Genomic DNA, 72,089 nt, shown 5'->3' with positions numbered 1-72,089 from the left:
TTTGTAAGTTATGACAGGACTTGGTGACATGTTGACTGTGGATGCCTAGGATCAAAGTGGGTTTGAAGACAACAGCTTTGTCATAGAAACTGGGACCCCAATAGTGTTTTTGTTTCAAAAGGATCTGAGATCATTGCATGGTCTTATTTTTAAAATCAGAAAAAGGAATAGTCTTCAGGATAAGTGGTATATTCATAGTATTTTCATTCTTATGCCTATTTATTCAAACTATAAAAATAAAAATACATTATATTTTATACAATTTATTTTCAGATATAATTGATGTGATATTTGAGAGTATTTCCTTTCATGCTCTTTTTCTGAGAATATGGGGAGGAGCAGTGAGTGAATGTGTATGTCTATGGCTGTATGGTGAAGACCCAACTTTCATACCATGCTGCAGCCTGAGTTTCCATTTAATATTATATCATGAACATTTTCCCATCTGTTTTCATCTGTTTGAGCTGCTATAACAAAAATGTCATAGACTGGGTAGCTTAAACAACAAACATTTATTTTTTACAGTTCGGCAGGCTGGAAAGTCCAAAGTCAGCAGATTTAGCATTTGGTGAAAGCTTGCTTCCTGGTTCATAGATAGCCATCTTCTCTTTCTGTCTGATACAGCGAGGGAACTCTCTAGAGTCTCCCAGAGAATTAAAAGGGCACTAATCCCATTTCTGAGGGCTCTACCTTCATAACCTAATTACTTCCTAAAGTGCCTACTTCCTAACACCATCATATGCTGGGGATTAGGATTTCAACATATGAATTTGGGGGGATATGGCATTCAGTCCATAACACCATCATTAGAAATTGTTCCTCAGAGTCATTGAAGTTCATTTTTAATGGCTATATTAGATTCTATTTCCTAACTGTCTGACTTAATTTAACTTTTTCCCTCTCTTTTAATATTTAAGTTCTTTCCTTTTTCTTTCTTTTTCTTTCCTTTTTCTCTTTCTTTTTTTTTTTCTATATAGAAGTCAGTGCCTTGGTAAATACCATTTCACCTAAGTTTTTTTCAGATTTTTCTGATAATTTATTTGTCATAGATTCCTAGAAATGGAATTACTCTATCAGAGGCGATAAACGTTCCTGATATTGTATGAGTATTGAATTTTTTTTTCAGAAAGCTTAAAACATCTTGTTACTTATTAATTGACCATTAATTATTTGACCTTCATTTAATATATTTAACCTATCTTTAAATTCTGTTTGTTAGATATTGTACAATTATTTTAATTCCGCTGGTTTAAAAATTAGCTAGAGATTGGGTTATTGCTAATTATAATTCCTTGGAAAATGTGTTTTCTTTTTTCTAAAATAAATCACATAATTTCTTTGCAAATTTAAGTTTTTCTAAATTTAATAAAAGTGGAAAAATCCATCAAGCATAGAAATTGTTTACTTCTGTGTTTAACATATGTTTCTAGTTTTTGCTAAAATTAATATGTTCATGATAGAAAATTTGGAAAAATATGATAACATCTACAGGAAGAAATTACTTACAACCCTACCATCCAAAGAGAACCATCTCTAATGTGTATTCCACAATGGCATTTTGGGGTTTTTTTGTTTGTTTTTTCACCAATCTGACCCAAGTGCCTAGAACACTGCAGGGTATATGGTTGGTGTTTAGCAAACATTTGTTAAATAAATAAATATTTTAACTTGATTTTCAGTATTCTACATAGTTATTTTTAATAGCTAACATGTATTGATCAATATGCCAAGCTTCATGCTAAATGTTCCATACAACATCTCATTTAATACAACAACTGTGTTTGGAGGAACCACCATAGTGTTCAGTTGGCAAATCTGGAGTCTGAACTTGAAACAGACGATGTGGCCTGTAAAATTTCACATAATAGCCAACAGTTTAAGCTGTGGCAGGCTCCCAGGCACGTTGCCAATAGCGGGCATACTTCTAACCACCACACAATTCTGCCCCCTAAAAGGCAGATAGACCATCATTTTATTAGAATTTATTGTTTTAAAACCACTGTTGTTTGTAATCCATTTCTTAAATCTCTAAGTGTTTGATTTCCTGGATTTAGTAGCACTTACTAAAACATTTCCATTTTTTTGGGTGATTCTAATATGTTGTTAAATTAATTTGATTTTATCATTAGAAACAATATGTGGTCTGCATTCTGATGATTACTTGAGATTTGATTGCTATCAGTTGAAGTACTAGATCAAAGAAATTATTATTTATAAGGTTCCTGATTCAAACTAAGTAGTTTCTACCCTCTGAAAGATTGCTGATGGGCTCATTACAACTGCATAAGCAGCCCTCGATCTTTTTGGTCTTAGGACTCCTTTAATTTTTTTTAATGTTTATTTATATTTGAGAGAGAGAAGAAAGATATGAAGACAGAATTTGAAGCAGACTCCAGGCTCTGAGCTGTCAGCATAGAGCCCGATGCAGGCCTTGAACTCACGAGCCATGAGATCATGACCTGAGCTGAAGTCAGATGCTTAACCAGCTGAGTCACCCAGACGCCCCTCTTGGGGCCCCTTTAGATTCTGAAAACTTATTGAAGATCCCAAAGAGCTTTTGTTTATGTGATTCCGTGCTATCTGTACTTACCATATTGGACATCAAAATTAGAAAAAAATTGTAAACACATAAACATTTCATTAGCTATCAGAGTGATGACTCATCACACATTAAATAAGCTCTAGAAAACTCTACAGTACTCCTGTGAGGGACTGAGAGTGAAAAAGACAAATGATGTTATGGTGTTATGAAAATACTTTTGAGAATGTTGTTTCTGTGAAGAGTCCATGCTGATTCCCGGGGTGCCTAGATAATAACTCTTTGAGAACCACTGTACTATGCCATGCTTAGTATTTTAATTTATCATTTAAAAATCCTTTCATGTTGATGGACAAACAATAATACATCATTCTTGTTTTAATTCGCATCCATTTGGGGGAACCTGAGTGTCTCATTAAGTGTCTGACTTTTGATTTCAGCTCAGATCATGATCTCACAGTTCGTGAGATCAAGCCCCACATTGGGCTCTGTGCTGACAGCACGGGAGACCTGCTTGGGATTCTCTCTCTCCCTCTCTCTACCTCTCTTTCTCCCTCTCTCTCTCAAAAGTAAATAATACAAACTTTTTTAAAAACTTGCATTTATTTGGATCATTATTTGTATTTTCCCTCTTATGATCTTCTCATTTTAATTTTTTTGTCTTTCACTTTTCCTAATTGTCCAATTCAAAATCTCTTCACATTTTCACTTGAAATGTTGACAATAACACAACTTTGCTTTTCATTTTCTTTCCAGCATGCTGATGCAAATTTATGTTACTCATTATCAACTGTTCTGGCAGACTTTAAGCTCATAAGCCCTCAGAATAAGTCTACCTGACTTCATATATGCCAGAGTTGATCCATGTGTGCCCTACAGACAGTTCCAGGAAAAGAAACCTGTCTTGAAACACTAATGATCTGTTTAACTTCTCTCTGAGAGTTTGTAATACATAACCTCCCTAATGTTTACCTCAAGGTAAGCTTCTTTTCACATTTTTTTTCCTCATTCTGTTCTCAAAGGTGTAAGTCAGGAGAAAAGTCACAGGAAAAGACACAGGATAGACATGGATACCTTCACTCACTGTTATTGTGTCCCCCAAATTTGCTTCTTAGTGCTCTTTTAGCCATTTGGGTCTTCAAACACTTGTCAGGATACCTGCTATTTTATAAGACTCTTTTGCTATCTAATTGCATTCTCTTAGCTCTAAAAATTGTTTCTAAATGATGCCTACACTTACATTTCTAGTCATCATCCATTTACATTTTTCACTTTAACATATAAAATTTGGATGCATTCTTAATAGATTATTGCAGGTGTCATATTGTTTCAACTGACATTGTATTGTCTTGTCTAGATATTAGTCATATTTCCTTCTGTAGAACATAATCTCCCATGTTTAAAAAAGCTTATCTAATTTTTCCACAATAAGGTTGAGTTTATCTCAAAAAAAAATCCCTTGCAGCATTTAGGTTTACAGAAATTATGTTCTGTCAAAATATTTTATAATGGTAGCATTAAATATTGCCCTAAGGAATAATATAGCTAAAAGTTGACTGAGAAATAATATCTTGGTGTTATGCCACATTAGAATAATTTTTTATTTCCTGGAGATAATATTTTATGGCCATACTGTTGAAAGAGCATCTATATTTGCCCACATAGTAGAATATTTAAATGGGAAAGTTAAGGATTCATGATGCATTACTAAATTATGAATTCGACTGCTACCTCCATACATTCCTACTCATAAAAGCCCCCTTTCCACTTTGGACTAAATGAAGTGGTTAATAGTTTGAGCAGAGTACTTAGCTTCTGAAAATAGCCTGCAGATAAAGGATGACATTGGTGATAAATATAATATACAACTGACAATTTACATACAGTTCTGGTGCCTACAGTAGTACACGATAATTAGCAATCACCCCTGGCAACTCTCTGTATCCTCCCCTCCATCTGTTGCTTCACTTTGGGTTTTAGGCAACTAAAATATTGAGTATTTAGAATGTTTCTCGGTGCTATGAATTTTAGTTTTAAATATATACATACAGGTAAGTGTAAAAGATTATATAATACAATTAATAATATTAGTGACTCAAGGACTCAAGAACTTTTCTGTATCTAGCATTGGTTAGACTACATGTCAGATATTTGAAAAACATCTTCAACCTTCATCTAGATATCTAGCATCACTTTAGATCTTGAAAAAATGGTAAAATCAACTCTGAGCATTATGAGTGCAATATCATATAAAAGATTACATAGAATAGCTGAACATAGTCCGTACCAGGGAAATTTTCTCACGTTAAGAAAAGAAATATTGTGTTTTTTGGGGAACACAAGACCAACTATTTAATGATATGAATGTGATGAACTCAGGAAACAAACTTTATAGTATAGTCATTAAAACATGGATGCTAAGAATCAGACTCCCTGGGTTGAAATCCATAATCAGCTATTTATTAGCCATGTAACCTTGATCAAGTTTCTTTACCTCTCTTTGCCTCAATTTTTCTCTTTGTCTCAATTTTTCCATTAGTAAAATGAGCAAAATAATAGTATCTCTAGAGTTGTTATGAGGATTATTATGTTAATATTCATAAACACTTATAACAATGTCTGCCACAGAGTAAATTATATGTGGTTGTTAAATGGATAAAGAAAAAATAAACACTCTATGCTTATCTCATCTTTGTTCATTTTAATGTTGAAACTATGAACGAAGCTCAAAAATGTGCTTGTGGCTAATTAATCATAGAATTCTTATTGTTCTCATGTTATTCTTTTAAAGATAATCTTATTAAATATCAGTAATATCATGATAGAATGAATTCAGTTGACTTCTATCCACACTTATTATGAATAAAATGTTTCCATTTGAAAAATAGGGTATCTATTTTCATACTGACCATTGCTTGTTGGAAGTGTTCCAAATAAGACTAATGTCAATTAATATAATAGCTGACGGTGCTTACTAGTCAATGTACCAAAAATTCTTTTTAAAAGCTACAGAAAATCTTGTATTGCATGTGAGTATTTTTAGCTGAACAAGAGAATATAACTAAAACCCTGGAGGTATAGATGAGATAATTAGTCACAGTGTGCTCTTTGCAGATCCCAATAGAAATTAACTAAATCTAAACCACTAATGATGGACAGTATGACCTGAGAGTAAATAGTGGCCCTATTACTGTCTATTTGCTGACATCTTCCTTTTTTAAAATGTGTTTTTAAAATACATAAATGTTTTCCTGTATCTTGATCAGAACATCTTTAATTCTAGGATAGAAGATTTTATCCTAATGCTGTTAATTAGCAGTAAAATAATGATGGAGTAGGGACATAAAAGTACTTACCTCGTCTATTTTTGATATAAATTCTAAATAAAAGACAAGAAATGAAGGAAACTAACTTGTTTCCTGTTTTAAAAATATTAATACCACTAATATTCCTTAACAGTTGAATAATCTGGAATTTGAAAGTTAGAAAATAACACCTCAATCAATGTTGTAGTTACATAGTGTATAATAAATATAAATAAAACACAAACGAAAAGCTATAGTTATCATCAAAATGTGGATATTTTGTTTATGTGAGTGACAACTGGTACTTTGTTCCTATTTTGGTAACTGGCTTGTCAGGCTGCCACTAAATACCTGCAGTCAGACTTTAGTAAACATCTCAGAAAGTAGGCGATTTGAGCAAATTGAGCTTGTCAATAATTTATTAAGAGTAGCTTCTCTATCAGTTAGCTTTTCCTAGGTCACAAACAACCCCAAAATTCAGGAGCTCAAAACAACAACCATTTATGGGTCAGACTGAGCTGGGTCAGACTGGGTTGATCTTAGGTGGGTTCATCCATATATCTGCACTCAGCTGGTGGGATAGGTGGGTACTGGCCATCTGGGACAGCCTGGCACTCATGTTTGGGTATTGGTCAACTGATGTCTGGGGACAACAAGGATAACTGCATCATTCTCTCGTCATGCAGCAGTTAAATCTAGGCTTCTTCACAAAGCAGTCAAGAGTGAGAAAGTGAGGAAATAACGTAGTCCTCTTGATGCTTGGGCTCAGAATCAGTACATCATTTCTGCCAAATTCTATTGGCCAAAGCAAGTTATAAGACCAGCCCAGAATCAAGGAATGGAGGAACAGACTCCACTTCTTAACAAAGAGTAACTGAAAGGAATTATGGCCACCTCTGTAATTTACCACAGTCACTGCGGCTGATTTAGAAATGTCATGTTTTTTAACTGAGCTGAGGCCTAATCTAAGTACAGGGTGCACGTCATGAGCCCTATAATTGACAAACTGACTTTGTTTTTGGGTGTTGAGGTCTTCTCTAAATACTGTTAGCAAGGAGGTGGAAGCATGAAAAGAGCAGCCAGTCCACTTGGCTTCAGAAAGCCCTGAGATATTTTATCCATCACTCAGCTAACTTATTTGATTGTTGATTCACAAGAAAACATTTCCAGGCTAAAGCTCCTTGATTCCATGTGAGCAAGTCAAATCCCTATTCTTTCTTTACTTTAAACTGGGGGAATGGGAGTAGCCATTGCAGAAGTAAACAAAGTTTTTATTCATTGAAAAAAAAAAAAAAAACAAAAACCTTACTGAATTGGCCTCCCAAACTCCAGCATAATAGTGTAGTGTAAAGTTAGTATTTCAGTTACGTGCCTATGATCTCTAGCTGAAAGTATGTATGTATAATCTAAAGGGCTCTAATCGTGCCTGTGGAAACATAACAAATGATGCTTATTATTTGTTTTGCTGTCCCAAGCACCAGAATCTTGCCTGAAGCTTACAGTGGAGGTCACCTGAATCTTTCTGAGCCTTCCAACGTGAATTTTTAAATAAAGGTGGCAAAAGGATTCATGGAGAAGAATGCACATGATATACATTAATGTTAGCACAGATAACATGCATATACGTGTGAAAACACACAGCTGCTATTACATAACTGACCCATTTCTTTCTGTTTTTTTCTTTTTTAAGCCAGATACCTTGCTTGATGTCTCCTCTCATTCTCACTCCCTGTCTGTAATGAATAATCAAGTCATACAGATTCTATTTCCTTTAAGTTTTATTTAGATTACTACACATCTCCTTAAAATACGTTTCATTTCCTCGCATCTGTTGCCTATCCTGCTGCTGAAACAAACTCCCTACAATATAGTTTATTTATTTCATTCCCCTAAAATTATATCATGACTCTGTGTGGCCTTCAGAATAAAATTCAAACTCACATCTACATAAAAAAGGATTTTAACTTATTCAATTAACTAATTAACCACAAGGTCAAGAACAAAACAATAGGTGCTGTATGTTGCCACATTCCCCAAATGAGGTAATGCACTTTGTAGGTAGAGTTACTAAGAGAGTGGCAAAACCTGATTTGCAACTCTTAACCTATTACCCACTTCCAGGCTGACGTTGTAGAGAAAATTCTGGAGTGCTTTAATATCCACCCTCCTCCTGCGCATGCACGTCCAAACATTGGCTGAAGGAAAGGTAATTTTCCCTCTCTTGGTCTAAACCAAGTGTAAGGATCATGTAGAGAAACACTTGGCCCTTGAAATTTGTTAGTCATAGAAAGGGATACCAGAACTTTATCTTAAAATGTCTGTGGAGGCTAAGTGTTTGATCACTGTTGGGGTTTCCTCCTTTGCTGCCACTGATGACAACATGTTGAGTTAAGCTACTCTAGAAAACTATTTTTATGTAATTAATGTATGCTTTCTTGTTTATAAATATTTATCTACTCCGCTGTTTACCCGTTAGTCCTTCGGTGTCCTTCCCCCAAATGGATGACATTGTAAAATAAAGGACTTGGAGAATTGAAAAAAAAAATAAAAATTACTGGTTAGCAGAGTAAAGAGGCCACAACAGAAGCAAATTTCACTGAAAGCAGAAGAAAGGTATGTGTTATATTCTGACTTGCGGGCAAGATGTGTACCACGTGCAGGCTGAAGCCCTTTTTAAATGTCACATAAATGACTGCCTGGTAGGTAGGTTGCTGTGACTTGGGCAGAAGGATGGACCTCTGGATGCCCCAGAGGGGTCTGAAAGAGGGATCATCAGTAGAATGGACTATTTGAGATCAGTATTGCCCACCTCAGAAGCACTTCAGTCAGAGGTCCCCAGCAAGGCCTGTACCTGAGAAACCCAGGAAACTATCCACCAGGGAGTATCCGTATTGGCAAAATGACCACATTCACAGAGCAAGGTCCCTGGAGTCCTACTGTGCCTATCAAAAAGCTCTTTTCCTATTTCTCACATCTCCCTGGTTCTAGTCAGTAACCCATAAAGGGAACAGAGCAGCCCAGGGATGAATTGGGGATAAAGGGAAAACAGCAAGGTGATCCTTGCCCTGGGTAAACATTCCTTGCCCCTGGCGAAGAAACCAGAATTAGTATTGTGAAAAATTAAAATGGGAAATAAAGGATGCTTGGGGATCACAAAAAGATAACACAACTTTTCTTTATGCAAACTTTCTTTCCCAGAAACTGATTGGAAATCTTTCTAGAGCACATTTTTATCTGCAGTGTTGAGAAATACATAAAAATCTGATAACCTAGCTTTGCAGTATTTGGTTCTTTCTAAAACTAACCTCCTCTTAGCCACAGATGGACTATGTATTTGAAGAGATAACATAAAACTCCTTCATGCTTCTCTCAGAGCAATAAAAGTCAAAACCTGGGAAGTTTACTCAATGGTAACACATAAGTGTTTATAAAACACAATGAATTCTCTGGTTAAAGGAGTTTAGAACCTGGGAAATATTCACTGGTAACCCCTCTGGTAACATTTTAATTATAATGCAGTGCCACTCCCCAGGCAATGAGTCCAATCTATTATAATATGAATAACAATCTATTTACTACAACACATTAAGAAATCCAAATATCTGGAACAGGTCATATCTCATTTGCTATTGCTGATTAAAACAAATAATGGAGTAAGATGACTTTCAGTCTCTCTCTGTCTTTCTCTCTCTCTTTTTTTAATCACCACTGCACTTGTGTCCAAGATTGTTTTGGAAATAAAGCTAATACTTTAATCCTTGAATAGATATAATTTTCTAAATTGTATTCATCATTGGAACTTAGTGTGAGAACTGTGTCTTTGAGCACTTTTTTCTAGTGATGATTTAAGAACTCTCCTGTATTGGTACTTTGTGTATTTTGTTGAATATTCCAAGGAGGTAATTTCTACACAGGTCATCATAATGCGCCAAAATACGACCTCTTGAGTTACGGAAAAGTGCAAACCGTCTTACATAATTTTCTAATCACTTGTATGAATGACTCCTTGTTCCTCCCTGTTCTTTCTCTGTGAATTACACAAACGGTATTTAAAGGATGGCCTAGAGCATGGAACTAGAGGCTCAGCTCCGGGGTACACAATGGGCAGAGCAGAACCCATCCCAGATGTGTCACCCTTCACCCAGTGTTAGAGGACAAGCTGCCTTTTTGCCACTGTCACATAGCAGTTGTCAGCTTTTGTGTGTGTGCGTGTGAGTTTCAAGGAGATTTCTCAGACTCCTGTTGGTATATCATTAGTTCCACTTTTCATAGAGAACAAAATCTTGAAAAGACAGATTATCTATGCATATAGAAAATGATTTTCCCTGAAGGGCATTTTCTTTTCCTTTATCCAGTGTATTTTTAAATGTCTCAAGTGATGAGGCTGGCTGTTCAACCAAGTTCAAGAACACACTTTTTTTCAGCCCATTATCTATCATTGTGAATTCAAACCTGCTGTTTCTCTTTGCTGATAATCTATCATCTAACAAGAGCAGGATGACTTTAAACCACAGGAGCAAAGAGCAGTCATGGACTTGGCTTACAAGGAGATTTATACATAGAACACACACAAAAATACATTCAATTCAGTATTTTCTTCTCAAGTTTTACACAATGCTCCACTCCCTATCCCTTCTAGAGACTTTGATAGTTATGACAGAGAATTACCAAATATTAAAAAGAAGAAGAAAAATGAATAGATGAATCTAAACTGTATATCTAGTCTCTTAAAATTAATTTCCAGAATGTTATTTATAATGAGATATAAATCATTATTTTATGCACATAAATGGAAACCAGAAGGGATGTCCTACTGAAGGACTCTTTCTCCTAAATGTCCTTATTCTTCCTTCATTATGCTATCTATGTTCCCAGGATAGCAACATTAATTTGACATGGCTGAATTATGCTACCTACTGTTTCCTGTATAGCACTTTCAGTGCCTGAGGCTAGGTTTCCTGCTTTGGGGATAGGGGGCAGAAAGACATTTCTAACTCTACTCTAGTATGAGAAGCAATTAAGCTACAAGTTGTTTAGCTGTAAGCAGTTACCCTCAGAAACCTAATAAATTATTTGATTATATGGAATGCTTAGCACTTTGACCCCTTTTGGTAAATATGCATGAAATTGCAAAACTTGTGTTGTTTTCTTGGTTTTTGTCACTTAATTATTTTAACACTGTCCCGCTTATTCCGTGCTTTGGGATGCACAAATGGCAGATAGGATAGATGCGTATGTTCTCTTATTGCCAAATCATTTGATTATATTGTCTCTGCTGCTACTACCCTCACGGTTTCAGTTGAAGATTTCACCACTTCTTTTCTGCATACAGGCAAAAGCAGCATTTGTTGTTTTTGTCCCTTTTAATCAATTAAAAACCAACAAACAGGCATAAAACACTTCATGGACACTAATGAACCCAAAATAGTCTGGAATTAATTTCAAATTCACTACTAGTTTCAAAAATTAGCTAACACTGCAAATTGCACTGACCATGATAAGACCCTTAATAACAAGGCCTATTGTGTGAAATGTGCAAGTCAGCAGAAACACAAATGGAAACCTTTCAGCTTCAAACACTTCTAGCAGCATGCAAAACAAAGCAAGATGAAATCTGCATTAAAAAAAAAGAAGAAGAAGAAGAAGAAGCTTTAAGCAACTATACCTCACACCAGACCTAAGAACAAATCCCTTCAAAGTACACTTTCTCTTCTGCACACTCAAACCCATAAGAGACATGAGAGCAAAATTCTGTCTTTTTTCCCCTGGAACCTCAATACCGATGTATCAGGAAGTCATAGTAGGTAATCTAAAGTGCCTATAACAGATAAGTATATAAATGACCTTTATTTTTATTATGAAAATTAATTTTAAAATGTGTAAAATTAAAGAACTTTGCATTATTATTTAATCTAACACAAAGAGAGATGAAATGTTGAATTATTACTTTCCTGGTGAACAATTCTATAATCCTGCTTTTATCTAAAATTCCTGAGATTCCTTTATTTTAAGGAAGTACTCTGACAACTAAATCACAAATTTATTTTTATTCTCACTCTCCCTACGTACATTTACTATTTACAAATTTAAGGCAATGTAGACTCGTAGTAATAATTCCACATTATTTTTATTTGTGTTGCTATTTGTTTGCTTTTAAAGCAATACAACTTTGAGTTATAATTTTTGAAATAGTACAAATGGTACAAATAGCATGCTGCATCACAGTGCATCCTCAAGCATCACACTCTCTGAGTTTAAATGCCAGTGTCGTCATTTGTCAACTTGGGAAGATTGTTAAATCTATTCAACACTTGAATTTACTAGTCATGTAGTAGGGATCACTACCCATTTCACAGAGACACAAATTACAGGGCAATCAATAGGACTGACTCAAAGAATAAAGAAAATACATTTTTCTTCTTCCTCTATAATTATTCTGTTGATGACCAATTTCCACTGAACTCATATCCTCACCCCCTCTAGGCCTCAGAAACAGCACTGTAACTCATGGCCAATATGTTTCTTCTTCATCAGCTCTCATCATTTTCTGTTTCCAGTCCTCTCATGAGTGAGAGTGTGACTTTCTCTCTTGAAATTCTCTTTCTTGAATACCTTCTCAATGAAGAATTTATGCAGCACTTCCTCCTACCCTTTGAAAAGCACATTCCAAAGTCTTAATGACTTTCCCAACAAAAGAAAACCAGATGTAGCCCCCAAAACTCCAGATGCTATACAACGTCTGACACCACACATAGCTAATCTTATATAAACTGAAGATTCATTTTTTTCTCTCCCTTAATTTTTTTCTATAGCACATTGTTCTGCTTATGAATGTTATATATACAGTCAATTATCCAAGCTAATGGAGGCAAGCTGTGGGAGAGATAATTAAGAACAGTAGATAATCTACCCTGCTATTAGTGCAGGTGTCAGCAAAGAGTCTGGCCTGAGACATCATTGTAGGGGGTGTGTGGAGGGGAGAAGGGAGGCTTGTAGTCCCAAGATAGTTATAGAGTGGTAGGAAAAAGATACCGAGGAGGGGTGGGGGAACCAAACCTGGTGAGGGAGAAACGTTAAGACAGATGATTACTCATTAATGTGAATGTTGTGAATAATCCAGAGTTTACTGTTATATTTAAATGCCTGCTTAGAATATGATACTAATTTAATCTAAAGTCATATGTTTCAATTATACCATGAACAGTTAATTTTCCCTACCCCCATTGGTTATATTTTAAGGTGACAGCTCCTATCATCAGCCCTAGAAGTCAATATTACAAATGTGCCCTTGTGATCAGTAGAGGAATTGGCATAACCCAACACCAGCACTGGGGCATCATTTAACAAATGTATTCTACTGACTATGGGTCATCACCATTAATTCTGTGCATATAAGTCAAAAAGTGTATCCTAAAATTATGACCAATTGGTTTCTAATCAATTTCTTTTCCAGTACTGTTTCAATCAAGTGGTCTTTTAAATGTGTAAGAATATGTGAGCATAACATTACTAATTCAGTAACTATTAAATGAAGGCCTATTATATGGGTTCCCAACCTAATGACGCTTAGGGAGTGGTAAAATTGCATATATTCAAGAAGGCAATGGACTCTTTCCGTGTAGTAAAGGCATAATAAACATTTCAATACTCCACATACAGAATAGAAGCAAAATCATCAACCAATGAAAGCTAAAGAAATATTAAAATCTATGTGGGGAAATAGCAAGAGAAGTCCAGAAATGCTTTATTTGGTGGCTGAAAAAAAGCTGATAGTAGTGGAAATTCCTTGGCAATCTATGAGATTCTGTCATTTTTACCACTGATGGCTTCAAAGGAGAAAAAGAGTAGTTGATGCAGACCTTTCAATGTGTAACCATCTCCCCCATAGCTCTATGCTGTAGTGTCCTTTGGGCAGAAATACTCCAAAGTCTCCACTGGTGTGTTTTTCAATTACTGATACTACCCTGTCCTGATAGCCAGGAAGTGATAAAACAACAAGTAAGAAATCATTTTTCATAATCCTTCGGAGTCCAATTTAGCCTTCAAACCTGCTTCTCTTGCAGTCCTTCATGCTGTGGAAGCTGAGTTTTTAGTGGATTCCACAGGCTCAGAGTGGAATCACTTCACATATTTTTCAGCAGATTAGCCTCTGGAGTATTTCTTTCTTACTCTCAAAGTCTAGTAAAACAGTATAGCCTAGAAGCATTCTCACTGAGGAGACATAAATATCAAACAAAATATTAAAACAACCTTGATTTCCGGTATTTCAAACAATGTGTTTTCTTATATTCCTTATAACAAACAAAAAAATCCTATTTTTTCCCCCAGCTGGTTGGAGAAACTGGAGTATTTAGATGAAGCATTCAGTACAGAGAGTTCCACTTGATTTGCCTACCAGGAATGATGAAAACTATGAAACGTCTTGGCTTAAAAGAAAGTTGAATGTCTAAGGAAATTAAACTGCAAGTTGCCATAAAATAATTTCCTCTTTCAAAGAAGACAATGAATAATATATTGAATTATTAAAAATTAATATAAAGAGTCAATTTTAATTGGCTTCAATTTTGAGGTTAATAGGTATTAACTTTCATTTTTATAAAATATGTCCACGTTAATGACTCCAAGATCTATTGTTTGAGAGATTTTCCCGAGGCACATGAAGCTAAGGTTGAAAGCAGTTAAGGGTGCTTGAATTCCTTTACAAGCCTATTATAAGCCAATATTCAATCAAAACGATTATTGCTAGCCATTAAAAAATCTACCAAGTATCAAGGATAATAACTCTTGCATGTTATTACTGGGAATTCCTACAAAGCAAAAGGCTTTTGTATTGCTGTTTGCAAAGACTGCTTAATTTATTTGATGTCCTTGGGAAAAAAAAAAAAAAAAATCTGCTCAACCAGGAAAAAAAAAAAAAAAGAGTAGTTTGTCCCCATTATCTCTGAACAAGAAGTGTCAGGAAGCTTCAGGCTAGAATTAACATGAGATAGGCTATTAGAGTTGTAAGAGCATTTAGCAGCCTTCCCTACTGACTTCGGGGTGATAATATATACAGCCCCATGTAATCTGTCTCCTCTGCTGCTCTTTGCCTCTCTCCTCCTCTCCTTCTTTACTAATATACATGGCTTATTATAAAGCACGGTAAGTAAACAGCTGCATTTTTCTACTGAAGTGACACCATTAGTTGGAGTTTTACCTTCGGCAAAGTCATATAAAGAATCACTGCTTAAATGTAACCATTTTTAAAAAGCCAAACACAACATTCAAGCATAGAAATTTTCCATGACCCATGCTCTAGAAAGTCAACTGTATCTAGTATTTGCACTAGAAAAGTTTTCACATGTTGCTAATTTTCACAAATAAGGAATGCGAATTTAGTCAAGTTGAAGAAAATAATTGCTTAGAATTAGTATCGAATAATTCACGAAATAAAATGCAGTAGTGTTAACAAGAGTTGAAGAATGTATCTGGATGATTCAGAGTACCAGTAATTATTAATGTAAATAATAATGTCCCCCTGGAACTGAGTATGGTCCAAAGCACATTTAAACCAAGGCAGCCTTTTCTTTTCTTGAAACATGTAAGACAGAATGTACCAGAAGTGATATTCGAACATTTTTAGTACGTGTATTTCTCCTAGCATTTCTAGCTTAATTTCCCTTAAATTGATATTAATAATTTGGAAATTAAAAATGCAGAGCAAAACAAAAATGACACAAGCATGTAACTCAAAGTTTATTAAAGCTTAGGCAGCAAAATATCTAACGAATAACAAGAATCTATGGACATTTCTTTTAATTCAGTTGTTTTCAACCTTGGCATTATTGACAGAGGGGTACAATGCTTCGTTGTAACAAACTGTTCAATGATCACAATCCCTCTTAAGTGGAAGACCTAGTCGAAATCCGGCAATGTTTTATTACAACATTAACATGGGAAAAGAAGCTATCATCAAATTCTCACTCGCAAAATTCAATTTGTTTTAAGAAGATAATACACATACTAGCTGAAATGAGACACAGCTGGGCTTCACCTATATTTCCTATACACTTCCTGGGAAAATGAAATATTGTTACAAATAGATGAGAAGTTTGGGATCCAAATACCAAATACTAAAATTGATAAATACCACTGTCTTCGTCTGCTTGGGCTGCCGTAGCAAAATACCATAGACATGGTGGCTTAAACAACCGAAATGTATTTCTCATCGTTATAGAGGCTGTAAGTCTGAGCGCAGCCTTACAGTTCTGATGAAAGCTCTTTCCCCAGCTTGTGGATGGCTGCTTTCTTGGTGTGTACTTACATGACTTCTTTGTGTGTTCAAGGTGAAAGAGAAAGCGAGTTTGCTGGTGTCTCTTCCTGTCAGGGCACTAATCCCATGTGAGAAATGAATCCTTAAGATCTCATCTAAACCTTACTACCTCCTGAAGGCCCCATCTCTAAATACCGTCACCCTGGAGGGTAGAACTTCAGTATATGAATTTTAGGAGAACATAAACATTCAGTCCATAACAACAATTAAATTCCTAGCTTAGAAATGACATGTTTGTTGAGATAAGAAGTAAAAAATATCTGTTTCTCTTTTCCTGGAAAGTCAGAGAAATGATTACTGTCAGTTACTTTTTAGTATATTTGTACACACATGCACTATGTTCAAATTAGATGCACATTATCAACACTAGCTGACACTTTTATTGGTATAGTTAAATCTGAATTATTCTGGGTCTTGAACCTGTCATCAATTTGTGTTTTATTCATGTGTACATAAAATAAAGAGATAAAAAGAAAAGGTACAAATTCATTTACCCAAAAATCACATGGCATCACAAAAACTATGTAAAACAGCTTCTTACTATGTATTATAAAACTAATCTATGACGTGAAATGACTGGATGTGGTTACTTTGGGACAAGGGGAAGGGATAGTGACTCTGAGGGGGTGTAGAAGGGTAGGTCTGAGAAGTCCCCCTGAGTGAGGAGTGACTGAGAGTGATTCTAGGGGGATTATTTATTTATTTATTTATTTATTTATTTATTTATTTAAATGTTTATTTATTTTTGAAAGAGAGAGACAGAGTATGGGGAGGAGCAAAGAGACAGGGAGATGCTAAATCTGAAGCAGGCTGTCAGTACAGAGCCTGATGTGGGGCTCGAACTCATGAACCACAAGATCATGACCTGAGCCAAAGTCTGACACTTAACCTACTGAGCCACCCAGGTGTCCCTGAGGGGATCATTCTATGACCAAAGTTGAATACACATTATGATTCATCAAGTTGTGCACTTAGGATTTGTATAACTTTCTTCGTATAGTTGATACTACAACAAAAACATTTAAAAATTTGTTTTGAATTACATAGAATTCAAATCACACATTTATTGCTTTTGTGGATTCAAAGATAAATAAGACAGCCCCAACCCTCAAATGGGTCAAAGTCTAAAGAAAGATTTATATGTGTAAGCAGATTGCACAATGCAATGCGATAAGTGATAAATGACATATATGAGCAGAGTTCCTGAGAACATGGATAAGGAAGTAATTAACTGTGCCTGGAGAAATCAGGAAAGATTTTATGACAAATGGCATTTGAACAAGATCAGGTAGCATGTAAGAGCCCATTTTGCCACATACTAATTATTGAAAAGTAAGTTAGCTTTAAAGAAAAGATGTAAATACAGGTTGGCTAATTGTGTATAGATTTCAGTTTCAGATAGTTTCTATATTCTTGAAAAAACAAGGTAATCATGGGTAAAGTGCAACTCAGCAAGAAGTCCCTTGCCTAATTTACTATTAAAAATGATCTCTATAGTAAAATAATAAAATAGTAGGCATAGATATTTGTTTATGCTCCATCTTTGGATGCCTTTGTCATTAAAAGAATTCCTTCTTCTTCTTCTTCTTCTTCTTCTTCTTCTTCTTCTTCTTCTTCTTCTTCTTCTTCTTCATCATATAACAGCTAAGGGCAAAGGGTATAAAAGCAATAGAAAAGATGAAATAATAAAATGTCACATAAATGCTGATGGAGTACATTATGCAAATCGATACTATGCAAGTACTTGAGAACAGTCTTAGTGATAAAGAGATGTGAAAACACGAGTAAATTTCCTCAAAAAGGATTGCCAATCATCAGTGACTGATTACAAACACAAAAACTAACCCTTGAGGAAGAATAATGGTTCTGTTCTCACAGGTCCAAGTTTTAACCTTGAGGGAAATGCTGGCTTCTAGAAATAGAATAGCAGTAGTAGCCACATTTAACCAGGACTGAGGGTCAAAAAGGAACTGCCCTGTGTACTCACAGAGCGTCTGTTTCTGAGTGTGGTGAGGAAAAGGATCAGTTTTCACAAACTTAGCAGTTAGGCCTAGGGATTTCTATATTTTTGTTGGAATTGTATGCTTGAGAATTACTTTTCTCTGTCAAAACTACTGTTGAATAATAACGTTGAATCACTCAACCAGGAGTAAAATTTCAAATTATTTAAAACCCCTACTTACATTTATGTATGTATGTATGTATGTATGTATGTATGAGAAAGAGATAGAGACAGAGCAAGAGCATGAGCATGAGCATGAGCAGAGGAGAGAGACAGAAGGAAAGAGGGAGAGAGAGATTCCCAAGCAGGTTTCATCCTCAGTGTGGAGCCACACAGGGCTCAGTAACACACGCCTGGGACTATGATCTGAGCTGAAATTGAGAGTCGGAAGCTCAACAGACTAAGCCAACCAGGTGCACCCAAACTCTTATTTACTTTTAAATTACATTTTCTGGACATGATTTTAATTGGGGGATCTCTCATCCCTCCTTCTTTAGCAAAAGATGGAACATGTGAACTAGTCAACTCTCAGGAGTACTTCTGTAAGCTTAAATTCTGAAATTCTGGTGTTCTCAAACACCCATTGCTCACCTCCTCTCTCTGAGTCTCTTTCTCTAGGCCACATTTCTTCTTTGATCCCAACCAGCTGTTCTATAGTCAACCCCACCCTGCTTAGCAGTCTCATACTGGTATATTTCCCCATTATGATATTTTCACCACTTTCCTGAACACTCTCCCTTTCTCATCTCTCTAGTACATTCTCTGAACCAATCACTGTCCATGGATTAATACAAGCACCAGCTTCTATTCTCTTTTATCATCAATGCCTTACACACTGGGAAAGGTGAACCTCATAGCAATGTTTATTGATATTCACACAAAGTTATGGTTTCTACTTTAAACTGAACCATTAATGTGCTTGCTATTATAATTCAACAAAATTATAATATTCAAAGAATTCAAAGAAATTCTTCTTTTCCAATTCTTTGAGACATTTATTATAAATATTTACTACACTCTTTAAATCCCCAACCATACTCCACAGTTAGAAAGGATGAATCTCAGTAAAAAACTCCATAACTTCACTACCATATTCAGTTGTCTATATGTAATGCCACCCATTCCTTTTTCCTTTTCTTCTGTGTCTGAGATCAGATTTATCCTATTCTCAGAGAGTAAGCCTTTGACCCATGAACTAAAAAGTTTATTTTCTTTCCTTCTTTGGGCTCTCATTTCACTAATTATTCTCTTTCTCTTTTGCATTATTGAAATTCTGTTTCACTTATCTAATTAAAATAGTTTAAGTCTTCTTCAACCTAAAAACAACTCTGCCTCCTACCACCCCTCCAAAAAAACCAAACCAAAAACAAAAGAACAAAAACCCAACCCTCGCCGCCCCCATAATTTGCCTCAATATTACTCCCTCTTCCAGGAGGTACTGACTTATCTCCCTTCCTCCATTTGTGGTCAAATGTCTTGAAAGAATGCTTTATACTTACTTTTGTAAATATCCAAAATTTCCATTTATTCCTTGTCGATGGTGTATATACTAGTGTAAACTCAGCATTAGTATTTGTAGAAAGCTATCTGTCTTTGGGCAAGTTATATAATTCTTCTAAGCCTATACAATTTTCATACCTACCATGAAAAAGTTGGTAGAGGAATTGAAAGGCATAATGTTATATAACATAGCACTATATAAGTGTTATGTGTAAATGTTCCATAAATATTACCTATTATTATTCATATGCTTTTATATTTTTATTCCTATTATTTCTGCTATTGTTCTTCTGTCCACTTCTGCCCATAACCTCATCCTGGCCAGAGGCATCAATGACCTCTCAATTTTCAAATCCAAAGAACAATTTTAAAAGCTTTATTCTCTTGGAATGTTAATATATGATGCTTGTTAGATGCCTTTGCCACTTGAAATACTTTCCTTATTTGAGGTTTACAATGTCTTTCTTAGTTCTTTTCTCTGCTATTCCCACACAGTGTCCCTTATTGACTCCTTATTCTTAGTGAGCTCTTAAAGGCTGAGTTTCATCAAGATTTCATCCTTGATTTTATTTCCTTCACTTTCATGCAGGTTCCTTAAGATAATTCATTTCAACAAGGCTAATGACTCTAGTTCCACATCTTCCCCGAGCTCTGAAACTTTACTTCCAGTTGTATACTGAAGGGCTTCCCACAGATGTTTCATAGACATATCAAAATAAAATGTCTGCAGTGGAACTCAGGGGTATTCTCCTCAAATAATCCTCTTCCTGCAAACTTTGTTTTAATTGTCTCCCTCTTAACAGTAGTCTCCAATTCTAACTTTAATCCGATCATATCTCAATTGAAATGTTGAATTCATCTTTTATTTATTGGCTTTGAATTTCCAGTTCATCCACCACAAAATTATCTCAAACATCAAATGTCAGCACCACCATGTAAACGTTATGTAACAGTACTGAACTGTACACTTAAGAGTAGTTAAAATGCTATATATTTTGTCATGTATATTTTACCGCAATAAAAAAAAAATAAAAATAAAATACTGGGAAAAATTCTTTAGTATTTCCCATTACTACAGAGGATATTTCAAAACCTGGTTCCAATTTACCCCTGAGAGTTGCTGCTAATGTTTCCGTGATTGTTATCTTCACCCTACCTGTTGAGCATCCTAGGACCCTTTACTACCACTGGGCCTTTGGCATATATTGTTCTCTCTGCTCAAAATAAGTTCCTTGTTTTTTTATTATTATTATTTGTCCAATGAACTCTTATTCATGATTCAATCTCTATTTTCTCTTCTGTTAAATTTTCTCAAAATCTCCCAGGCAGAGAGCCAGTGACTTCCTTATAAACACTCCAATAATAGCATTATTACATACACCTTATCACCTTATAGTTATTTATGCTAGACTGAGAACACATGCATCAAAAGACTATGCCTCATTAGCCTTTTTATCCTTAGTTTTTAGTGGAATTCCTAGAACAAAGTTACTACTTATTATGGGTTGCACAGATCAATGAATGAGAGTACATAGAAAAATGGCAAATAACATCACAAAAATTCCTGTTACACTACTTCATTTAAGATGCCATCAATTCTTAGAAGTGTCGTTATTTTATTTGCAATTGAGAAGGAAGCAATTCAGCCAATTAAGCTGTGATATAATACCTTCTTGAAACTTTTATTTTCAAAAATTTTATAGTTATCGCATGAGCTATTTTAGGCTTATTTAGATGTGCAAAAGTTTTGAAATGTAATTTATAAGCAAACTATCATTTTGGGCAGGTTATATAACTTTTCTAAATCTCAATCCCAATTGCTTTTGGAATTTCTAAAATATATTCGCTTTCAAATTCCACTCTTTTGAATCTCTTTTTGACTTATTCATCAATGAGCATGTTTTCATACCAATTGTCATTCCCTGGGCTGCTAAGTATGTTGTGGATGAAGTTACTTCTTCCATCTTCACTATTTTCTTCAAAATTTTCATCTAGACTCTTGACTTCCTTTTGGCAGTTTTTCTACATTTTTTTAATGTTTACTCATATTTTGAAAGAGAGAGAGAGAGACAGAGTGCGAGCAGGAGAGGGGCAGAGAGAGAGGGAGACACAGAATCCGAAGCAGACTGCAGGCTCAGAGCTATTAACACAGAGCCTGATGCAGGGCTCAAACTCAGAAACTGTAAGATCATGACCTGAGCCAAAGCTGGACGCTCAACCGACTGAGCCCCTCTGGTGTTCCCCATTTGGCAGTTTTTGATATCTGACACTTTATAAGTCTTACTACAATGTGTTAATAGAGAGTTTTCTTTCAAAACAAGGACATGCTTCAGATGGTGACTACATGGTTAGCTGATTGAAAATCATGAAGTTGCGGTTGTTCACTCACATTGGCAGGAATAATGACAAGTCATTATAGTTTCAGTAAGCTTATTTTTAAACTAGTCCAGTGGATGTACACTAAAAAACTAAAATCAAGAAATAAAATATTGGGGCACCTGGGTGGCTCAGTCGGTTAAACATCTGACTTCGGCTGAGGTCATGATCTCATGGTTTGTGAGTCCCAGCCCTGCGTCGGGCTCTGTGCTGACAGCTCAGAGCCTGGAGCCTGCTTCGGATTCTGTGTCTCCCTCTCTGTCTGCCCCACCCCTGCTCATGCTCTGTCTCTCTCTCTCAAAAATAAACAAATATTAAAAAATATATAAATGAAGTAAAATATTAACACTTGTGAAGAAAGCTTCCTAGTTACCTCTTTCAGAAAGCATTTATCTCGTTTATCAGCTTAGCCATTCACCAGCCATCTGCATGTGTGCGTGCGTGTGCACAAGTGTGTACCCATGCATATGTATGCAAATACAGAGTAGCATTTTTGAGGAGATATTTTTCAGAAATAGCTTGAAGTTAAAATTCACCATGGAGGAAACATTTGGTCATTGGCAGTTATGCACAGCGTCATGGTGATACATTGCCTTTCTTTATCAATGCCCACGACCTTCATTTAGTGTTTTGGTATTGACACTATAATTTTACAGCATGTCAAAGAGCTCCAGTATTCATCAGCTTATCCTATTTGACTCAACATATATTTATTCAGTTTTCTTCAGTTGAATCACATGTTGCTGGAAGTGAACTGACCAGCAATTAGCTGGAAGTTTCTGACCAGCGGATGTGAAGGACCTTAAAGATAATCCTGGGCTACAATTGGATTGGTCACACCAATTTCTCATTGATGTAAAAGTGCATTCATCTGTTCTGAGGTGTATGCAATTTTCCTTTCCTTCAGTTGCGTTGCTTGGTGTGCGACAGCCAACCTTTTTATAAACAACTCGGTAATAAATATATGTGTCTTACGTTCTTGGATCTCATTAGAGCTTTTGGTTGTTCTTTACAAGAAATTTATAGAGTTGTGTTCATCTTCCCCCCCCCCCCCCATGAATATTTGCTTCATTAATATCTAATTCATGCTCCACTGCTCTGAGTACATGCCTTTCTGAGTACAAAATAACTTATTGTTTCAATACTGAATCACAAAGTAAGTAATCTTTTTGATGACATTTTCAGCAATGCACATAACTCAATTTAAGTGACAATATGAATAGCCATGATGGAGTTCCCATATGTGCTGGAAACAGCAGTTACATCAAGACTGAGCCAGCAGTGATGCTTAGTTGCCATCAGTTGTTAAAATGTTAGGGAAAAAATTTGTTCCTTATAAACAACAAAATATTGTTGATTCCAAGGGAACTCAGCACAGTGACCCTTCTAGAACTTCTCTGTTTTTTTTCTCCACTCACAATTCCATCCATTTACTTCTTTCTCAATAGATGACATCACTTCCTACCCTACTTGGAGAACTCTCAAAATTTTGAAGTGTATTTTATACCTGCTGACTTTGCTTTCTTTCTCACCATCACTTGCTCTTTACCTCAAAGTACTGTGACCTTCTGCACTACACTAATGAAATGGCAGGTGGGAAAGTCACTGATGGGAATCACAAAACAAAATGGCCCTTTTCTCTGACCCATGCTTTTCATTCACTATTCATGATTTTCACAATTTTGACTACCCATACTTGACATTATCTTTTCTTCCTACTTTCCTAACACTTAAAGCAGGGTTTTTCAACATATTTAATTGTGTTACTTATCTCATTTTTCTTTTAAGAAGCTCAAATTTCAGGGCACCTGGATGGCTCAGTTGTTTGTGTGTCTGACTCTTGATTTCGGCTCAGGTCAGGATCCCAGTGTTGTGGGATCAAGCCCCAGGTTGCTCCACGCTGAACGTCAAGCCTGCTTAAGATTCTCTCCTTCTCAGGGACACCTGAGTGGCTTAGTCAGTTAAGTGTCCAGCTCTTCAGCTGAGGTCATAATCTCACAGTTCATGAAATCGAGCCCCACCTTAGGCTCTGTGCTGACAGTGAGGAGCCTGCTTGGGATTCTCTCTCTCTCCCTCTCTCTGTGCCTCCCCCACTCATGTGCTCTGTTTCACTCTCTCTCAAAATAAATAATAATAAAAATGATAATAAAACAGGGGAGAGATGTGACACCCTCCTTAAAAAAGAAAAACAGATTCTCTCTTTCCCTGTACCTCTCTCTCTCTCTCCCTCTCTCTCACAAATTAAAAAATAAAATAAAGATAAAAAAGAGAAGTTCAAATTTCACAAAAGGAAGAAGCCAAGGGAGGTTGGTAAAAGAAAGAGGTATGTTGAGGGCAAAATCCTCCCAGAAAGTCATATAAGGAAAGGGATTTGTAAACACAACGTTCATCTCTGCATATCTTAACTCTGATTTTCTCCCATGGAGGGTAAAGGGGTTAAGGCAAAAATTGTTGGGCTACAGATGGTAGCAAATGTCCTCTCAAGCATGAAGAAAAGGAAGTGAGAGTGTTATCTTTCTCCCATATACCAAAGGCTTACTAACATTCAGTAATATGCTTTTTTTTAAAGGATTTTTAAGTTTGTTTATTTATTTTGAGAGAGACAGAGACAGAGCAAGTGGGGGAGGGGCAGAGAGAGAGGGAGAGAGAGAATCCCAAACAGGAACCGTGCTGCTGGTACAGAGCCTGACTCACGGCTTAAACTCATGAAATCTGAGATCATGACCTGAACCAAAACCAAGGATTGGTCGCTTAACCAACTGAGACACCCAGGCTTCCCTAAAGTTTTTTATTTAAATTCCGGTTAGTGGGGCACCTGGGTGGCTCAGTCGGTTGAGTGTTCGACTTTGGCTCAGGTCATGATCTCCCAGTTTGTGGATTCGAGCCCTGTGTGGGGCTCTGTGATGACAGCTCAGAGCCTAGAGCCTGCCTCAGATTCTTTGTCTCCTTCTCTGTCTGCCATTCCCCACTCACACTCTGTCTCTCACTCTCTCTCTCAAAAATAAATACACATTAAAATTTAAAAAAAAATAAATTCCAGTTAGTTAATATACAGTGTGATATTCATTTCAGGTGTACAGTACAATGATTCAACACTTCCATACAACACTCGGTGCTCATCACAAGTGCACTCCTTAATCTCCCTCACCTATTTAACTCATCCCCCCACCCACCTCCCCTCTGCTTTTAAAATTTTTCTTTTTTTAACATTTATTTATGTTTTGAGAGACATAGAGAGACAGAGCACAAGTTGGGGAGGCGTGGAGAGAGAAGGAGACACAGAATCCGAAGCAGGCTCCAGGCTCCAAGCTGTCAGCACAGAGCCCGACGCGCGGCTCAAACTCACAACCCATGAGATCATGACCTGAGCCGAAGTCCGACGCTTAACTGACTAAGCCACCCAGGCGCCCCTAACTTCCCCTCTGCTTTTTAAAAGTCACCACCTGGGGTGATTTCCTGGTTCACAATAATTTTTCCTATTTTGGGAATAGGCCATTAATAAGCAAAAGTGGGAGCTTAGGGAACATATGTGTACTCTGAATATCTGGGGTTAGCTGATCAAATTGGGCATGTATATTTGGTATCCTTGGAATTCAAAATTTAGAAGGGAGAGAAACAAAGGCTGTCTGGGCATTTTACCCGTGTGTTGTAATAAATGTCAACACCTGGAACGAAAATGCGTTCCTTCTACTCTTCTTCTTCTTTTTTTATTTTGTTTTATTTATTTATTTTTTTTGATGTTTATTTATTTTTGAGAGACAGAGAGAGAAAGAGCATGAGCAGGGGAGGGGCAGAGAGAGAGGGAGACACAGAATCCAAAGCAGGCTCCAGGCTCCGAGCTGTCACCACAGAGCTTGATGTGGGGCTTGAACCTGAACCCACAAACCATGAGATCGTGACCTGAGCTGAAGTCAGATGCTTAACAGACTGAGTCACTCAGGCACCCTGTGTTCCTTCTACTCTTAATAGTTGCCCTGGTCCATGCTCTTCTGATAAAGTATACTGTTCAGTTTTTCAGTTAAAGGTATAATTTCATATTAAATACTGCATAGACCTATAGTGAGAATCTACCATTAGCTGATCCCTCAACAGAGAGATAAAAAAACAGAACAAAACAAAAAAAACTCTGTAGGTTCAGGATGTGTTTTCTCCTTTCCTGTCCCTTAAAGACTTTGGAATAAAATTTTATTCACAAAGTATACATGATTTGGATTTGGAATTTCACTTTATTTGGAATTTCATTCCAAAGTCCAAATCATATATATTTTGCAAATAAAGTTAAGTTAAGTTATATGAGAATTTTGGTAGGTAAACATTGTTAGATAATTTTTTTTATATCAAGTTAAATGTGATTCTCAGAATTTTATTGTAAAGTTCAACCCATTTGTTTTGTATCTCTTAACCATTTGTTTTCCTTATTATGAGGGCTCTGAGAATGGTTGTATGTTCAGAGTTACTTTTTATTGTCTATATTTTACAACACACCTGTGAGTTAGCAAAATATGATTATTCATACTGTACAGATGGTGGGACTAAGGTATAATGCCATCTAAAAGCTGAATAGCAGAGTCGGAACCAGAATTTATGATTCCCTAAACCTTTATGTAGAGCAGTATTTCCAGTGCTATCCCTGCCCTCTCTTTAGTGTTTGTGAACAAAAGGCTGCATATAATTGCAGTCTCTATCAAAATGCCAACTACTTTTTCAGGATGGCTCTGGCTCTTTCACTTTAATGGAAATATATAGTTTATGGAAATGTAGATCATGGCTATCAGTAGTACTCAGGCATCTAATCTTGTATAAATGTTTCAGTTTTCCAAACTTGGTCACAAATATAACATCAATTCATCTTTATATCATCTTAGGTTTGTTTTTTGTTTTTTTTTAATTTGTTATTTGTCTTCTCTAAAGAGTGTGTCAAACATATGTTTGGTTTAATTCTTACCTTATTTGATTTCTTCTTTAGGGTATGTTTATTAAAACAAGCAGTGATCTCTAGTAGAAAAAAAAAAAAAGAAGCTGAAAGAAAATAGCACACGGCTAAATCTTTAACCCTATGTGCCAGTTTTGGAAGACTACCAGTTTAGTGACCCAGAGAAAATCATGTTTTATGACAAGAAATCTAAAAATTCAGATTAAACTTATTTTACTATAGGTAGAGAAGGAAAGGACAGAGGGAGAAAAATAATTTGGACTTACACTTTTGTTTTACTTCTAAAGAAGCTGTATGTCAATATTAATAAAAAAAGTTGTTTTCCTCTTGAAAAACTAAGTACAAAAAGAAGAGATATTGGGCTAACCTAGTACATGTTTTTCCCAGAGCCAGTTTTGGAGTAACTAGATTAACGAAACACATAGGATAATATTACAATTGATTTTCCATAATGCAGAAATAGAAATAAATCTTTACTGTATGTATCACCTATATAATATCTAACTTAAGGTTTCTTAAAGGGTTTTCAAAGTTAAGTTTACCATCCATTCCATGTCATTCAGACTCTCTTTCTGTCGGTTAATGAAGCGCAGGGGCTAACCTAATTCATATGATTCCCATCTGTCATCGCCACAGCGGTGACGAAGCCCAAAATGAAATTCCATTCTTCATTTAATTCCTGTAGCTTGATATTAGTCAGGTAATCAAGCACAACTCCTGGGGTCTTGTGTTTTCAGATGAGGAAACTAAGGTCAAGTGACTTGCCCTGGGTCACACAGCAAGACATCATAAGAACGGGGAAAAGATCCAGTAGCCTTGGACTTTTTCAGACGTTACCAAGACCGCTGAACCATACTACCTTCTCAGGTAATTGCCTTCTTTGATATCAAGCGGGTCATATTACCTCTTTTTTTTTTCTTTTTAAGCAGAATACTGTGTTTTGTTTTGTTTTTTTTTTTTCTTTCTTTCTTTCTGTCTTCTTCTTTTAAATGGGCATTTAGAAATGCTGTTCTCCACTTAGCATTTCTGGTAATTATCTTCAAGGAAACCAGAATACAAATTTAAAGTACTCATTAACATGCTGATTAGAAATTTCTCTCAAAGACTCAAAAGGCTAGAAGAGACCCCCAGAGATCATCTGATCCAGCCCCTGACTTCAGGCATGTTTCACCTAAACAGTCTCCAGCAGATGGAAAACTATATTTATGACCCCCAAGGAGAGAGTCTCCAACCTCCTTTGGTAACACAATCCTGTGCTTAGATCTGCTTTACTATGTAATGGATTATGAGCGAAATGTAGAAAAAGAAACTGCCCTCTCTTGGAATGTCAGATATTACTAAATGACTAATATTAACCATAATTTATATTTGTTTTAATATAACTGATCAACATTTCTTATTCTATCTTGGAAAAGTCTAGTTTATCATTAGGCATTCTCTTGACATAAAACCTGTTGTAATTTATTTTTCCAGGGTAAAAACATACTCAGAATATACTGAATCTTTGTAATGTTGAGTTATAATGTCTACCCTTTTTATTTCTGTGCTTTTTGCTTCTGCAATGCAGAATATGTCCCATGGAAATACTAGTACTTTCGCTCAATCCTTACCCCAACTCCTCAACCAGGATAACCTTAGGCTGGGTTTGAGAAAAATGTGAGAATTAAGAACAGTCTCTGATGGCTTAGACATTAATGATGATCTGGGTACAAGTTTATATCCTGACTTGTTCATGGGAATTGTCTTCATCACTTTCTAATCTCCTTAGCAGATTGTGAATGGAGCTTCAAAAAATCCCATCTCCATAATCCCAATCCCATTTCTGCATCATTCCTTTTAGGGAATAATCTAATCTCTGCCCATTTATGCTTCTGACCTAGAATAATTTTGTCTTCATGAAAATTAGAGTGTCTCTATAAAAATATTAATGAGTACTCTACCGAATCTCTATATTGAATAGCAGAGATTATTCTTTGAAAGAAAAAAAAAAATTCCTAGCTCAAAATACTTAAGAGAATGAGAAGTTTACCTTAAGGGCTGGCTCCTCATATCTACACAACCAGCTTCAATGAACATGAATTATATCCTGGGCACTGAAGGTGGTGGGAACATCCTGTCATTTCTTTATAAGTTAAGATATTTAAATGTATCAACAACTACTGCAGATTTCTCAGAGACTACCTTCCAGATCTTCTCTCTTCTTGTATATTCTTTGCTTCCTTATTAAGACAAATCTATGAGACAGGTCAAGTATTGGCTTCAGAGTTGGGTTATCTGAGTTTCTCACTGTAGACCTTTCACTGGCCAACAGTGAAGTTCAGCAATTCTTTGCTATGGGTCTTGATATATTTATTTGCAAAGTGAAGAGCTGATAATAGACCTATAAGATCTCTTTTGCCTCTAAAATTTTAGCATAGGGATGCCTGGGTGGCTCAGTCAGTTAGGTATCTGACTTCAGCTGAGGTCATGATCTCTCGTGGTTCATGAGTTTGAGCCCTGCATTGGGCTCTCTGCTGTCAGTGCAGATCCCGCTTCAGATCCTCTGTCTCCCCCTCTCTGTCTTTCCCCCACACGTGCATGTGTACTCTCTCACTGTCTCAAAAATAAACACTTAATAAAAATAAAATTTGAGCATAAGTGAATGAACAAGTGAAGAAATGAATGACAGAATAAACTTCTTGAACATTTTGATCTAGTTCCACCTAGTTTATCTTTCTTACAATAAAATTGAGTGATTTATTTAAATATGCATTTTTAAAATGTATTTCATTGTAAGCTAACTTTTGATTGGATATTGTTGACTCAATATTGCAATATTTATTGGACCCATATGTGCTAGATATATGAAAGATAAAAGAAAACGCAATCTGTTACTTAAACATTTAAATATGTCAGTGGTTAATACTATGGATGCAGCTTGAGTCCAAAATTAAATATCAATTACATAAAACTTTGATTAAATACTAATGTGCTATATCCCTAGGGCAGAATTTAGAACAAAGTATTAAACCAGGTCTGTTTCAATGAGAAATTTCATGTCAGAATTTGTCCAGATATCTTTTATTGCCTCTCCTAGGAATCTGCCAGGGCTGATATGAGAAAGCATCAAAAATACTCCTGCCAGATGAAGGCTGGATAGATTAACATTTTGTACACATCTAACCATGACATAGTAATAACAAGGAAGAGCATAGCACATTCATGTCAGTAAGGTCAACAGTGCTCTTTATAATGTTAGAGGTGTTAGGGAGGTACCATTGAAAAAACAGTCTCCAACTAGAATAGCCCAACAACGTTATGTGGAACCAATGATTCATACTTGATTTAAAAATTAGTCTCACCTTTGGTAAGTAAAATGCTGTCCCTTCAAGATGTCCACATCCTACTGCCTAGAACCTGTGACTATGTGTTGTTAAATGGCGAGGGGGAATTAAAGTTGAAGATGGAATTAAGTTTGCTAATTAACTGACTTTAAAATAAGGAGACTGGGGCAACTGGGTGGCTCAGTCGCTTGAATGTCCAACTTCAGCTCAGGTCATGATCTCGTGGTTCGTGAGTTCGAGCCCCGCGTCGGGCTCTGTGCTGACAGCTCAGAGCCTGGAGCCTGCTTCAGATTCTGTGTCTCACTCTCTCTCTCTCTCTCTCTCTGCCCCTCCCCTGCTCATGCTCTGTCTCTCTCTGTCTCAAAAATAAATAAAATATTAAAAATAAAATAAAATAAAATAAAATAAAATAAAATAAAATAAAATAAAATAAGGAGACATTTTGGGAATATCTGGGTGGGCCCAATGTAATCACAAGTGACCTTAAATGTGGAAGAAGGGCAGAAGAGTCAGAGTCAGAGACAGATTTAAAGATGCTACCCTGCTGGCCTTGAAGATGGAGGAAGGGGCAAGTAGCCAAAGAATTCAAGCAGCCTCTAAAAATTGGGAAGGCAGGAGGCAGATTTGCCCCTTGAGCTTCCAGAAGGAACACAGCCCTGATCAAACTTTGATTTTAGTCCAGTGAGATCATTTCGGACTTCTTGCCTCCATAACTATACAATAATACATTTGAGCTGTTTTAAGCCACTAAATTTGTGATAATTCATGACAGCAACAAAGGCAAACTCATAAGCATCCTTCTGATAGTAAAACCAAAGGTAAGCATTCAGTAGAGAGATGAGGAGAAAATAGCTTCTGAACAGGCTCCCTTATAAGACAATAGCTTGTGCCCACTAATCTCTGCATAGTACATGAGACTCTGCATCTCCAGAGGCAACAACTATTACCATAAAAACTGTTGTAACCTATAAAGTCTCTTCTGATGTGACAAACCAATGTGCCTTAACCCTCTTAGTACTAGTGACTTTGCTGGTGGGGTTAGTTGTCATCATCCAAAATAGATTATTCTTAATTAGGCAGAGACCCCATTTTAATACTTCTTTATATCTCTTTATGCTGTATATAGAGTAGGCCATCACTAAGTATGATTATTGATTGTGTTATCATAAGAACCTCATAATAGTCTTAGGTAGAGAGGAATCCCCAAACTGGGTGTAGATACATATTAAGAAGATTTCAACAAACGATGTCCAGGTCTTTGTTTATGAATGGTTATTTTAAAATTCTACAATATAAACATAATATTAAAATTTTTATTTTTATTTCATGTTTTGAAATAGTGGCTTGTAACCTAAATTGTAATTCTCACAATTACAGTAGAAGTAGAGAAGGCGAGGATTAGCAATTCTCCTATTAAACCATGTAAAAACAATATAGTATTCTCTAGGAGTCTGAACATTATGTACATTCGGGTACTGTGTATCATTTCTGTTGTGTCTACCAATAAGTTCAGACTTAGGTAGTTTGGACATTCTTGTATGTCTTTGCATCAGAAGTGTCTAAAATTATTTTCAAAATTGTTTTAATATTTCATCTGCTTTTAGGCATCTTTGAACTTCCAAATTACCTCCTTGAACATAAGAGAAACAGATGTATAAGGAGATACGTATTTTAATATATATGTAACATATTTTTAAATGAAGATAAATTTCTTAAAAAAAATTTTTTTACATTTATTTATTTTTGAGAGACAGAGAGAGACAAAGCACAAGTTGGGGAGGGGCAGAGAGAGAGGGAGACACAGAATCCAAAGCAGGCTCCAGGCTCTGAGCCATCAGCACAGAGCCCAATGTGGGGCTCGACCTCACGAACTGTGAGATCATGACCTGAGCTGAAGTCGGAAGCTCAACCGACTGAGCCACCCAGGTGCCCCAATGAAGATAAATTTCTAAATTCAATATATTAATTATATTCCAGCTTTCCGAAAGATTACCAAGCATAAATTTACAGTCATAAATTCAATTAATTACATAATTTTATTAGTGGCCCAAAGTTTTTCAGCCACACATTGTTCATTGTCATCTAATTCTTGATGTACCTCTAATATCTTTATTGGACTTATAACTTCGTTAGAACAAAATTCATGTCTACTTTATTTTCACATCCCTCAGAGTTACTCACCAGCATTACATATTTTATATAGTAACTGCTCTAGAAGTGTTTGTTTCAAAACTGAATAAAACAATGAAGAGAAGGCCACTTAAATGTAGCTTGAAATAGGCCTTACAAAAAGGCCACCTTATTTGTATAGAAAACACAATGCCTTTGTTTTAGTAAATTATTTATACTTACTAATTTACCAAATTCTAACATCCAGAACCTCTCTTAATTTCTATCCATTTGAAATAGAAAGTGAAATAGCTATTAAGGTTTATTTTATTGAAGAACCAAACCCATTACCCCTATATTGAAGTTCATTTCTATTTTGCTTGGTAGTAGTTCTGCACTCTAGAGTCCTTATTGGATTGAAGAGCAAATATATACATATGTTCTGTTGTGCCAGGGGGCACAAATTCTGTCTTGATTTACTCATGTGCAACTACTATTAACATTGTGAGGAATTCAGGGCAAAGTTTATTTTATTTTTCAAAAAGGATCATGTTGTTACATATTCCAAATAACACATGAACTCTCTTAGACTATAAAACCAATGATGTGCAGCCACACACATTTAGGGTACTCATTTAGCTTTTTCATTGACTAAATGTCTGACTAGTCTGACTCATTCTTTATGGCATATATTTTTAAAAGCAAGATTTGACAAAGAGAGAAATGAGGTGAATTTCTGGAACTATAAAGCATGGGTTCAGAAATTATAGAAAAAATTCTACATTTTAACGTTAAAACATAGCGAACACTCTGAAACATAGGGAATTGTTGCACGCATAGTTTGGCTATAAATGTACAAAGCTTATCCATATGTTTTGAGATACTCTCATTTGAGTGTTGTTGTTTAGTCAAGTAGAAGAAGCTGCCTAACTGCTGTGAATTTGGAGAAGGTGATAGATGGGGATCCTTGTGGGGATGTTGAACACTGAAAAGAGATGGGAGCCAGGAAGGGAAGTACAACAGGAGATCCTTCTGTAGCTTACACTTCTCTGATCAAACCTTATATTCCTCTGTGAGTAAATGTTGGAAGGAGCAACCTTAGACAGTCCACGCTCTTGGCTATCCTGCCCCCCGAGCTCATACAACCTGTCTAGTCACCATCACAAGGGAATTGACAAGCAGACCCTACAGCATTGCCTATAAAGTTTAAGCACGCTAAAAGAGTCTGTCCTTATATATTCTGGCTCAATATCTTACTAACTAAAGGATTTTGAAAATCCATTTCATTTCTCTGTTGGTTATCTACCTTTTATATGAAATAGGAGATTTTTAGAATTTGCCAATGATTATTTCTGTCCTACACTTATGTCTCTAAATTTTTAAATGCCACCTAAGTTGGCATGTTACTTATAATTTTGTTTATAAGTAGTCATACTTTGTACTGTAGCATTATTGAATGTAAAACAAAATAAAGTGTAAGGTCGAGAATGAAATGGCAAAATATCATGCAGTATGCCCCAATTTAAACCAAAGTGTAACAGGAAACAAAAATGGGGATATCCACACAAAATCCTCACTTAGACCTAAGATACAATTATTTATTGGTTTTGAACCAGGCTCTTTAGATATATGTTGTTTATGGAGATAGATAATGTTGGGTGCCCTTCACATATAGGGGGGCTTGAAATTGAGTATGTCAAGTCAGTACAAATATACTAAATACACATGTCACTTTGGCATTAAAAATATTAAAATATAGAATAATATAAAGATGTTATTGCATTGTCAAGTTTAAAAAATATATGTATCTTTCAATAGGGAAATGATTGAAGAGTATGACAACACATCCTTTCTGAACCCAAGGAGCTTAGGATCTGATGCCGAGGAGAAAAACAACAACACAAAGAAACCTGCAATGTATCTTCTTAGATAATAAAAACCAATGTTAGATACACATTCCTATAACAAGTCTATTATAAAAATAATGGAATCAAGGACAAGAAAAACAGATTTCTTTTTTAAATTAAGGAGAAAGAAATAGACTAAAGGTGGGAAGGTTGATAGAGTGAAGGTATCTAGGAGTGAGTGAATTTCAACGTTTTGTTTTGTTTTTTTTTTTTTTTTTGATTTATTTTTGGGACAGAGAGAGACAGAGCATGAACGGGGGAGGGGCAGAGAGAGAGGGAGACACAGAATCGGAAACAGGCTCCAGGCTCCGAGCCATCAGCCCAGAGCCTGACGCGGGGCTCGAACTCAACGGCCCGCAAGATCGTGACCTGGCTGAAGTCGGACGCTCAACCGACTGCGCCACCCAGGCGCCCCTAGTGAATTTCAAAGTAAAGATATTACTCGAGAAAATTGAAAGGTTAGCTGGGAACAATAATATAGGTAAGCAATACCTTGTTACTGCTTATTATGTGTTTAGGCCTATTCTGGGTGTTTTATATGTATTAGCTCATTTAATTCTTTCCACAGCCAAATTAAGTTGATATTATCCTGATTCTATATGCATGAAATGGGCATGGAGAGGTTCAGTGATTTGCCCCAGGTCTAATTAGCTGGAAAATGGCACAGTTGGTTACAGACCCAGGTAGTTTGTGTCCAGAGTCAGCACCCTCAACTTTGACATTGTACACCTCAAGAGCCAACAGAGTAGAAGAGGGCATCCATTCAAATTATAACCTAAGATACAAAAAGCCAGTAATGGCAAATATCCGGTTTTCAAAGAAGAGGAAACTATTTTATGAAATACTGTAAAAAACAATATTAAACAGATTGTTAAATTATGTTTTGTTGGGGCGCCTGGGTGGCGCAGTCGGTTAAGCGTCCGACTTCAACCAGGTCACGATCTCACGGTCCGTGAGTTCGAGCCCCGCGTCGGGCTCTGGGCTGATGGCTCAGAGCCTGGAGCCTGTTTCCGATTCTGTGTCTCCCTCTCTCTCTGCCCCTGGCCCATTCATGCTCTGTCTCTCTCTGTCCCAAAAATAAATAAACGTTGAAAAAAAAATTAAAAAAAAAATTATGTTTTGTTAATATTTGGAAAAGAAATCATTGATTTGAGTATTTTAATCATTGAAGTGAGTATTTTAATCCTCGGGTATGAATTATGCCAAACTCATCTCTTTTACCTTTATGGTTACTGTAACTATAAAGCATGAATATAAATAAGACAGGTATAATGTACCTTGATTTTAGCAGAAATGTCTTTCTGTCTTATTAAAAATCACAAAAATCTTCAAAATCATCTTAAAACTGAAATTAAATAAAATCTTGATGGTTTCGTATAAATGGATTCAGACATAACTACAATGCCTCAAAAGTGCTTATAAGTGAATAAATACAAAGATGAGTGGATGTCTTTAGTGACGCATGAAAAGTTTCGTTTTGGGGTTTTTAGGTTAAAATTATCCATCAATCAAATACAGGATGGGGAGGACTAAGTAGGAATTTATATTTTTAAAAAAGTGCAAAAGCTTTACTTAACTAAAAGTTTGATATGATTCAAAGAATGGTAGTCAAAAATGCTAATGCACTCAAGGGGAGCGCTATCAGAAATATGGTATCAGAACAACAGAGGTAATGAATGGATGGTATAATTCTAAGATCACTTCTAAACGGTTATGTTCCACCTGAGTGACACATAATGAAGGGAAATAGGAGAGCAACCTGGATGGTAAAAATTTGGATGCTTAATGAATAAACAACGGAAGTTTAGTCTGTAGAACAGATGTGTGTGTGCATGTGTGTGCCCACATGCATGTGTGTTCCAGACTAAGTATTGGGAGTATGTTGATCTCTTTTTGAGAAACAGGCCAGCATGATCTGATCCACATTTTAACAGGACCACTCTGTCTGCTATGCTGTGACAAAAATGGAGTGACGTAAGGATAGATGCAAGGAAATAACATAGGCAGTAACGATCCAGATGAGAGATAAAGGTTACCTGAATCGGGATGATTCAAAATGATGAAATACTATATCTTTTTGGCTTTAGCATAACTTTAAAGGTGAAGCCAATAGGATTTGGTAGTTTGGTAGTATTATCTGCAGGGTGTGAAACATCATATGCCAAGGTACTTTGGCCCGAGCTATATGTTATTCAAATAAAATTCCAGATTTTAAAGAAACCTTAGAAACTTTCTAATCAAGACTTTGATTCTTTAAAGGAATCCTGTCTACAACATGCTCCTGCTCCTTGAACACTTCCTTGACAAGGAATTTACTAACTCACACAGCACCCATTTGGGAATAGCTCTGGTTTTAAGCACTCTTTTTCTTACAAGGAGCCAAAGCCTACTTCTCCATGATGAACAAATGTGATAGTGTGTTTTATAATAAGAAATATATATATTTGATCTTCATCCTGTTTTTGGCATAGAGCTCCTAAAACCCTTGGATTTTTCTAAGGGATAAGAGTGAGATAAGGTATCTTGATATTCATGACAAAGCCTTTTCAAACCCACCTGACTTTATGTTAATGAGGTGACTTTTGGAAAGCACTTAACGGTGGGGGGATGGTCACTAGGGAAACCAATATTGTAGTTTGGGTGTTGGAACTTTCAGTCCCATCCCTGCAACCTCTGGGGAGTAGAGAGGGGTTGGAGCTGGAGTTCAGTCACCACTGGCTGGTGATTTAATTAATCATGCAATGTAATGAAGCATCTGTGAAAACCCAAAAGGACAAGGTTGAGGGAGCTTCTGGGCTGGTGTATCAGAATGCCTCTATGTGCCGCTGTGCCCCGGGTTTCAAACTCCAAAGGGAACAGAAACTCCTGCATTCAGAGCCTTGCCCTGGTTATATCTTCTTCTGGCTGTTGATTTGTATCCTTTAATATATTTTGCAATAAACCAACAATCTAGTGAACAATCTAGTGTTCCTGAGTTCTATGAGCCTATCCAGCAAATTAATCAAACCCAAGGAGGAGCGTGGGGAGGATGGGAATCTCTAATTTATAGCTGCTCAGTCAGGAGAACAAGTAACAACCTGGACTTGTGATTGCCATCTGAAGTGGGGGCAATCCACAAGACTGAACCTTTAACCTGTGGAATCTCCAAATAGTATCAGAACTGAGTTGAATTATAGAACACCTAGGTGGTGTCTGAGAATTGCTTGGTGTGGGGGAAAAATACACACACTGGAATTAGTGTCAGAATTGTAACAACTGAATGAAAAAAGATGAAAAACCTGGTAGGAAGGTGGATAAAAGAAAAGAAAAGTGGGGAGGAACTGTATTTGTTTCTTCACTTCAAGCATGGTATGTGGCATTAGGTTTGTAATAAATATTCTTTGCTATCTGGGCAATTTGGAAGAAGAGCATTGGGTCATAATGATATGACCATAGGGTATTAGTTATTTCTTAATGAGATTTCAAAAGAATCAAATTAAAATGTTTCCTCTATCCACTATGCTTATATATGTGTCTTATTGATTCAGTGAGTTTGTTTATGACGATGGTGTGTTTTTTCATGATAGTGGTTTTAAATAAATGGAAAATACCTATGTATTCTAGTTTTTTAGCTCCTTGGTATCTCAGCTTCTCAGCTATATTTAAGTGTACATTCCCTTTAAATAAGGAGCAAACACAAAACATACTGCTACAGTTTGGTCACCAACTAATCAGCATGGATGCCAGCCAGTCTGGTGTATATCAGCTAAATATCTGCCTGCTCAAACTATGGGAGAATCAAGCTATTAGAGTGGTGAGTTTAAATACTACATATTTTTATTTTGTCTTTATTGTAATGAACAAGCCCTGTCTTTAGCTCCTGCTGTGCACTTTTGGAGGATCTTCCATATGGTTGCTGCTAAGTATTTTGGCATTTTCCCAACTGTTACAATTGGGTCAGTGGGGGGGATTGTATAGGAGTAATAAAACAAGGGTGACTGCAGCAGGGAGGAGTAAGATTACTACACACATAACAGCTTATTGCCTCATGCATTCAAGCACAGCTCAATGCCATTCATTACAACAGGCAGCCAGGGTAAACTGCCTTTTGCCACAGAGTTTACACCAGAAAGGCCAGGCTTTGGGCGCAGGGACTAAGTGTTCTTGTTTACATTTTTTCCCCGTTTCCTTACTTCTCCATTTTCCTATAAAATCTAGAATAATTTGAAGGAGTAAAACAATTACAGTTTGCGTATTACCATGCCATTCTGAGAAAGTTTCTTGAGCAGTCTCTTAGCTAAATTTTAGCAACAACAGCAGGATTCTCAGTGGCACTGAGGATTTTGATATGAGAGAGAAAAAAATGGGGAAGTGAAGTCTGACTCCCGCAAACACTTAAAAATCCTTGAGACATGATTCATAAATCCAGAGATGACTAATAGTATTGACACTATTCCTGGAGTGTTTTCCCTGACAGAATTGACATGAAACAAAGGCTACTATCATTTTTATCCTATGGAAGGCAGTGTTGCTTAAAGCACTAACAGATTGGAAGGAAAAAAGTTCACAGCAAAATTAATATTCTAAACAGTAAAATATTAAGTTGAAATATGCGCACGCGCGCACGCACACACACACACACACACACACACACACACATGCTTAAGTAAAACAATGAATTTAAGGTCTTGATCCTAAGATTGTATTTTCCATATTTATGCTTATACACATAAGTATTCTTTGAATAATTTATTATGCTTTTCCTTTAGGGGCTCCTCCCCCCCACATTAAGCACTAATATGCAGCTATATAGCATTCTAATAGGTTCACAGTACAGCCATGATTTTTTTTCACGCAATGGCAAGAAATCGAGATTTTAAGAAATAGAATTGGAGACGTTTAAACCGGTAGGCAAACGTGTGGATTTATTTTTTTTTTTTTAATGTTTCCAGCCAAGAATTGTAAATACCAAGTGTTGCATTAAAAAAGTTGCTCCTTATTCCCTTCCTGCCCCGTCATCCTCATGCTTAGGAACAGTGTACCCTGAGACACGCCGGGTGGTCAGATCCATGGGCCCAGGACTGCAGGTGAACGCCTCTAGACCCATAGCTGGCTGCGCCGGCCAGCGCCACGGAGATCGCCGGCCCCTCAGGGCGGGAAAGAACGTGAACTTCGGGGACAAACACCGCTGGGGCACGGACCACAGCAGTGCAACCAGCCCCTGCACTTATGAGAGTACTGATACTGACAGCAACGGGATGGTCGTAAACCAACTGGTTCCGGGACGACCCACACTTGTCCTAAAACGCTGGGAGCCCCACTTCCAGCTTCCCCCGAAGCAGGGAGGAAAGGGCTAATTAAGGCTCATCTCTCTCTGTATTCGGCAGGGAACCCAGGCACAGAAGCTTCCCGGCACCGCTCACGGTCTCCCGCGCTCTGATACCACCGCAAGCCCCCTCCTGACACGCCACGCGGCGACCCCGCCGGCGGGAAAAGCGGGCAGCAGCTGAGGTGAGGGCAGAGGCAGCAGCTTCAGGCGCCCCAGTGCGCAAGCGCGCGCGCCTAATGCGCAGGCGCCGCCTAGAAGTGACTTCTCCAAAAAGTGTCTTAGTTCTCGGTCACCTGAGCTCGGGGGTGACTCGGCTGCGGTAGGCTTCGCAGCTACCCGCCCTCCGCGGGTCCTGCCTGGTGACCCCTCCCTCTTCTCCTGCCCATCGCTCCACCACCCCAAACCCTCCAAGGGCCTGTCCTTTCCGTTCTGCCTTTTCCCAGTCGCGGGTCGGACCGGGCCGATCCGGGCAGCCTGGGCGCGGTCTCCGACCATGGCGTCTCTCTTCAAGAAGAAAACCGTGGATGGTGAGTTCAGGCCGGGCCGAAGGGGCCCAGCTCGGCGTTTCCCTGGCGTGTTTTGGGGGCTTCCGGCCACGATTCTTTCTGCTGTCCCTAGGGGCGGGGCTGGATCAAGTGGCCCCACAGGTGACCGCCCTCGTGCGTCACTTCTCTGCTTCCTCATCTCTTCTGACTCGCCACACCTCAACCTCACCTGGGCAGTCTGGCTTCTCTCTGATAACACGACACACACCACCTTCACCACCCCCACCCCCGCCCGGTTTTTCCTTTAGCGAGGTGTTGAGCATTTTAAGGAGACAGGATTCAGCTGGCCTTAACTGTTAGACTGTGATTTGGTCAGTTGCGTGTTGGTTTGATCTGTTGGTTTGTTGCTTCTTCAGTTTGTAGCTGTACTATTTACAGACGTATGAACAGGAAACCTGTACTGAGCTGGAGGATGGTGTAACAGGCTCCAGTTCCAAAATGAACCTGGGTCTGGGTCGTTTGGCCCTAAGAATATCCCATCAAAGAGATGTGAAACAAATGCTTTACTGGCTCCAGTAAAAATATAAAAGGAACCTAAGGAATGTGCCTTACTTAGGTTTAGTTTTCATAATGTATTTTTCCTTCCCTTTGCTTGTCTTTTACTGTCTAAAGTAAGAGATGTGATATGTATTATCTGCATAGAAGTTTCCATTTTAAGATACTCGCATTGTTTTGGACATTTAGCTCCACGTCATCTTAAGAGGAAAAAAGTGAATGTATAGAAATATACAAAATGGTATTTATTAGCAATTACTGTAATGTATATTTATATAACACTGATTAGTTACTCTTGATATTTTCATTGACTGCCACCAGGAATCAAATTCATTCAAGCTATTTAAAAATCGTGTTTCCTATTACATGTTGAGTCTAGGTTGCTGCTGGTTCAACTAAAGAATCACTTCTTTGTAAGGGTCTAACTCTGCCACAAAAGGAGCAGTGGTAGCTAGACAGTGATTGGTACAAACAGGGTGCTGAGTCCAGACCTGGGGTAACTCCTTCTTTCCTTTGTATTGACTGTTCCAGTGCCAACAACATTATTTTGGTGAGGATAACAAAGACATCATTTTTACTTTGCCACTCTACCCATCACTTCAACACATAATGTCATTTTAGCCCTCATTTAGCACACAGCATAATACATTTTTGCTTAACCTGAGTGGGTAAAAAAAATTTTTTTTTTCTTCAATTTATGGACTTTTTAAGTAACTAAGAAGTACCATTTACAGTACCTGGAACACATTCCAAGTAGGTATAGGATGTAGTACAATTATGAAGGATGGATTTTATTTGAGAATGCTGTCTAATCTTTAATGGGGTACTTCCCACCGCCCCCCTCCCCCCCCACACACACTGTTTCAGCACCAATATTGTGGTTTCCAGTTATTGTATAGTACTTCAGGGGAGAAAAGGTTTTTTGTTTCAGTTTTATACAGTGAGAATTGACTAAGCAGAGGAAAGGAGTCATACCTTTGTTACTGTGATGTTACCAATTAGATTTTTAAAAAACATTTTAATGTTAAAGGCCAAACAGCTTTAATTGCCTAATACCTGTCAAATATTTTCAAAGACAAAAATATCAGTTCTGTATTCTCATTTCTGTGCTTCTTGGTGCTTTTGGCAGCCTAGTGACTATTGTACTTGAAGTATATAGAGCAGAATAAAAAAAAACACAGTGAGGATGTGCAGTGAGGGTATTTAACTGTATACTCATTTGCAGTTGGGTTAATTCATCCAAGAAATAATGTTTTTTGCTAAAGAGACTTATTTGTGAAAATAAAGTCTTAAGGACTTTAGCCAGGAGCTATACTACTGATTTAAAGATTTATGTGAAATTCTGAATGCAAATTTGCCCACCATGCACATTTACTATAACTACTGCTACTACTTACTATAACTGCATACTTGTTTTTTTTTTTTACATTATCACGTCAATTCAAATCACTTAATGACTTTTTAATTATATATTTGTACTTTCATTACTTTGATATAGAGCTTTGTTGATATTTTTACTCCTTGTTTTATTAAAAAGGTGTTTTGTTTAAAAGGTGACAGCATTCTTCTTAGCAGTAATGAGGCTATATATTATAAAATGTAATGTATTTTTATGCATTTCTCCCAGATCCTTGGACTCGTTGATTATTGATCATAAGATCTTTTGCTGTATGCTGCCTTTTTATCTGTTTCAGCAGTAATGAAATTCTGATATATAAGGGAAATATGTAACTGCTTATAGATCTGGAGAATAATTGAATCTTTTTGTCTCTTTGGATTGGCTGGAAGAGTTGCATACTATATCATTAAAGACTACTGTGCTTGTAAATTAAAAAGGGAGACAACATTACAGCACTTATTACTATTCAGAGTTATGTTTAATTCATTTTTGACACAAAGATGAACAAGTCTCTGTAGTGTATACTTTGTTACAGAAATTAATGAGAATTGTACCTCAGTGCTATAGAAGAGAAAGATTCCTTTGAACTTGAAATTACAATTGAGTATTTGGTTTTCCTTTCACTGATTTTTAAGGTATATACATAGGGTAATGTGTGTACAGTGTTTTTCCCCCCTATGTGGACTAATAGTGACCTATTTATTGAAACTAATTATGAATCTGTAAATCAGGATGCATTGAGGATTTGTCATAAATGGACAACTAAGTGTGTCTTTTAAAAAGTGAAATTCTTTAAGCCATATGTGTGTGTGAGTGTGGTGTGTATAATTTTTGTCTGTTACCTTCAATAAAGACAAATTTGAGGTCCTACTCTAAGCCAGCATTGTGTTGGCATTTCGTATACAGCATCTTATTTAATTCTCACAAAACTTTTAAGTATTATTATTATTCTCACTTTATAGGTGAGGAAATTGAGATACAAAAGACTAAGTAATTTGCCCATGGTCACACAACTTAGTGGCAAAACCAGGACCTCATCCCTTGAGTATTATCATTGGTATTTTCTTATTAGAGATCCTATGGCACGATTTAATTTTGCTGTTCTTGCTAGTATATGGAATTCTCAACTTTTAGTAGGCACCATGTAATGATAACCTTTTGTCTGGGAATCAGTCTCTTTTTCTCTTGGAATTACTGGTAGAACTCTATTTTTAACAGTGTTAGAACTAGAAACAACCTCCTTTTGCTCACTCTCCTTTGAGCCAGCATTTCTGAGGAAGTATTTTCCAATCTCTTTCTGCTCTACACGTACACTTCTTGAAGGAGCAGTGTTGTCTTCTGTCTCCACCCCTGTATTTCTCAGACACTCCCCCCGCCCCCTCCCGTTCTATAGCAGTTTGCTTTACATCTTAAGTGATAAGATCTTGCTAAGATCATCAATGACTCCTAGACTGCCAAATGACCATTTTTTAGTAATCATCTCTTGGGTCTACGTTTTGCATTTCTTTATTGAATAATTTCTTTATTGAATAATTTCTTTATTGAAATTCTCTTTTGGCTTCCATGAAACTCTTAATATTTTCCCCAAATTCCTCTGACCACTGTTTTTTCTTTTTTTTCTTACACATTTTTCTTTTCTTTTTTTTCCTTCTTCCTCCCTCCCTCTCTTCTTTCCTTTCTTCATTTTTTTTTTTTTAAACTTGGTCCTTAAATGTTAGTGTTCTTGTTGGTTCTATCTTGGGCTACCACTATGCTAATTGTACACTCTCTCCCTGCATGATATTATCCAAACTCCTATTATTTTAGTTATTACCTAAGTGCTGATGGATCACAAATTTGAATCTCTAGTTATATTTTTCTAAGTTTTAGACCAACGACTTACTGAGTATCTCCACCTAGATGTCTCAAAGTACCTGAAATTAAAGGGACTCCAAACAATTCATCACCATCTCCTTGAAGTCAGTTCCTTTCCTGAGTCTCCTCCTCCAGTGTTGCCAGGTCCTGATTTTGCCTCCTACCTTTAATTATTACTAAGTTTTGCTCCTTTTGCCTCTTAAATATTTGACACACATGATTTTTCACTGTGTGCCTGCAACTTCTGCTCTAATTCAGATCCCATTTACCTTGTACTTTATTACATCACCTTTCTGCTTTTCTTCTCTATAACTTCATAGCTCTTTAATTGTTTATCTACAGAGTTGCCTTGTGATTTGATCCACCTGAAATCCGAATCAGACTATGCTACTCCCCAGTGTGAACTCCTTTTTTATATCACTGGTACCAACAGGATCAGTGAGAGCTCTTTGATAAGGCATATATGGTCCTCCTTGATTTGGCCCTTGTCTTTCTTGTCATAACTCTGAACATTTTACTGTCCAGCAGTATTGTTCTTATATTTGTCAGAACATACCATAAATACTCTTTCTCACTCTGACGTATTTTTGCTTATGATGTCCTTATGCATAGGATCCTCTTTTTCCCTTCTCTGGCTAACCTGCACTGTCTTGGGTGTTTTTCTTCCCCGAGAACTTTTCTCTGATGCCATCTCAGACTACGTTAAGTACCTCACTCCTGTATTCTCATTTTTTTAAATCTCTGCTTCCTGACCTGCATTCATTGGAACTAGAGTAGATCCTTATGTCCTTGCAAAGTTGGATTATGCTTTTTCTGAGTTTTTCCTACTTTCCGTATATGCAAGGTAGCAGAGACTTCAGAATACATGGAAGTATCTCTGTAGCAGATTAAATTTAGAGACACGTTTTCAAAATAACAGTATTTACTAACCAAAAGTAGTGTTTCCAAAATCCAGAGCTTACTATAGTCTACATCCATTTACCATTGTCACCCACCTACAAGTTCAGACGTAATTGAGGAACCCTACTGACAAGAGGAGGCAGCTTCTTGGTTTTTACCTTATTGGGATTGTATCCATGTACGCTAATAGTCCAGAGTTCAGAATCTGTGACATTTTGACTAACTTGGGATGAATCTCCTGTCAAAAGGTAGGTTGTGATGCCACATTTGTGATATCTTAAGAGAAAATAAAACCCACTATCTATATAAACTGAATTCTATCCAGAACTTTTCTGCTTTCTACCAAATAAGGTAGATCCTTCTGGTGCTGTCTACAATACCTAGATCTTTCCTAGTATGCTGTGTGTTCCCTTAGTGCTTGTTGTTCTGGATATTTAAAAACTCAAATTTTACTTTCTGTTTGGCCCCTATGTTCTTGGCACAACAAAGAAAAATAACTGAACATGGGATTCAGGAGCACAGTACTCTCTTCTGAGCATTTTTCTCAGTAAATGTAGTATGGTTATTTCTGTAGGAACATGTCTTCCTCTTGTATTTCTCCATCCCTAGCATGACCCCAAAGACTAGTATTTCTTTTCATGCTACTGTTTTCTACCTTCCAAGTCCATTAAGTCTGTAAAACTTCCCTTTCATAGGAGCTTTCCTGGTCATTCCCTCACTTGCCTAAAGCAAGAAAATGCTCTTTCACAATTTTCTGAACTGAAGCTGTTATTGATAATGGTACTGAAGCCTGTGTCTTTGAGGACCAATTGAGACCTAAAGATCTACTGACACATAGCCCATCTGAAAACCTTCCTTCACCCTTTGAAAAACACTGATATTTTACTAATAATAAATTAATATGAATGAATTTCTCAGGGCTGAGTGAGTTGAGAGTTTACTGGGGGCGGGGGGTGGGGAAGCATTCCTTTTATGCTACCATAGGGCTAGACTCTCCTGTTTTCTCTTTAAGTTTATTTGTTCATTTATAGAGAGAGAGCATGAGTAGGAGAGGGGGGCAGAGAGAGAGAGAGAGAGAGAGAGAGAGAGAGAGAATCCCAAGTGGGCTGTCAACCAGATGCAGGGCTCAATCCCAGGAACCTTGAAATCATGACCTGAGCCAAAATCAAGAGTTGATCATCCAACTGACTGAACCACCCAGGTACCCCTCCTATTTTCTCTTTAGTATTCCAACTCTTCCTTCCAAGAAAGACCTGCTGAGAGTTTCAACTTCAACCTAGTTTTTAAATAGATCCTTGGCTCCCTGGACCAAATGTAGAAGAAATCTGTTAGCACAATCCTCCACAGTCCTTTCTCTTTCCCATAGTTGTTTTCTGTTTTATTTTTTGTTCTTATTTTTTCTTTACTATGTATCAAAACTGGTTAATTAAACTGATACCATTCCTCCCTGATTTTTTGGTTTACCATTTCCAAAGCCTAAGAAACAGATTTGCTTGCATGTCGAATTCTGATTCCTCCCTACCCAGTCCCTCATTGTCGTTTTCCTTCTGCCTCCCAGTAAATTTGGTTCCCAGAGCCAGCATTTCCAGGAACTGACCTTTAACATTTCTTTCTTATCCCTTAACTTTTGAGTTTGTAGCATTTTTGCAGTCATTTTCTCCTCATCAACCCAAGAAGGTGGTACATCCCTGCATAGCCAGGACTACTGTCCTCTTTATTGTTGGGTGCGCTCCACCACACCTCCTTTACACTGGTGGTTCTTCTGTTCATTCATGATCAGGGTGTATCTAATGCCCATTACCCTGCTATACCAGGGCCGCAGGCCCATCACCACTTCACTCACAGCTGCTGCAGAGATGGTAGATGAGATCTAAAGTGGATGTGCCCTCTCGTCTCAGCTCTTGATCTCCAGAGCAAGTTAGTAAAAATGGTAAAGCAGGATGTGGGAACATTTTGTGCTCCTATTTCAATCCATGTGATGGCTAAATTTAGGACGACTGATAGGCAATAAAATTGCTTAGATCAAAACTATTTTTTTTCTTTAAAGAAATACATTTAAAGCAGAAAATATGGTGTATTAGATTAAGATTTTGTTATGACCTTATAGTAAACATGACCTTGTAGTAAAGCACAAATCCTGTATACGGTAGGGAGGATGCTGTCCAGTAGACCAACTTGAATCCCACTGAATGGAAAACATCTGCATGTTGTGCCTCGGGGCTCCTAGGGCAATAATTCTCAACTACCCTGTAAACTTGAGATAGGCTCCCTCCTTCTCCCCAGAAGAAGGGCACTTCAAACATGTTTAAAATATAACTCACAAATTAATGAATGCGTGTATTTAAAGTTTTTTTTTTTTTTTTTTTGCTTTAATCCTGAAATGTATAAATTGTATATAAATAAGCAGGATCTGGAAGGACAGTCGTAATTCAAGTTGGGGCCTGGACTCAAATCCCAGTAGAGAATTCTAGTAAACTAGGCTGGACTACATTATGGAGACCCCTTTTGTTTTGTTTTTATTTTCGACTTTTTTTTCTGTAAGCAGATACACCTTATTGACTCAGAACCGAGAAGAGCCGAATGACCTTTTCTGTCTGTATCTTGAGCCCAGAATTTAAGTCTGTGATCATTCTAGTGCATACATGTATATTTCATTCAGTAAAAAAGAGTCTGAAAGGCTTGAGAAGCTTTTAATACCTACAGTGGAATTGACTTGGGTGGCCTTCTCTAAATGTTGTGCTGGGTATGGGTGGGTAAAAAGGGTGATGGGTGGAGTGGCTCCAGACCCTTTTTATCTCTCAGAACATACCACAAAGAGAACATACCATAGTCACAGCCATGTAGCATTGCCATTTTAACAATGTGGAAGTTTTTTATTACTACCTGTTAAGAAGTGCTTCACAACAACCCCACAAGGCAGATGAAGTGCTGGAATCTAAAAACTGGGACTGTTTGTTTGTTTTTGCCTGGAGAAGGAAGCACACTATGGACAGGAGTCCAGCGCTGCTCCATCTCCTAGATGTCAGCAACACCCAGTACATGTTTCTATTATTGTCTTGACTCAGAATGAAAAGAGGCAGTAGGAATTTGTAAGGGAAATATCTGGTTATGTCAGTGCTCTATTTTTCCACCGTACAAAGAGATCTATCATAGTTTGGTAAAAGATCTATCATAGTTTTGTTATTGTTAAATTATCAACCATCTTTCTTGGTAACAGATAGAGTTTATTATACATCTTAAAGGAATGTGTTAACTATGCCTATGAGGCACATTCTTTTACATTTCAAATATCTTTGTACTCCCTTAGGTCACTGCTAACTATACTATATTGGGACAGTAGTTGGCATAAAGTGCAGTCAGGATACAAATAGATAAATAAATAAAATACTTGTGTTCCTTGCTCTGAAAGAGCTTGGGAGGAAATTAGACCTACCAAAAAATAAATAGAATGGGAAATAAACTTGGCCTAAAAAAACATTATAAGTTTTTCAGAACCATATTCAAATTATTCCTTCTGAATTATCTAGAAGACCAAATCATTAAATGTGGGTTTCGGAGTTTTTTTTTTTTTTTTTTTTTTTTTTTTTTTTTTTCTAAAAGGTAAAGGATAAGTTTTATAGGATATGCCTATCATCTCATATGAAGAAAATGTTTTACTATCTTTTTCTCATGATAATATGGTTTAAAGTGTTATGACTGTATTTTAGTATGCAACATTAGATGTTCTCAGTTTATAGCTTAGAACTGTTTAAATATTAATAGGTGTATTAACTATGATATGAGGCTATGGAATATGCAGTAGTTAATTTTCTTTATTTTTCTTTCTCTAATATACAGTGACAGTTATGGTACACATAGATACTAAAATTGAAGTAAAACTGTTTTGATTAAGTTATATGTTTTGGTAAAATTTCCTGTCATAATAATGTGTTTTGCCAACAGAGATAGCTATATCTATTTTCTACTCTATGGTTCTCTGATACCAATGGGGTGTCTCCAAAAAGTTGATCAGTCTTAACACTCGCTGGAGTTAGCACAGAGCCCACTGGTTCAAGGCTCAGTCCTACAAGACTGTCCTCATTTTAGATGCCAGTCACAAGTCCCAGGTTGCCACCAATACTTCTGACTAAGCAGCTACAAATTCTAGAGTCCTCATAACTCTTTCCACAGTGTGATAATTTGCTAGAACAAGTCGTAGAACTCAGAAAAGTGCTTTACCTAGGAACAGCCAAATGGAAGCAAAGTTTTGGGGACTATAAGTGGCACAAGATCTTCCCTGCCCTTTTTTGGGGCATGCTGCCCTCCCAGCGTATCAGTGTGTTCACCAACCCAGCAGCTCTCCTAATCTCTTTGTTCAAGAGTTTTTTATAACCTAGTCTTCAGCCCCACTCCCTTCTCCTGAGGTCAGAGGGCTGGGGCTGAACTTCCCATTCTCTAATCAAGTATTTGGTCTTTCTGGTGACCAGTCCCCTCCAGGAGCTATCTAGGGGTCCCCTTTCTTGAGTTAAAAGATATTGCTATCACTAAGGAAGCTCACTGAGGGTTTTAGGATCTCTGTGCCAGGAACTCCAGACAAAGATCAAATATATGCTTTTTATTACATCACCCTAATAATGAAAAAGTATATATCGATAGAATTCTAGATCTTCTCCATCAAGGCTTTCAGCAGTTGCTTTGCATCTGTGTCAGTTATCCGGCCACAATTTAATTTGTCAATATGGTGGCTTCTCTTTCATCTCTGTACTCTTGTGGCTTTAGAAGACTTTCATCACTATCTCAGTATTACCATTTCATTTTATATTAGTTGAGTTTAGGGACTTTTCAGTACACAAAGATGTTATACTCCAAAAGTTTATTTGTAATTTCATAGTTTTAAATTTAGAACATATTTTCTGTTGAAACAGTAGGGTAAGTGGTGAATGTTTTTATACCAATTCGTTGGCTTTGGCAAGATAGGGTGCCAAGTTCAAAAGAAGAAAATTAGGAGTATTTGAGTGTTGAGGATGAAAAGGCTCGTGATCGCTTTTAAAGATAGGGAAATAAGAGCTTTGCCACTTAGTGTCTGTCTGCACCTGTCAGAGGAAAGATTGTGTGCTGTGGACTGAATTGTATGCCCACAAAATTCATGTTTTTTTGTTTTTTGTTTTTAAGTTTATTCATTTTGAGAGGGAGAGAGAGAACACATGTGAGCTAGTAAGCTGGGGAAGGGTGGGGGGGAGAGGGGGGAGAGAGAAAAAGTGCAAGTAGGGGAGGGGCAGAGAAAGAAGGAGAGAGAGAATTCTAAGCAGGCTTCAAGCAGCACAGCATGGACTTGGGCTTGATCCCATGAACCATGAGATCATGACCTGAGCTGAAATCAAGAGTTGGATGCTTAACTGACTGAGCCACCCAGGCACCCCTGCAAAATTCGTGCTAAGTCCTAACCCCTAATGTGACTGTATTTGGAGATAGCGTTGTAAAGAGGTAATTGAGGTTAAAAGGTTATGAAGATGTGGCCCTAATTCAGGGCGAGGGTGACCTTATAAGAAGAGAAAGAGGTACCAGGGATGGGCACACACAGAGAAAAGGCCATATGAGAACACAGCAAAGAAGGCAGACATCTGCAGGCTAAAGAGAGAGACCTCAGGAAAAATCATACCTGCCAATACCTTGACCTTGGACTTTCAGCTTCCAGAAATGTGAGAAACTTCGTTTTCTGTTTTTTAAGGTACCCAGTCTGTGGTATTTGTTATAGCAGCCGTAGGAAACTAATAAATTGTGTTATTTTTAGAACAGAATCCCAACCAGTGCTCCATGGAACATTAACATCTAGGAAATGTTAATAGAGATTCTTAAAAGGAATTCTTGACTTAACAAATGTAGGAAATAATCTATAATATGTTCTCCACTTAAGAATTGACTGCATATTCATATACTAAATAGTCTTAGAGGCCTTGGAGCAAAGAAACCTATTCAACTATTAGGGGCAGAGGGGCAGAGAGACAGGGAGAGAGAATCTCAAGCAAGCTGCACGCTATCAGCACAGAGCCTGATGTGAGACTCCGCTCACAAACCATGAGATAATGACCTGAGCTGAGATCAAGAGCGGGCACTTAACCAACTGAGCCACCCAGGTGACCATAGTTATTTTTATTATGAGTAAAGTTATACATTATACACAGAAGTGTATAAGGTTGGTGTTCCATCAGTAAAAGGATAACGAGTGTTGGCTCTGTCGTTTTATTTGAGGTGAAATTCACATAACGTTAACCATTGTAAAGTGAACAGCAGTTCAGTGGCATTAGTACTTTCACGATGGGGTGTAACCACCATCTCTAGTTCTAAAACATTTCATCACCTCACACTAAAATCCTGTACATGATAAGCAGTGACTCCACATTCTCTCTCCCCAACCCCTGGCAAATACCAGTCTGCTTTCTGTCTTTGTGATTTGTCTATTTTTTCTTTTTTTTTTTAATTTTTTTTTTAACGTTTATTCATTTTTGAGGCACAGAGACAGAGCATGAGCAGGGGAGGGGCAGAGAGAGAGGGAGACACAGAATCCAAAGCAGGCTCCAGGCTCTGAGCTGACAGCACAGAACCCGACACGGGGCTTGAACCCAGGAGCTGTGAGATCATGACCTGAACCGAAGTCGGACACTTAACCGACTGAGCCACCTAAGCGCCCCTATGATCAATCTATTCTGATATCTCATCTGAATATAATCATAAAGTATTACCATTTGTATCTGGCATCTTTCACTTAGTATAATATATTAATGGTTTATTCATGTTGTAGTATGTATCAGGACTTCATTTCTTATTATACTCCAGCTCTCATACCTAGAAGTGGAGTTGGTAAGATCATATGGTAATTTTATGTTTAACTTGTTAAGGAACCACCAAATTTTTATCCACAGTGGCTGAAACAGTTTACATTCTTACCACCAATATATAAGGGTACCAGTCTTCACATTCTCATAACACTTGTTATTTTCCTTTTTTGTTTTTGATTATAGCCATTCTGGTGGATGTGAAATGTCTCTCATTTCCCTTATGACTAATGATGTTGAGCATCTTCTTTTTGTGTTTATTGTCCATTTCTGTATCTCCTTTGTATAAGTGTCTATTCAGGTCCTTCAACCATTTTTAATTTGATTGTCTTGTTTTTGAGTTTTAAGAGTTATTTATATATTCTGGATACTAGACTCTTGACATATATGTGTGTGCGTGTGTGTGTAGTCTTGTTTTGGTATTTTAAGAGTTATTTATATATTCTGAATACTAGACTCTCTATATATTAATAAGTTGTGTGTATGTGTGTGTATATATATATATATACACATATATATACATATATATATGTACATATATATGTGTACATATATATATATGTATATATAGTTTGTATATATTTTTTCCTTTTCTGTGGGATGTCTTTCCTTTGGTGCACAGCCTTTAATTTTAACAAAGTCCAATTTATCTTTTTTTTTCTTTTGTTGTTCATGCTTTTAGTGTCATATCTAAGAATCTATTGCTAAGTCCTAGATCATGCAGATTTACTCCTATGTATTCTTCTAAGAATTATGTAATTTCAGTTCTTACATTTGGGTCATTAATCTTTTTTTAGTTAATTTTCATATACATTGTGAGGTAGGGGCCCAATTTCATTCTTTTTCATGTAGACATCCTATTGTCCCAATGCCATTTGATAAAGAGACTATTCTTTCTGTTACCATTGTTTTTAAATCTACTTCTTGACTAGAAAGGTACTCTAGTGAAGTGATTAAGATTACTGATTCGGGAGACAGAACACTTGGATCCAAATCTGGCATTACTGCATACTATCTTGTGACCTTGGGCAAGTTATTGAAACTTCCCAACTCTCAGTTTTCTTTAAATGTAAAATAAGGGGCCCCTAGGTGGCTCGGTCATTTAAGAGCCCGCTCGACTTCTGCTCAGGTCATGATCTCTTGGGTTCCTGAGTTCGAGCCCCGCCTCGGGCTGTGTGCTAACAGCTTGGAGCCTGGAGCCTGCTTTGGATGCTGTGTCTCCCTCTCTTGCCTCTGTCTGCCCCTCCCCCACTCACACTCTGTCTCTCAAAAATGAATAAATGTTAAAAAAAATTTAAATTAAAATAATAGAAAAATCAACTCCATAGCATTATTGTCGATATTATATTGCATAATATATGTACAACACTTCGCAAGGTTCCTGGTAATGAAAGATCAGTTTTGGCAAGAATTACCATCAATATCTGTGATTTTTGAAGAAATTACTATTTAGTAACAGCTAACCCAAATTATAGTCCCTTGGACCTAGACTAGCACTTTAATTCTTCAAAAGATGGGACCTGATGGATCCAAATGAATAAATTAGAAAAACTTCAAGATTGAGTGGAACTTTAATAGTGTATCAGGACATTGTGTGTTATTTACTCCTTAACAATTATCCTTGTTTTATGAATAAGCAACCTGAGGTTTAGAATATTAACTAACTTTCCCAAGATATCATCATATAATGATCAGGTGGCAGAGGGAGGATTCAAATCCAGGTCTGCCTCATTGGAAGGTCTGCTATTTCGCTCTGTTGTGATGATATGATGACTTAGTGACCTGTCTTCCTTCCTGGAATTTCATATAATACTGGGGTAAGAAGAGATGAAGAATGTGTTTGTGACATATTTATGTGCTATATAAAACATTGTATAGTATCAGTTCTCTAAGGGAATCTTTTATTGTGATGTATATACACTTTTGGATACTATAGCATATCTGCAGTTATCTTTTGTAGTTCTTTAATTAATATTTATGGTCCAAGTTTTAATATATTTGACTTTATATATATGTACTATATTGAATAAAAAAAATTAACATCTAGTAAAACATGGTTTCTTTTTTTTTAATAAAGTCTCCAAGTCTGGTATTTTAAATGGTATTGAAGAAAATTACATTTGTTTTTTTTGTGATTCTCTTAGATGTAATAAAGGAACAGAATCGAGAATTACGAGGTACGCAGAGGGCTATAATCAGAGATCGAGCAGCTTTAGAGAAACAAGAAAAACAGCTGGTAAGTAGAACATTAAATTTCAGCTTAACTTTTCAAACAAATTTGGAAATTAGTGTTAGAATAATTAGCTAACTAAGAAAAAGACACATGGCAGGTGGTAAGTGATTTACTAAGAAATGGCATTTTATGTCTTCCTGAATTTTCTGCTTACCTTCGTTTATTGTGTCATTCTGCTGACTTTTATCAGGATTCTGTGTATTCTGCTGATTATAAAATCAAATTATTCTTCAGTTTGTAGAAGTCATGAATGCCCAGGAGGAAATATTTCTCAAAACACAGCTACTTTATTGTCAGTTAACAACAAAGATTAAATGGTCCTGAATAACAAAAAGTTACAGGAAATAATTATGTTAACTCACAGATATCTTACTTGATGTTTTAGTGATCATTATGTCTGTGATAATGAATGTCCTTTTTTTTAAATAGACTGTCTTGCTTGTCTTTAAATATTTTTATGTTATGTTTTTATATGTTGCTTTAAATCTTTTAAACAAACAGCATGATTGACGTATTATTGACATGCAGTAAACTCCATTATTTAAAGCATATAATTTGATACATTTCAGCATATATATATATATATACATATATATATATATATATATGCTGAAACCTTTACTACAATCAAGATAATAATGAACATCCCCACCATCCGGAAAAGTTTCCTTATTCCCTTCGCAATTACTTTTACCTATCCATCCCTCCCTGACACCTCCTTTGCAGTAAATACTGATCTGTCACTGTAGGTTAGTTTACGTTTTCTAGACTTTATATAAATGAAATCATATAATATGAATACTTTAAATTTTTTTTTTTAACATTTATTCACCTTTGAGAGACAGACAGAGCACAGTGGGGGAGGGGCAGAAAGAAAGGGAGACAGAATCTGAAGCAGGCTCCACGCCCTGAGCTGGCAGCACGGAGCCCGATGGCAGGGCTCGGACCCACAAACCGTGAGATCATGACCTGAGCCGAAGTTGGATGCTTAACCAACTGAGTCACCCAGGCGCCCCTATGAATACTTTTTTTTAATGTGGTTTCCTTCAGTCATAATTATTTTGAGATTAATCAATGTTATATAATCAGTATTAATTTTTTAATTGATGAATATTACTTTATTGTATGGGTGTTTTCATAGTTTATTTATCTGTTCAGCAGCCAGTGGATATTTGGGTTATTTCCAGGTTTGGGCTATTTTGAATGAAGTTGCTATTAAGATACAATTGGAGTCTTTGTGTGAACATATATTTTTGTTTCTCTTGGATATATCTCTAGGATTGGGATTGCTAGATTATGGGGTAAATGTATGTTTAACTGTGTAAGAAACTACTAGACAATTTTTCAAATCAGCTGTAATGTTTTCTGTTCCCACCAGCTAGATATGAAAGTAAAGTTGTTCCACAACCTGGCTAATAGTTGGAGTCAACAGTCTTTACATATTAGTCATTCTAGTGGTGTATAGTAGATGGTCATTTTAAATTGCATTTCACTTATTGCTAATGACGTTCAGCATCTTTTCATGTGCCTGTTTGCCATTTACATATCTTTTTGCCAAAAGTGTCTATTGAAATATTTTACCCATTTTTTTCATCATGTTGTTTCCTTTTGTTTATTTGTAAGAGCTTTTTATATATTTCAAATATAAGTACTTTATTAAATATATATTTGGTAAATATCTTCTCCAGTTATTGGCCTTGCCTCTTTTATTTTCCGAATAGTGTCTTTTGTGGAACAGAGATTTTTATTTTAATCAAGTGAAATTTCTTCTTCTATGACTAGTACTTTTAGTGTCCTAAGAAATCTTTCTCTAACCCAAAGTCGCTAATATTTTCCCTTCTGTTTTCTCCTAGAAGAATTATAGTTTTAGTTGTTACATTTAGGACACTAAACCATATTGAATTAAGTTTCACTGTGTTATCAGGTGAACATGGAGGTTCACTTCTGCATCTTTTGAGATGATGGTCATGCAGTTTTTCTTCTTTAGTCTGTTAACCTAGTGAATTGCATTTATTGATTTATTAAAGTTAAAATCAGGCTTTTGCTCCTGGGATAAGTTACATTGGTAATGACGTGTTTTTTTGAGATACTATTTTCAGTAAGCTGAAATTTGTTAAGAATACAGTAAAACCTTGGTTTGCGAGCACAGTTCATTCCAGAAATGCTTGTAATCCAAATGCTTGTAATCCAAAGCACTTGTATATCAAAGCAAATTGCCCCATAAGAAATAATGGAAACTCACATGATTCGTTCCACAACCCCAAAATATTAATATAAAAATGATTACAATATTGTAATACAATACAAAATAATAAGGAAAATACAAAATAGAAAGGAAAATAAGCAAATTAGCCTGCACTTACCTTTGAAAACCTTTGTGGCTGGTATGTGAGAGACCAGAGAGAGGAGGGTTATTGTGTAGGACAACTTTCATTGTCACTAACAATCAATACTATCTATTGGCTCAATGGAATCTTTTTCTTTTCATGCAGCTTTACAAAGAACCTATCCAATGATACTTGCTTTTGCTTCCTTTTGAGGATTTCACGTTAAGTGTGACATTGCACTGTTGTTAAACAGATTTGTTGTTTGCACTGCCACAGCCTTATTTGGGTGGTGCTTTTCTACAAAATTTTGCGCTATATCTCACGTTTTACACATCTCCCTAATCTCATTTGAAGTGAGGGATTCCTCTGCCTTTTCCTCCTCCTTCACTGCAGACAAGATGCAGACATAGACTTCTTATAAAATCTTGCAGTTTCAGCCACTTGCATACCTTGTTTGTATTTCTCGATAATTTCCTTAACTTTCACCATAATCATCTCCTTCATCTTACCGCCTTTTTTTCAACCTTTTCCTGTGTGGGGGTACACTCACACAGATGTTGACTACAGTACAGTATTTATAAACTTTTGTCATATACTGTATTTAATGTAACTGACAATAAGGCAGCAGGGGAAAGGGTCTCTATATGAAGGCAGCCTGACCTGGAATGAAGCAGAACATTCCTAAGCTTACTCTTGTTTGGAAAAGCAAAAAACCATCCATTGATGCTTTGAAGTGACAAAAAATACACTAGTGCCAGTTGTGGGCACCTTCCAACATTCTGAAAAATCACCAATTTCTGCCAAACATCTCAGTCTAAGATCGAGCATCTGAGCATGGGAGACGATCACTCACAATTCCACAGTGATATGGAGAGAGAGAGAGAGAAGAACCATTGGCTCAGTTGTGATCATGTGACGTTCAGCATCACACACTACTCATATTGCAAGACATCGCTTGTTTATCAAGTTAAAAATTATTAGAAATGTTTGCTTGTCTTGCAGAACACTCGCAGTCCAAGGTTTTACTGTATTTGCATCTAGGGGTGCTGGGTGACTCAGTCAGTTAAGTGTCCAACTCTTCATTTTGACTCAGGTCGTGATATCATGGTTGTTGGATCAAACGTGTGTTGCATATGGAACTGCTTCAGATTCTCTCTCTCCTACTAGCCTCTTCTGCCCCTCCTGTATGTGTTATCCCTCTGTCTCTCACAAAGAAAAAGTAAAGAATATTTGTATCTGTGTTTGTGAAAGATACTGATTTGTAGTTATCTTTTCATGCAGTGTCTTTATTTGGTTTTGACATCTGAGTGATGCTGACTTTAAAGCATGAGTTGGTTTCTCTTATTTCTTTACTGGAAGAATGTGTATTTCTTCGTTAAATATTTGAGAAGATTCATCAGTAAAGCTGTCTTTGTGGATAGGTTCTTAAACTACCAGTTCAGTTTTTAGAAAAAACAGCTACAGAATGGATCATCAGATAATCTTTTTATTTTATTTTATTTTAATTTTTTTTTTACATTTATTTATTTTTGAGAGATAGAGACAGAGCACAAGTGGGAGAGGGGCAGAGAGAGGAGACACAGAATCTGAAGCAGGCTCCAGGCTCCTAGCTGTCAGCACAGAGGCCGACGTGGGGCTCAAACTCACAAACTGTGAGATCATGACCTGAGCCGAAGTCGGACGCTCAACCGACTGAGCCACCCAGGTGCCCCAATAATCTGTCTTTTTAAATGAGCTTTGGTAGTTAGCATCTGTCAAGATCCATGTTTACTAAATGTTAAAATGTAATGACCTGTTATTCATAATGTTCCCATATTATCCTTTAACATCTTTAGGATATGAAGTGATGCCCCCCTTTGCATTCCTCATCTTTGTAATTTTTATGCTCTCTTTGTATCACTTTTTCCCCTCATCTATCTGGCTAATGGTCTATCAATGCCAAAGGTCAATCTCTTATAAAAAATGGCTTTTGATTTCATTAATTTTCTATATTGTTTTTTCTTTCCTATTATCTAGATTTATTGTTTATATTTTTACTTGTTTACTTAGTGTTTTACTTTTTTTTTACTTTCTCTGTTTTGAAGCTTATGAGATATTCATTTTTTTCTAATATAAGCTTTAATGCTATAAAGTTCCCTCTAAGAACTGTTTTAACTATAGCCCACACATTTTGATATGTTGCATTTTCCTTTTTGTTCCAAGTTCAAAATATTATCTTATTTCTCCTGAGATCTTTCCAACCCATGACTTATTTAGAACCATGTTGTTTAATTTCTGCTTATTTATGATATTCCTTCCAGTTTTCCAGATTTCCAGTTTTATTTCATGTGGTTAGAGAACACACTTTGTATGATTTCAGTCCTTGTAAATTTATTGAGCCTTGTTTTCTGATACAAAATGTGGTATATTTTGGTGATTTTTCTTCTTTTTTAGTGTACACTTGTAAAAAGAATGTTCTGCTGTTGTTATTTTAAAAATAAAAATGTTGTTTAGGTCAAGTTGGTGATAGTGTTTTTGTAAGTCTATAGCATTACATAGTCTCTGTTCACATGTTCTAACAATTATAGCAGTGCACTTAAGAGAGAAGTTGTTGATATTCCTCATACTAATTGTGTATTTGTTTCTCTTTTCAGTTCTTTCGGTTGTGCTTCACATATTTTTTTTTAATGTCTATTTATTTTTGAGAGAGAGAGAGACAGAGCATGAGCAGGGGGGAGGCAGAAAGAGACGGAGACACAGAATCCGAAGCAAGCTCCAGGCTCTGAGCTGTCAGCACAGGGCCCGATGCGGGGCTTGAACTCACTCTTGAACTGTGAGATCATGACCTGAGCTGAAGTTGGACACTTAACTGACTAAGCCACGCAGGCGCCCCTGTGCTTCAAGGTTGAAGCACTGTTCTTAGATGCATGCACATATAGGATTGTTTTAGTATCTTTATATTATGAAATATATCTTTATCATTATGAAATGCCCCTTTTTATTTCCTATGATATTCCTTTCTCAAGTTTTTTTAAATCTGATATTAATGTAGCCATTCCAGATTTTCAGAATTTAATAAATAATTATAGAGTATATTTCCTATCCTTTTACTTAGTTTTGTTTTTTGTAATTAAATTTGGTTTCTTGATATAGCATATATTTGGGTTTATATTCTTATCTAAAATGACAACTTGCCTTTTATTAAGGTGTTGGATGAACCTTCTTACTTAATGTAATTGTCTATATAATTAGCCTTAAATCTACCCTTGTGCTTTTTTCTCTGTCCCACCAACTCGCTGTTTTTTGTTTTTTGTTTTTTCTTTATCCTACTGACTTTTGGGTTGAGCTTTTTCCTTTTCTTCTGGGGCTTTTTGTGAATACTATTTTGTAGACTTGCTTTGTATTTGTGGATGAAGGTACTAGTTCTGTCTTTCCCATGTAAACATATGGAATAAATTGCCCTCTCCAATTACTCTTTTTCTCTGACCTTATGACTGCCTCTTCCTGTCTTCGTGATCAGGGAGAAAAGGGTATATGATGTGTGTTTGATTTTTCTTCTGAAATAAATCATTGGGAACGACCTATCAATGATTTTTCCCCCTGTTTTTATTTCCTTTCTTAGGAATTAGAAATTAAGAAAATGGCTAAGATTGGTAATAAAGAAGCTTGCAGAGTTTTAGCGAAACAGCTTGTTCATCTACGGAAACAGAAAACAAGAACTTTTGCTGTAAGTTCTAAAGTCACTTCTATGTCCACACAAACAAAAGTGATGAATTCCCAGATGAAGATGGCAGGAGCAATGTCTACTACAGCAAAAGTAAGTGGGGACCTTTATATCCATACATTTATAATTTTATCTAAGATATTTAAATGTCAGTATTCAAATCAGATTTAAAAGTACCTCCTGATGTATATGGGGTACAGAATCTGTGTAATATTTAGTAAAAGAAGTTATAAGACTAGATAATCCAAATAAATACTTCTAGATTTTTTTCATTGAAATATAGTTAACTTACAATATTATATTAGATTCAGGTGTACATAGATTCTTTACTGATTTGTTTTACTATAAAATTTGTTAGGACATGTTGATTGTCCCAGGGTCACATTTAGCTTCTAAATTTTTTAAATTGACTTAAAGTATTATTTGCTTTTTCCCTTAAATTGTCAGAAGATTTTTGGTCTTGTTATTTCATTAAGCTGTAAGTTTTGATTACTTCTGAGTAGTAATTTCCTCTTGATCCATTTTCATGTATATGTCAGAAGGACATGTGATTTCTGTCAGAAGGATTTACCAGTTAATTTTGTCAGGAAATTATGTTTAACTTACACCCTTTGTATAAAAAAATAAATGTTTTCACTCTGGAGTTTAAAGGACTTTGAGCTTTTTGATTTTTTAATAAATAATGAGCCCCTTGATGTGTATGAAGTACTGTGAAGAATAAGAAGACTTTTAAGACAAAGGCGCTGCTCTCACAGATTTTATTGTTCAGTTGAGGATGGGGTGGGAGTAAGCAGGGAGGTTAAACTATTTCTAATGGGGAAACTATCCACTATACATCAGTGTGTGCTAAATTTCAGTGAACTGTTCAGATCTTTGAATTGAGTGATCTGAAAGACTTTTAGAAGACCTAGGTGTGAAAAATATCACTAGTTGTTAAATATAAGGAAGGAGGAGTATTTGAATATGGAGACCAAAAGAAAAGAAAGCCACAGAGGAAGAGCAAGTATGAGGTTCATATTAGAAAAATGGTATGTACAGTGGATTCTTGTTACTTGAAGTAGTTAATGTTCTGTAGTTGGGAACACTGAGTTAGTGAATATCGAATAATTGCTCCTAGGGGAAATACAAGGTTAGGTTCCTGTGAGCCTTTGGTGACAACATTTTTGTCAACCAGCTTATACACTAACATTGTTTAATGTGTGTTTCTGTTGAAGGACTCCATATTTAATAAGTATTATTGATTCATTAACATTGAATTCATGCCTAATCAGAGCTAATATGTATTTTTCCACAAACACATTATAGCTTCCTGCACTTAGGAGCACTACACAACACTTTAGTACTATGGTTGGGGCCATTTTAAATGGCAAAGTCATCAACAAAAGTTACAAAAATGTGGCACTAAATAGACCACAATAAGGACACTTGTGTACAGTATGAGAGTTGAGACAAGAAAGCAGAGGTCACCTTGTTTGACCTCAGCTGGAAACAACCATGTTGGATAACTCAATTTTTTTGCCGTTCCCTGTGTGTCCACAGAGAACAGAAAAGCACTGTGAGTATTGGTCTGCAGTTACAAATAAATTTAGTGAGTAGGCATACCCACACATATGGAATCCAGAAATAATGAGGAGCAACTATAATTGTTTTTTAGATTACAGAGCACACGAAAATAGAATTTGCCTTTCTCAGGTGCAGTAAGTATAGTGACACATTATGTTCTTAAAAAAAATGGAGGAAATTTCAATGTAAGTTTGTTCTGTTAATTTACTCTTGATGGATCTTTGTCATTTTACAGTAAAAAATACACAGTTAAGAGCAAAAACTTTCGTTTTCCTTTTTTGTTTTCACAAGTGGACAGGACTAAACATCTAATTTGGGAAAAGATCATATGTGATGATCACACAGTTGAGCTGGGTCACCTTTCAGTAATAAGGGGAAAACCATCTACTTTGTAGTTTTTTCTTTTACAGGTAGTAGGTTAGGAGAAGGTACTGAATATGGTCCTGCCATGCAGAGATGGCTGAACTGGAATTTTCACTTAATTATCTTAGAAATGTCTTAATTCCGCAAATACTTGTTTAGACCCTAGAGTAGGTACTATAACAAATGATGGGGATGAAGTAGACAGCAAAACCAGGCAGGGGCTTAAAATGGACAGTCTGTTCCAAAAACAGCTCACTCGAAGAGGTGGTTCAGTGTAGTGATTAGGAGCATACATTTTGAACCAGATTACTTGAGTTCAAATCTCACTTCTATTCAGTAGCTTTAGGACTTGTGGCAAGTGAATTTGCCTTTCTGTGCCTTCATTCTCCATTTATAGTGTAGGGAAAATGGTGGTGCCTAGTATATAAACATTTGTTAGGTCTAAATGTCTTTTAACTTTAAATGTTATATATAAATAATTATGCTTTAGGTACAGGGCCTGGCACATAGTTAAGGCTATATAGGCATTTACTGCTTTATCATCATTCTCATCATTGTTGTTAGTATTAAGTTGCAAGTAATATAATTTACATCAATAAATAGAGAATTTCATTTATAACAAGTGAGATCAGTGTGGCTAGAGGGCAGCGGTACAAAATAAGACTAGCTTGTTCAGCAGAGTTTGGTGGTGTTTGGTCTCAGAGAATTCTGGAATTTGGCTTTTACTACTGAGAGCAATGGAAAGCCACTTGAGAGGTATGCGCTGGAGGGGGATGGGGGAAATCCAGTGTTACTAGTTACTTTGGCTGCAGCATTACATACAGATTGAGAAAAGACTGCTTGGTATCTTTGAAACTGATGTGTTTTATATTGTATAGTATCTTTCAATACTGAACTGTGTAATACATATGTAAATTTTCTATATAATATGTATAAAATATTTGCCCATACTAGATAGCATTAATCTCTTTTAATGAAATAACTTGTGAATATAAAATGTAAGAATTCTTTTCACATTTTTTTGCAAAACTCGTTCTGTTCATTTCTCCAAACCATGATTTAAAATATGTTAACGGTTTAAGTATTCATGCTGTGTATCCTTTTTCATTTAGACATCAAAAGCTAAGTGACAAATTTTGTAAAATTTAAATTACAATTATTTTCAATTTAGACATTAACTGCTTGGCACATAATAGGCAAATGTAGTTTTCCCATTTGAATAGCATTGGATTTTTTGTTGTTGCTGACAATGTTTTTTAATTACTTTATTTATTTACTTATTTATTTGTTTATTTTGCCTACTGTTCATATGAGTTTTTCACCTGGTCTTTATTATACAACTGTTAAGCAGATGGTATCCAAATATTTCATTTTTTTCTAGAATACTTTGTACTCTTATATTTGATGATGACAGAATGTATATTTTTAGAAACCCTGTATCTAATTTGATGTGTTTCCTTTGAACTTATTTCATAGTAAAATTTTTCCAATTATGTAGCCAACACGAATCTTTTCATATATTTAAAGACAATGCAAGCAGTTAACAAGAAGATGGATCCACAAAAGACGTTACAAACAATGCAGAACTTCCAGAAGGAAAACATGAAAATGGAAATGACTGAAGAAATGAGTAAGTTTAATAACTTATAATGAAATTTGCAGTTTTTTCATCTTTGAGTTAGCCAAGTTTATTTACTAGCAACCTTATATTCTAATCCATAAAAGGACAAATGTTGAAAAAAATGATATAGCACCCTTCTGAATAGATGTCTGTATTGTAACTCTAATAATTTTTATTTAATTAAAAAAATTTTTAAATGTTTGTTTTTAAGAGAGAGAGAGCAGGGGAGGAGCAAAAGAGTAAAACACAGAATCTGAAGCAGGCTCCAGGCTCTGAGCTGTCAGCACAAAGCTTGATGGGGGTCTGGGGCGCTCAAACTCAGCTCAAACTCACAAACCGTGAGATCATGACCTGAGCTGAAGTTGGACGCTTAACCGACTAAGCCACCCAGGCACTCCTAATGCATTTTTAAATTGGCAATGTATAAGGCTCAAAATTCTATCCAACTTTAGTGGAAGGAAAAATATAAAATATGATATGCCATATTTCTATGCCATATTGGCCACAGCAGTTTTACTTTATTGATTAGTGCAGCAAAACCAACTTGTGAATAAAATAACTCTTCCTGATATGAATTTGATAGGTTCAGAGTTGTGTTGATTCTTTCATACTGTAGAAGATGTGTGGTTTTATTGGAGGTAGAGATAATGGAGCTCTTCTGTTATTTTTTTCTTTTCCTTCCCAGAGTTACTTAATACTTAGTTTTCTTCTTTTTGACTATAAGCTAATTGCATATTGTAGTAGAAATATAGGGAATACAAAGGAATGAAATTTATGAAAAATATTATCACATCTCACAGATATAGTTACTGTTAATATGGTATGTTTCTTTCCTATATTTTTCCATATCTTGTAGTAGTTAATCCTATTATATGTGTAATTTTGAACCTTATTCTGCTTTTAAAAAACATACTAGTATGACATACGCATGTACTTATGACCTTAAGTCTTCTCTGAAGTCTTTTTTTTAAATGGCGTTAATACTGCATAACATTGGAGCTCCTGGGTGCCTCAATGGGTTGAGTGTCCAACTTCGGCCCAGGTCATGATCTCACAGCTTGTGAGTTCGAGCCCCACGTCAGGCTCTGTGCTGACAGCTCAGAGCCTGGAGCCTGCTTCAGATTCTGTGTCTCCCTCTCTCTCTGCCCCTAACCCACTCACATTCTGTCTCTGTATCTCTCAAAAATAAACACTAAAAAAAAATACTGCATCACATCGATATTAAATAATATCCATCTTAATTTATTGAACCATTCTTACATTGGTCAATAAGACTGTTTTAAAATTTGTATTTGATAATCCTTTGATAAATGTTTCTATATTATTTTTGTCTACTTTTCTGAATCTCAGAGTGTTAACGTTTATAAGGCTTTTGGTTTATACTACCAAATTCTTCCCAGAAAGACAATACCAATCTTTATTTTGCCAGTTACAGCATCTGGTCAACATTGAATAATTACCTGAAATGATATGTCAAACTGATATCATTATTTTGCAAAGTTATTTCCTAATTGTTTTACAATTATGTACAGCTATGCCAGATTAGTTCTGCATAGTTACTAGCATTTTAATTTAATGGCATGTAGTGTATAAAATAGTGTCAGATTAAATTACCAGATTAAATTACTAAACTCACAACTGTTCAGGTATTCAATTTCAGAATATCTATTTTCCTTTTAGGAGATAATGAAATTGTATGTGTATCTTTGATAGTTCAAAAATTTTTTTAGCTTTCACTTTGAATCTTTAAAAATATGACTTTTTTGAATCATTAGTGAATTTTTAATGACTGTGAGAATTGTCATTTATATAATGATTGCAGTATCATGTTTATGTGGCTTCCAGTGATGGCACAGGTGTGAGATCTTAGAGGAATTAACTTTTCCATTAAGCTATAATGAAGAGAATCAATAAGCTCATACTTACAACTCTTATCTATCATAGTTTTCATTTATGTTTTAGTACTTGGCAAATGAGTCTGAAAGAATAGTAATTGTTGGTGATTACTCATTTCTTCTATAACCTACTAAATTACATTAACAGTGTTTCATTTAAAGGTAAAGTCAAGGATTCAAGGTTTAAATTGATAGATCTTTTTCCAATTGATATTTATGTTGTGCACTGCTGCTCCAGATCTTGTTCACATTCAAGTTTTGGAAACAGGTTCTTTGAGAAATTTGTATTATATATATATATATATATATATATATATATATATATATATATATATTTTATGTGTATATATATATATACACACACACACATACACACACACACATATGTATATATTACATAACCATATTTTATATATATATGTATGTATACATATATTTATAAATGGTTAATTACAGTTTTTCTGAAAGCATTCTTTTTAATCCCGGATTATACCTTTCTGTTCTTTCTCATCTATTCCCTTCTTTCATTTTTTTTCTGCACTACTTCTTGAGGCACTTACAGACTTTGACCTGGATTTCCCACCTCCATCATTACTTCACTAGCATTGGATTATTACAGCCGCTAAATTATTTTTCCAGAAACTTGTCTCTGAGCATGCCAGTGAGATTCCTTTAGTTGCTTCTTGCTGACTTCAAAATAAAATTCTCAGATGTAAATCAAAAACAATTTTCAAGTCATGCCCCTTTATCTTGCCAGTGAGCAGAGGTAAAAGGACGGTCTCCACAAGTTGAATAGGTACTAAATGGAAGAATTGAGACTCTAATTGAAGTCTTGACATTTGCTTTATTTCTTCAGAGATGATATTTCATTTTTTGTCCTTAAATTTAATATAACCTTTTCCAAATTTACTTTTTGAGCTAACACAAAAAATCAAATTGTCAAATCATGCTCATACCAACCAGAGAGCTTTATTAATATTGTCAAGGATACAAGCAATTAAGATGCACATGTGAAACAGGGAGAGGGCTGGGACATCTCAAATTATTCCCCAGATCTTTTTTTTCCCATATCAGACATAAGCTCTTTGACCCAGAATAATAGATGATGTGGCTAATGAGGTTTGCATATCATCTCATGTTGAAGGAAACATTTAGGTTATGAAACATCTTAAATTTATCCCTCAGATGGTTATCTGTCTTAGCTGATATTTCCTAGGAAGTCATCGCACATAAACTCCTACATTGTAGGTTTGTTTACTATAGCAGTCCTAAACCAAGGACATTCTGCTAACAACATTCCATAGACAAGGACACTCTTACTGGCAAATATTAGTCTGTTTACCAGGAGTACAATTAGCAGCGTACTTACAAGGAGATAGACTTTATTACCTGTCTTTTTTTCCTTTGGGGGCATCCCCCAGTGATCAGGAGAATGATTATGGTCCATCTGCTTTAATTCTTTCCCTCCTAAGCATTTTCCACTCATGCACACAACAGAAGGACTTAATCTTCCTTGAATATATCCCTATTGTCTCCCACCAAGTCTTTGCTCATCCTATTCCACCTGTTTGATCAAATGCTTTGCAGCCTTCAAGGACCACCTCACATGTTACTTCCTCCCAGTTGGATGTAATCTCTTCCCTTTTTATAATCATTTTATCTTAGTTACCACAATCTGATTTTTTCTAAGTGTAAACTACTTAAGGTCTTCATTTTCCTCCCTTTATCCATTAATTGTATTTGTACTACATGCTAGGCCCTTTGATTCAGGGATAATAAGGCATAATCCTAACATGATACCTTCTGTACAGAAGGCTTTCCATAAATAGTTTGGGAAGAGAAGGGAGGAAGAGAGGGATATAGCAGTAATAATCTTTGCACGGTTAAATTGGACATCATTCTTTACACAAGTTTAATAAAATATTGAACCTTAGATTTTGTTAGAATATTCTACCTACATGTTGAATATAAATTTAAGTTGAAAAATAATTATAGGTATATACAGAGCAAATTGTCTCCCAAATATTTATAAGATACTTGATTCCTAAATATTCTTCCATGGTCAGATTTAACAGCTGCTAGCTCAATGAATACAATTTGTGGAATCATATTTTAAAACTTTAGGGGTGCCTGGGTGGCTAATTCGGTTGATCATCTGACTCTTGGTTTCGGCTCAGGTCATGATTTCATGGTTTGTGACATCAAGCCCCATTTCGGGCTCTTTGCTGACAGCATGGAGCCTGCTTGGAATTCTCTCTCCCCCTCTCTTTCTGCCCCTCCATAACTTTCTCTCACTCAAAAAAAAAAAAAACAAAAACAACACTTTAAGCCTTTAGCTGTGAATTTCATATAGTTGTTTATTAAATACACATTTAAAAAAATCAGGGTAGACTTGTTTTATTATAGGAAAATTTGTGTTGCAACGAAAATTACTCCAGATTTAGTAACTCAAAAATGTATAAGTGAACTTCACGAACATTTAAAAAGGACTTCTGTAGTTTGTTGGTTAAGTTTGCCCTTGTGTAATATACAAATATTACACCTGGACCACCTTCTAAAACTGTAAATCTAACTTGAAATCGGTTTGAAAGTAATTGCTTTATTTCTCCCCTTCCCCCCAAGTCAATGACACACTTGATGACATCTTTGATGGCTCTGATGATGAAGAAGAAAGCCAAGATATTGTGAATCAAGTTCTTGATGAAATCGGAATTGAAATCTCTGGAAAGGTATGAATGTCTTCTTCTCTCAGTTAGAAATCGTTTCTACCACTTTTGTCACTGTAAGCTACCCTTTCCTGTCAGATGTGTGATTTTGTATTTGTTTGAATGTAAAGTAAACATCTTTGAAGCACATCCTTTGTGTCCTTGCCCCACATTTGGTAATGCACATTTTTTCCCCTTTACCTTTAATATAGATGGCCAAAGCTCCATCAGCTGCTCGAAGCTTACCATCTGCCTCTACTTCAAAGGCTACGATCTCCGATGAAGAGATTGAACGGCAACTCAAAGCTTTAGGAGTAGATTAGTCAGAAAAACTATGATATTTTGCTTACTTACAATTATTTAGTATAAATCAGGCACAGTGCAGATTTCCTTTTACAAAACACATTTATTTGCAAAAATGAAGACCACGAGCAAACAGTTGTTTCCTAACCTATGGCTATTTTGAATCTTTTACCAAAGAATGACAAGGATGCAAAAATGGGAACAGTTGGATTTTAATGAGAACTATTTAGGAGCGAGGATGTGTAAAAACTTGACTTCTTTTTTGCATGGCATAGAGAAATTATATTCATTACGTAGTGTTTACGTTCTATGTGTTTTTACACGGAATACAAAAATCTTGTTAAATGCCACTAGGCACCAACTAAAGAGACTTGTAAAAAATATTAAAAATATATCATTAATTCTGTATCTGTTGCTTGTCCTTTGTGAGTGATATGTGTTATGACCATAGGCGGTTCAGCTGCCAAATTATTTTTAAATGAGCCAAAAGAAGAGTGCTATATAAACATTTGTCTTAAAAACTGTCATGGGTTTTTCCTTTTTCCTTTTTTTTTCCTTTGGGAGAACATTCTAGTTGGTAAGTTTATTACCTTTCAAAATGTGCTTGGCACCTGCCTTAAATAGAACAAATATATTGTGCACATCTTTAAATTATTTTAACTGACAGAAAAAATTACATTTTAAATTAATATTGAGGCCTCTTAGAAAAATTATCCTGGTTCTCTTTTGTAAAGGCTTATAAAAATGAAAATAATTAGCAAAAACAGACACTGAATTAATAACATTTTATAGTAATAAAACTACATTTTGGTCTTTCTTCCAAGAACTGAGAAAATTTTCCCCATGTGAGATACTATTTAATATGTTTAATTTTGATCTTTATTGTGTATATTGAACACTCTAAATGGAAGCCATCTTTAGTTTAAGACTACTATGACAATACTTAACCTAAATTTTAAAATAAAAATTAGCATTTTTTCCTTGGTAAATAAACTACAACTTTGTCAGAAATTATTTCCTAAATGTGTATTAATGTATTAGCAGTATTTTTTAAGGTGAAGTTGCTATGGTATTTAATGTATGTATAGAAAGTGAGGAAAAAGTAAAGTGGCAGATTAGAGAATTTAGGATTAGGTTAGTTTGAAAAAGTTCTGTTGTAATATATGGGTTCTAGCACATCCCACCATAAACATTGGAGGAGAGATCAGTTAGGTGTGACCAGATCAACATCTGATGATGGACATTTTGGTCTAATGTTGACAAGGTAAATCCATTTTAGGGCTAGTATCCATATGGCATATGGATTGGTGGGACGAATGAAAAGTTAAACTATTTAATTTATAATTCATGAAGCATTGTATGATGTTCGTAGATAAGGTTGCATTGTTTACAGTATTAGTTTCCCTGAACATTGATGGGTCAAAACATTTTACTGGATTATGGAATGTTAACCCAGAATTTGTTTTGATTCTTGGATGTACATAATAATGCCAACTAACTTTATTTACTTTCTTGTTTACATGCGGGGGGCTTTTGTTTTTAAAAATTATTTTGTTAAAAAGATTCCAATAAAGATTTATTGCTATTATGCTTTTTTCCCCTTTTACTCTGTTTTTGGCTTCCGCTAAAGTTAACATTTTTATGCATATCTGGTAATTTTTCAAAAGAATGATTTTTATTATTTTTCTGGAAGGAAAATAGGTAACTCTGCTTCTTAAATTTTAACAAATGTCTTTCCTAAGAATTAGCAGTTGGTACAGGATTGATGTTTGTGAATGGAATAAGTCTAAGAATTGGTTTCACGTGTAATTCATCTGATGATTCCTTTTCTAGAACTTGTAGGGGATAAACATTTTTAAATACTATTTTTAAGCAGATAAGTCTTCGTGATTTCCTTTATTTTCAGGCAAACCTGGATACTACGGAAGGCTTTGGGACTCAAAGTAGAGAGAAGAGCCATTCTGATTTGGTTATATTTATAAAATGCTCTTGTAGCAATTTTCACAATCGTTGTAAAATTATGTTACACTATCCTTGACTAAAAATGAAACTTACTCTCCACACTTAAGATTCGGAAACAAGGATTCTTATACATTGAGTTTAATGAAAATAGAGTTGATCTTTCAACAATGTGGGTATTGGGGCAGTGACCTCATGCAGTCACAAGTCTGCATATAACTTTTGACCCCCCCAAAACTTTACTAATAGCCAGTAGCCTTACCAATAACATATCAACACACATTTTGTATATTAACTGTATTATATATTGTATCCTATAGAGTAAATTTAGGGACAATAAAATGTTAAGAAAATCATAAGAGAAAATACATTTATGGTACTGTACTGTATTTATTGAAAAAAATCCACATATAAATATGTGGACCCTGCACAGGGTAAACCCATGTTGTTCAATGGTCAACTGTATTTTTTGTTTGTTTCCCTAATTTCTCTTTTTTCGGTGAAAGGATTACTTTAACAACTGTATTCAGACAAGAGGTTGCCAATAGAGAATGGAAAAGTATAGCAATACCTGTTTTACCAAGAAGGATGCAGTCCAATGTCACATTCTGTTGGGATGTAAAAGTCACGGGTGGAAGAGATCTCAGAATACCAGAGAAGTAGAATGTGGTTAGAAAATAAAATCATTTGTCAGTTGACTGTGTTGCATAGATTATATTCCATGCTTGGAGAGGAGTACCTGGCTAAGGCAGGGGCCAGTGGAAAGGGGTTCAAGATTGTGTCTCTGTAGACACAGGGAATCTGGCAGCCTTGGGCTTTATTCAACCTGCACAGTGATGTATATTCTATTACTTGCATCTGATTGCCTTTAGGAGAAAAGTGCATTTTCCCCTCAGCCACAAGTACATTCCTTACTACCCAGTGGCCACACTTCTAGCCTGATCCCTGTGGACCTAATTTAAATATGTGCACTCCTATTTTATTTTTTTTGTGCACTCCTATTTTAGATACTCTTACGTTAAAGCTAGGTGTGTGTCCAGATCTGAAGAGAGACTGATAATAACTTTCTCCTTTGATTACTATTCTGCAGGAATAGGTTTTTTGCAACTGTAGAAAAACAGATCAACTTTCCAATTTCCTCTCTGTAGAAATTGAGTCTCCCATAAAGGGACTTGACACCATTCTTCTAAACTTAGTTCCTTTGAGTCAACTGGATTGAATTTACCTTAGAGGAAGCCTGATGAATGTGGCGGCTGATACAAGGGACTCTAATTGTTGGGACAACACACAACACACACTCCCCTTCCCCCACCCCCATCTCCCCCAGAAGTTGAGAGCGGGTGCACAAAGACACATTGCTCCCATCCCCAAAACACTGACAATATTTTTTACTAGATCAGTTTTTCCACCATTAGAGATGGAAGGGTCAATGGATGAATGTCAACCTTCTGTGCAAGATAAAATTGAATGTACCAATTGGTATAAGTGACAGATCTTTCCATTTTAATGGACTATTCTGAATTCCTAAAGATTTACCACTGAAGAGTTCACAAGAACTTTAGATGGAAAGACTATTGCTAAAGTCAGGTTTTGCCATTTATTCCTGAAAGTATGAACACATAGATAACTGCATAGCAAATTACATTTGTCATTTATTTAATTGCAGTTTAGGATTCTAAACAGCATTAACCATTTTCTATTTTTATAAAAAGATCAATCTATATTAAAATATCTCTTTATATATATATATTTTTTAACGTTTATTTTTGAGACAGGGAGAGACAGAGCATGAACCAGG

At 36.1% G+C, this 72,089-nt stretch overlaps 1 protein-coding gene across 1 annotated transcript; it reads left to right on the top strand.

The window, feature by feature from the left end:
* Positions 1 to 39,853: 39,853 nt before the first annotated feature.
* CHMP2B (charged multivesicular body protein 2B) lies at positions 39,854 to 68,740 on the top strand. Its single transcript, XM_025913123.2, has 6 exons — positions 39,854 to 40,141; positions 53,764 to 53,855; positions 59,781 to 59,975; positions 63,336 to 63,438; positions 67,947 to 68,053; positions 68,242 to 68,740. Exons 1-6 carry the CDS (start codon positions 40,108 to 40,110, stop codon positions 68,350 to 68,352), a joined length of 642 nt encoding a protein of 213 aa, XP_025768908.1. The 5' UTR covers positions 39,854 to 40,107; the 3' UTR covers positions 68,353 to 68,740.
* Positions 68,741 to 72,089: the final 3,349 nt, after the last annotated feature.

This window comes from Puma concolor, chromosome C2 (genome assembly GCF_028749965.1).
Source record: "Puma concolor isolate L17-30 chromosome C2, mPumCon1.1.hap2, whole genome shotgun sequence".
NCBI classification, from domain to species: domain Eukaryota; kingdom Metazoa; phylum Chordata; class Mammalia; order Carnivora; family Felidae; genus Puma; species Puma concolor.
Note: the sequence above shows the minus strand (reverse complement) of the source record. Positions and strands in the feature narration are given on the sequence as shown.

Coding starts and splice junctions, on each gene's coding strand:
- CHMP2B (XM_025913123.2), top strand. CDS start 40,108: ATGGCGTCTCTCTTCAAGAAGAAAACCGTGGATG. Junction 40,142..53,763: donor CAAGAAGAAAACCGTGGATG/GTGAGTTCAGGC, acceptor TGATTCTCTTAG/ATGTAATAAAGGAACAGAAT. Junction 68,054..68,241: donor GAATTGAAATCTCTGGAAAG/GTATGAATGTCT, acceptor CCTTTAATATAG/ATGGCCAAAGCTCCATCAGC.